Here is a 72,089-nt window from a genome sequence, read left to right on the forward strand (position 1 = left end):
TCACCCCAGTGTTACGCTGCTGTACTTTACTCAGCCTGCGTTGATCAGCATTCCTCTCAGCGCTGCCTGTAACTTGCACAGATTGGAGAGAAGAGCATCAGAGGGCCTTAGCAGCACTCCAACACAGTGCTAGCAATTTTAGTTAAAAAAACCAAATGAATTGCACAGAGACAAAGATGGAGAGGAACAGAGAATAGGATGAAGGGAAAAGAGGGAGAAAGATCAAGGAAGCTGAAGGGAAGAGAAAAATGTGGAGGAAATGGTGGCAAAAAAGACAGAGAGAGAGTGGAGAAAAATTCAAAAATACAAATAAGAGGGCAAAAAAAAGAGAAAAGAAAGAAAACGGAGGAGAGGTAGAGAAGTGAAGGTGAAGAGATTGAAATCCTCCCGCCTGTCAAAAGCATCACATTTTGTCAACAGTGACAGGAAAAATTGCCTCTAGAAGATCCAATATAAATCATGGGAAATGGCAGAGGAATGCCTTTCCTGGCTCAAATTACCTCATCTAATATAGAAGGAAAAGTTAGAGAGCCTTAGGGGATATTGTTTGTCACTGAACAAAAGGGTTACTTTAAAATGTTTAAGGGAGACTTTTCAACATGTTATTTGCTCATGAACAAAAACCCAACAATCTAGAGGCATCAGAAATTGCTCAGCACACTAGGAAAATTAGGGGGAACAAAATATTATATCTAACTGGTATTTATAGTGCACTCCATTAATAATGGATATGGACCTAATATACTGTGACTCTAGGAGCCCTTTTAAGCCAACTAGCAAAGGTCAGACCCAACACACTTGTCAGAATATTTAGCCAAACAGTGTCTTGTGAGGTATCTTATGTAAACTGATGACATGCTGGTCATGAATATCATTATGTGATGTATGTATGGGTTGTGTATAAAAAGTTATTTATGTGTGCTGAAAATACATTCAGACCAAGTAATCTGAGTAGAGAGGATAAAGAAGGCTGTCCTAGATCAAGGAATGCTGTTTTGCCTGTGTCTCCAGTGCAAATTGAGCAAAGTGAGGCCAGAGACAATAGAAGTTACATTTGCATCTAAGTCTACAGACAAAGCAAACTGAGAGTAGGGTAAGGAAGACAGCATATCATCTGCATCCCAGCAGGGGAGAAGAACTCCATCTGAGGCATACAGTTCAAAGGAATACACGTTAACAGTTTACTGCACTATAAAAAGAAGGGGAGAGAACACTGTAGTTATCCATCACTTACAGGACAAATGGATCAGCATCCTCTGATTCTGTGAATGGTGAATCCTCCTGCCAGAAGGGCTGGAGACACTGGTAAGTCGATGAAAATGAGAAAAGCTGCTTAGGCAAAGATAGGAACTTGCTAAAGTTAAGTTTTAGTCATTAGAAAGTGTGTTTTGTTTTGTTTATAACCTGTGACAGGGCAGACTAGCCCCGGACTGGGAATGAGAGGGTCAACCCTTCCCTGCTGGCAGAGGAAGCCACGCCCCTGAGGCTTTGCTGGGCATGCTCCAACAGACAGTCAAGTATAAAAGCCTGCAGAGCTGCTCAGTCAGGGCTGGTGGCTAAGGAAGGAGGACACCCAGCGGAAGCTCCAGCCCAGGAGCAGTGGCGACTCTTACAGGAGGAAGCCGAGGGGCCAGGAAGTGGGACCAGAGACTGGTAGCTGTGGGAACCCCAGGGGCTGAGGAACCTGAAGACCCTGATGCCACAGGGACTGCTATGTTTGGAGAACTGGTAGGAAGTGACCCAAGAAAGGGAAGGGAGTGTTATCTCCCACCACTCTGAGGGCAGTGTGTTGCGGTAGGATTCCCTGCTGACCTGGGGTGGATCACGCTGTCAATGACAGGGCTCTGGGTTGGAGCCCAGTGAAGGCGGGTGGGCCTGGGCTCCCCTACCGGGGGTCTCTCTTTTGTGATGACATAGTTCACTGACCCCTCTCTTACCTCAAAGGAGATAGATGAACTCTGGCCATTGGGCTGCACTATCCTATGAAGGGAAGAGGACTTAGAGGGACTCTGGCCCTCAGGCCACACTGCTTTAGGAGTGCACTATAGAGACTCTGGCTGCTAGGTCACACTATCCCACCAGAGGAAGAGAGTTTCGGGAGACTCTGGCCATTGGGCCACTCTGCTTTAGGAGTGCACTATAGGGACTCCGGCCGCTAGGCTGTGCTATCTCACCAGGGGAAAAAGATTTAGAGGGACTCTGGCCATTGGGCCATACAGCCCTGACTACCGGGGAGGTTGTAGAACCGGCATAGAAGCTGGGAGGCAGGGTTAACCTTGCCCCCCACTGGAATCAAAGAGGTTGATGAGGTACAAAACCCGCCATATAACCATAACTGTTGCTTTTACTCTAGCTTAGTATCACTTGAATCTATGGTCTCTATTAATAAACTTATTCTTAGTTTTACTATAAAGCATCTTACTGCTGTGTATTAAGGTAAAGAGCATGTCCTCAGCTGGGAAAACAGGCTAATGCAATGGTTCTCAAACTTTTGTACTGGTGACCCCTTTCACATAGCAAGCCTCTGACTGAGACCCCCCTAATAAATTAAAAATACTTTAAAATATATTTAACACCATTATAAATGCTAGAGGCAAAGTGGGGTTTGGGGTGGGGGCTGACAGCTTGTGACCCCCCCATGTAATAACCTCACAACCCCCTGAGGGGTCCTGACCCCCAGTTTGAGAACCCCTGGGCTAATGTGTCTGTACTGTCTCTTTGGATAGACTGACTTACTAATCTCTGTGAGTGTCCAGTGAGAAGGACTGGACACTACAGAGAGATGTCTGTGGGGAACTTGAGAACCGGGGTTCACTGAATGTTACCTGCAAGGAAAAGTTGAAACTGGTAGAGTCTTGAGGAGTTTGCTGGTAAGGCAGACAGGCTAGTGTGGCAGGGACTGTCACACAGTTTAAGGTCTAGCAGTACTCTCCCCTGGAGGAATTCCAGAGGAATAACAACTGGCTTACAGTTCCGGGGTCCCTGAGGAGAATGCCACAAACGTTCAGTTGTAGTAAGTAAAACAGGTTTACCAAATGTATTTACATTCTATAAATGTTTCTCTGGCTATAACAGTCACTTTTGAGACTTTTCTGGTAATTTTTTATTTATTTTGTGTCTAGTATTTCTCATGATGTGCTAGCTAGTGTGCAAACACAATGAAGACCTGATCTCTGTTTGAAAATGCCTGCAATCTCTGGAAAGAAAAGGAGTGGCAGAAAGATGAGCTGACAAGTATATAAAGAAGACGCAGTTGCTCCTGCCAGTTGTTTAATTTCCCACAGCATAACACTCCGTAGACTAGGTAAACTTCTCTTACTTAAACAAATGCTATAAAAGAGAGATTTCATATTGTCAATGGACACTCAGTAATAACTGCCTCCATTTTCTCTATCTTGAAGTCTCAGCAAACAGCCAGCAGATTTACAGTGACTTTTAGCAGTAAGCTTCCTCCAGATAAATATCATTTTCCCTGACTACAAACTGAGTTTCAGTAAACATACAGAGACTGGCTTTTTCATACAAAAACTACAGATATTTTCCATACGCAGTAGCAGTATATTTCAAAATATCATACATGTGTTTTAAATATCGGTGACAATATAAATATTGGTGTAGTTTCATAGTCTTTGAAATACACAGCAACCGTATGGTGACATGCTAAGTACTATCTCTCTATACACCTTTTTATATAAGCCATATGCTACTTTCTCAGGAAGAAATGCATTCATCTCCTACAAAGTCTGAGTAATAATGATCTGTAGGGATGGGTGGGCAGAGGTCACCAGTTCCGTGGCAGAAGAGAATTCTCCCATTGCCCCTGTAGCCATTAACCTCCTGGTGAGAAGTAGCTGTTAGAACCCTGTATGGAGCTGTAGGTGAGTAACTGTTTGGGGCCGATGCAATTTGTTAGACTCCATCATGCGTATAGAGGATGGGGAGTTTGGGATTGAGAGAGTCAAGCCCCTAAGGAAGGAACCCTAGAAGCAGCCAAGCCTAGGGGAAATTTCTAGGCTGGGCTTCAAGAGCATTAATTTTCAGGGGCGTGCACTGGAATAAAAATTTGGCCACTTTTGGAAGGGCACTTTCTGTGCCCCTAGTGATCGAAGGAGCTGGCTCTCTCCCCCTTCACAGCCCAAGCAGCTGGCTGTCTTCTCCTCCCATCCCTCCTGCCCCACACCCCGCGGCCAGAGGAGCTTGCTCTCCTCTTCTCCCCTCCCCCACAAGCGGCCAGAGGAGCTGGTTCTCCCTGCCATGCCCAGAACCAGGACCTGGTCCTCCCTGCTGCGGCCTTAGGGGCAGTGGGGCTTGCTCTCCCACAGCAGCTGGAAGAGCCGGATCTCCCCCTGCGGCCCCAGGGCCACAGGAGCTGTCATCTGCCCCTGGCATGGGGCTGGAGGAGTTCTGTGCCCCTGTGCCATGGCTTGCTCCCCTCCCCCCCCCATTGCACATGCCCCTGACCATTTTTAAAATAAAAGCAGATCCTAGGAGATCTGGGTCAATATGTCAAAAATAACAGCATCCTCCATATCTAATATACTGTCACGCTTACTATAGCTTCTCATTGGTAGGAAATGCTAAGGTGAAGATTGTAAAAGAGTTTCTATTAAATCAGTCTGTTTTCACATGCTCATAACTTCCAGAAAATAAGCTTTCCAATTTGTATGGGTCTTCCCTAGCTTGGTCGGTGCCCAAGAGAGTACCTCTGGGCAAAGTCTGAGCAAAATCTTTTTACATGGCTGCCAACAGTTCAAAGACACTTCTAAGGACAATTTTACAAGTAAGTTCCTGGAGTGTTTGTACCATTCAAGTGAACTATAGGCTGTTTGTTATATAATCTTATTTATTCATGCCCTTGTATGACTGGGATTTTTTTTGAACAACCGTCACAAGGTTTGGATCTTTGTCGTCATCTGTCCACACCCCTAACTCTCCTCAGTACCTTCTGTCTGTACCATTCACATTAAGCGAAAAAGAGCAAATATGGAATCTTGAGGCATTCCTATAACAGAGGATGAGAGGAAGATGGAAAACCTCTGCCAGAGATTAAATGAAGCATCAGCAGTTAGAGAAATAGGATTCACACCAGGGGGTGCTGAAGACATTGGGTGCAATCATGGCAAAACCTCTATTTACTTCAGTGGGGCAAGATTTCACCATTGTTTTCTCACTCTAGAATCGAGTTTTAAAGGTATCAAGACAGAAGCTACCATGAGAGATCACAGGTAAGAAAATGTCAGTCTTTGATTATTATTAATTCATGTATTGAAAGACTGAATATAATTGATTTAACCTTTATCTACCAGACAAAAGAGAACATTTTTTAAATCAAGTAATAGCAATGCTACCTATTGTCATAAGTATAAAGGGAAGGGTAAACACCTTTAAATCCTTCCTGGCCAAAGGAAAAACCCTTTCAGCTGTAAAGGGTTAAGAAGCCAGGATAACCTCGCTGGCACCTGACCAAAATGACCAATGAGGAGACCAGATACTTTCAAAGCTGGAGGGGGGGGAGAAACAGTGTTCTCTCTGTCTGTGTGTTGCCTTTGCTGGGACCAGAGCAGGAATGCAGGTCAGAACTCCTGTAAAGGGTTAATAAGCAATCTAGTTAGATATGCGTTACATTCTGTTTTGTTTAAATGGCTGATAAAATAAGTTGTGCTGAATGGAATGTATATTCCCGTTTTTGTGTCTTTTTGTAACTTAAGGTTTTGCCTAGAGGGATTCTCTATGTTTTGAATCTGATTACCCTGTAAGGTATTTACCATCCTGATTACAGAGCTGATTCTTTTACTTTTTCTTCAATTAAAATTCTTCTTTTAAGAACCTGATTGCTTTTTCATTGTTCTTAAGATCCAAGGGTATGAAAATTGGTGAGGATTTTTATCAAGCCTTCCCCAGGAAAGGGGGTGTAGGGTTTGGGAGGATTTTGGGGGGGAAAGATGTTTCCAAGCGGGCTCTTTCCCTGTTATATATTTGTTAGACACTTGGTGGTGGCAGCAATAAAGTCCAGGGGCAAAAGGTAAAATAGTTTGTACTTTGGGGAAGTTTTAACCTAAGCTGGTAAAAATAAGCTTAGGGGGTTTTTCATGCAGGTCCCCACATCTGTACCCTAGCGTTCAGAGTGGGGAAGGAACCTTGAGACCTATAAAAAACAGTTATAGTCCTAAATATTGGAGGGGGACAAACATAAACTGTGTTTGAGAGAAGAAGCATGATTGGACTGTTCTGCTAAATTGCGTTATTATTTTGGTTGGTTGTATTCATCTAGTTGCTTCTGTGCTGTGTTCCTACCAAGCTCCATGTAGTGTCTGCATGGATAAATTAAAAGGGGGAAAAGAGTTGGCACTAAAGAAGTTTTGAGGACCTATAAATTGAAACCAAGCCAGGACCTAATATGGCACTTCTGTTTCTGGTTTCAAGGATCATATGCAAAATTAAATAATCATTTATTAATTAAGCACTGAAAGTATGCTAGGCACTGTCCTGACGTATTAAAAATGGAGAGCTTCAGATTCCTGTCACAAAGATCTTGTAGCCTAAGGCCCTAATCCTGCAAGGATTTTTGTATGTGCTTAACTTTATGCCCAGGGAGAAGCCTGATTGAAGTCAGTTGGACAACTCACTATTTAAAATTAAACATGCATAAGTCTTTGCAGGATGGAGACCCACGTATTTACAAAGCTATACCAGTGATCCTGCAAATGCTAAGTCATGGGACTACTCATAATAGTAAAATTAAGCACATGAATAAGTATTTTTAGGAGTGAGGCTTAAGTATGATGAAGCTTTGATAATTTTCACAATTTCTGTCTTTCCTGGCCTTTGATTATATTTTGGTACTCCACTGATTTGCTATTTTGTAATGCCGACCTATTTTAAATAACATTTTGTTAGGATTTTTAATTTGTTGCTTCACATCATGTTCTATTTGTATTTATAATATTTTAAAAATAGTGCAGGCAGACTACATTAGAATATAATGTCCTTGACACAGATATTTCTAGAAGTATTTAAAATGTATTAATTTAAGATTGGAATGCTATATTTGTGTAAAGCCCCTTATTACATGTTGAAGCCTCTGTTATAATAACACTCTGGTAATTTATAGGTTTAAGGTAATTTAGTGAGGATAAAACAAGTTTTGGACCATAAGAACATGAGAAGAGCCATACTGGGTCAGACCAAAGGTCTATCTAGCCCAGTATCCTGTCTTCTGATGGTGGCCAATGCTAGGTATTTCAGAAGGACCAGTTTATGTATTTATAAGAGAGATTATTCTGCCCTATGTTTGTCTCAGATTGGGCTGTCCAGTGCTACAGCCCTTCCAGAGATTGTTATATGTGCTAAGAGAGAGTGCAAAAAAAATATTTTATTTTAAAAATTTGAAACCGCTTGTAACCATGGTTAGATAGCTTCATAGGTCCCTTCCATTTTTAACTGTATGATTGCTCAAAATTCAAAAACAGTCAGCCTTAGCAGCTTAGCAGATATGGAGTTTACTCATTTCCCCCCATGTTTTTAATGCATTTATCAACTTGACCTTGAGGGTCTAGCAAAAGAAGCCACCACTAAGCTGATGTCACTGATAGCATTGTCTCCTGAAAACCTAAAGGAAATGATAAAAACTACTATTTTGAATATGTAATCAAGGGGAATTAGGTGCTGGAGGCTTTTGAAAATCTCACTATGCACCTATCTGCATATTTAGGTACCTAAGTATCTTTAAAAATCTGGCTCTCAATCTGCAAAACAATCAGTCACTCACTGGACATCATCAGCCATGGCAGATTCAAAGCTTTGCAGGTGCAGCAGTAAGTAATCAATAGGATCTGAAGCAATGCGGATAGCTGTGCTGTATGAAAGAACTGAGACAATAAACTGGGACATGCTATAGGTAGCACCTTCAGCAAAGCAGGATGGTTTGAGAAAAGTCTCTGCTAAAGCCTCAGGAGCTGAAGTCATATTCTGCATATTCTAAGATGGCTGGGAGCCATGTGTATTTTATTTGGTTGTCATTAATGTTTTGCTTTATGCACCTCACATCAATTGCTCTTATCATCTCTTCTCCCAAGCTAACCTCAGCCACTGACAATTTTATAAGCCCTGCTGAAGTGAGAAATGTAGCACATTATAAAGGAATATTGAAGTGGATTTTTTTAAAGTACACCAAATCAGAGAGGTAATGAAGATCTCAGAGGGAAAGAAAAAGATGTTGCATTTGGGAAAAAAGTTATATGAATCATTCTTTTAAGTAAAACCAAAGTAGCCTTCATTACCAGATTCTGACATGCTATGTTGTACAAATGATTTAGAAGCAGAACAATGGCAAGGAAGGTGCAAATAGAGAGAGGAAAAAGGGGAGGGAGAAAGAAAGGCAGCAGAATTTGTTTTAGTATTTTCCCCTATCTACTGATCCTGCCATTTATTTCCCCCAAATTTTAGACCTTCTCAGAGCAGCACACACTTCACTCAACAGATAAATCCTACCTATTTTAAACTTTTCAGAACCAGGTTAGTTGTTCCCCATTCAAGGATTTTGCTGGCTGTAATTATGGAAATAAATCTGTACTACATTTTTAACCCACTGGCCCATTACATCTTGCTCCAGGTTCTTAGGTCACAAGAATAACGACAGTCATTTTATGAGAATGAGAGATTATAAATCACACACTTTGTCAGTTCAATGCTTTCGTCCAGTGGTCTTTTCCCGGAGAGCGTCTAAGACAGCTGGTCCTGTAGGACTGCTAGTTTAGTGTTCAGTTCTTTGAGCTTTGCTCATATTTTGTTTGCTTCTTTTTATCTGAATTTTTAAATCAGCATGGACAGCTCCCAGTCTCTGTCATTTGAGGGCATTCTCAAAAATAAATTTATAAATAAAGTGTGCATTGTTCAATACAACATTAATCTTCGCATCATGGAAGTTTGATAAACTTTTTGGTCTCTGCAGTTAGCATTTCTGATTTAGCATCACAAAAGTAGACAGATGTATTATCAGTTGGGGCACTATGATGCAGAAGTGTGTCTGCAAGCATATTTGATTTTAGGATGTATGCATAGCAGGCCAAATCCTGGGCTATGGCAAATCAGCGATTTACAGCACTTGAGGACCTGGCCCTACATGAAAAATGCTATACTACTGCAACATTAAGTCTTCATAGTTGACATATCAGTCTGGAAATGGAGAGGTTCCACTTCCAACAGCAATATAATCTCAGCTGTGTTGAAAATCTTTTCTATTTTATGGTTTATATTGCACAGCAAACAATAATATATATACTATATAATTAACTAGAAAAAACAGAAATATAGATTTGAACCAGGCAGAGTTAATTTGGAATTCAACTTCTGCATTCCCACGCTTTTGGGGGATTTTAATTATTCAACCTTATATTGCACAAACAGTTTTTTCTTTTCATTTAATTTACCTGTTTTATTTAAAACACAATGAGGGAGGAAAAAATTGTCTTTGCTTGATAATGTTAGCATTTAAATTGTCATATTAGGCACTGACGTTCATGTCTGAATGACACAGGGAAGGGGTGACACCTTTATGTTGCTATTTTTTGGCTAGAGACAGCTTTCCCTGTTGGGGTATGTCTTCACTGCAAAATTAACCTGGGTATAGCACCCCCACTGCAAACCCCTACCAAGCCAGACGTATTTAGCTGCATCCCCAGTGCTGCTGTACTAGCCCATGTGCTGGGCTGGATTTTGGCAGGCTATCCCATGGTTCTTAATGCTGTATTAAGCTGTGTCACTTGAAGTCATTTGCAGTGTGTTGTGGGAGAACTTGTCTGTCCTTCCTCAGCCGCCATGAAAAAATGCTCTTAGCCCATCAACTCAATAAATTAAAAGGAAACAGAAGGCCAATGCAGGGCATGAGACATGCTGGATATCATTTTGGTGATGGCTTATTGCCCTGGGAGGGCAATGTTATGCCTTGTTAAGAGATCTCACAGGCTGCATGCAGACATGGTGCAGTGGAGACAGTTGATGCAGGTTTGGATAGCTGTGGAACCCTCCTATGCTGACCAGTGGTTCTGGAGCAGAACACCATGCAGTGGTGGGATTACATTGTCATGTAGACCTGGGATGACCTGCAGTGGGTCCAGAACGACTTCCTGAGGAAGAACACCACCTTCCTCAGGGAGTTGTTTGAGCAGCTTGTCCTGGCCCTCCAGTGCCTGGCAGACGAAGGTTTAATTTCACTCTGCGCAGTTTCAGGATGGTGATGGAATGTTCATTTGACAAACTGAAGGCAAGATAGTGCTGCCTACAGAACCATTTGTATGCCAATGTGTACAGCACCATTCATGTTATTTGGCCCTGTTGGACACCACTAGTGTTGCTGAAGGTAAACTTGCCTGAGGCCTGGTCTACCCTACAAACTTAGGTCAACAGAAGCCATCTTATGTTGACCAAATAACGTATGCGTGTACACTACCAGGTCCCCTCTGCTGACCTAACTCACCTGTTATGTCAACTTAATTATTCCACCTCCATGAGGTGAAGCACTTAATTTGATGTTGATGGGTTGACAGAGAGGCCGTGTAGACACAACATTGTGTAAATCGACTGAATTGGCCTCCAGGAGGTGTCCCACAATGCTCCACTGTGACCGCTCATGAGATAGTTTTCAACTCCACTGCACAGCAGCCAGGTACACAGGAGAGAGCCCCTTCCTTCTTAAAGCCCCAGGAACTTTTGAATTCCTGTTTGATCAGTGTGGAGAGCTCACCAGCCCAGCTGATCATGGTGACTCAATGCCCCAAATGCGCTCCAGCCTGGAGCATGCAGGAGGTGGTGGATCTTACTGGGGAGAAGAGTCTATGCAGGCACAGCTGCGATCCAGGCATTGACATCTACACAAAGATTGTGCAGGGCATGGTGGAGAGCGGCTGCACCAGGGCCATGCAACAGTGCCATCTGAAAATGAAAGAACTTCAGCACTGACAGTGGTTGCCTTGTGCTTTGTGTGCCTTACAGTGGAAAGCTTGGCCTTCAGCGCAGCCATCACATTGGCGGAGAGGCTTTTGCAGATTAGAAGACTAGATAATGAACTCCTCTGGGACAGCTGACATGGAGCTAAGGATTTCATTGTCTGAAAAACTGGACATGGACATGGAGAGCATCTCAGGAGCATGAGCATGCCATGAGGATGAGATGCTGTGGATTATGAAGGACCAGTTAGACATGTTGAGGCTTCTGGTTGAGCTTCAAGAAAAACAGTTTGAGGCTAGACTCCCCCTGCAGAACGGCCTGAAGGCATTGCCCTATTTCCAATCCCCCTCCCCGAAACATTCCAGAAGGCAAGGGGGGAAGGTGCAGTATCCCTTCCACGTGACACCTGGAGAGGGTACTAAGAACAAAAGGCGGCCACTCAAAGACCTTTGACGGGCAAGACCTCTACGTTTACACAGACAAGCTGACTTGGTTTCTCCCCTCTCAACTTTATCACACCATTTGCCCAAGGTTAAACTATTTTCCTGGTCTTTCAGTTTTTTTTATGTTTGTGCAATAAAAGTCAAAGTTTCAGTAATGAAATACTCGTTATTTATTCCAAGTCTGGGGTTTGGGGGTGGGAAGAGGGGAGGTACAGGGAAACTGATGCAATGGAGGGGATGGGATGGGAAGGCACAATGCAGTTAAGCAGAGCACATTACTGCCGAATTGCCCATGGCTGCAGGACGTGGTAGAGTGGAGGAGAAGCCACTGGAGCAGGCTAGACTGGGAGCAGGGTAGGAGTTTGGATTTTCCACTGCTCGCTGGCAATCATGCCAAACAGCCACTTCATCAGCTCCCTGTGTTACTGTTGCTTTCCCCACTGCAGGAGTTAGTCCTGCTTTTCCATGCCCTCTCCCCATTCTTCAGCATCCTCTGAGCAGTAGCTTGGTGTGATGCACTGGACCTCAAAGTAGCACCCTGTAACCCCCATATTCATCATTTGTACTTGGTTGTGATATTTCATACAAAGCATGCAATGTAAGATACAATATGAAAAGTCATGATCTGCTGAAATTCATTGTTCTGTCAAAATACATATATCGTTAATGTGTATGAAGTTATGAGATTTTGCTAAACAGTTGTTGAAATATGTTGCGAGTTTGGGAGACGCTCACTGCTAGCTCTCCAGTGACAATAAAGTTGGTGATCCACACCCAAATGGGTGTTAAGTAACCAAGAGCCATTGACCAGCAAGGGAATGGTAAACAAGAGATTTACAATTCTATAGGAAAAAGAAAAGGAGTACTAGTGGCACCTTAGAGACTAACCAATTTATTTGAGCATAAGCTTTCGTGAGCTACAGCTCACTTCATCGGATGTCTCTAAGGTGCCACTAGTACTCCTTTTCTTTTTGCGAATACAGACTAACCTGGCTGCTACTCTGAATTCTATAGGAGGCACCTGAGCAAGCACCACAAAATGGGAATTGCTCAACTCTGTGACTCAGCAAGGCCTACCAGGACATGCCTAGGCCAGTGTCTTTCCAGGGACATGAATTGAGAGTATAAAATAAGGGACAGTGGCATCATGAAACCACTATTGCTGAAGGTAACAAGAATGCTGGAAGGACAAAAACTTTGAACTGAGGAGATTGATCCCAGGCTGAGAAGGAAATTCAGCCTGTGTATTAAGAACTGTAACCGACCTGCAACATCCAGTGGAGTGAGAAACTGTTTAGGATTTAGAATGCATGTTTTATTTTCTTGGGTAACTGTCGCTGACCTTTATGCTTACCACTTAAAATCTATCTTTCTGTAGTTAATAAACTTATTTTAATGTTTTATCCTAGCCAGTGAGTTTGTTTAAAGTGCTTGGGGAATCTGCTCAGATTACAAAGGCCGGTGCATGTCCACTGTCTTTTGATGAAGTGGCAGGCTAATTAATGACCTTGCATTGTTCAAGAGAAAGTACATTTCTGGGGTGCAAAGCTAGGGGCTGGGGGGATTTGCTAGTGTCACCTTCTGTATAGTTCATGAGCGACTTGAAGAGCATTCACACAACTTAGTGGGGTGTCTCTGTATGTTGGTGGCTGAGTGATAATAGCAACTGGAGGGGTTTACTGTTTGTCACTAGCAAAGCACTTTGAGAGACAGCCCAGGCTGGAGAGTTAAGAGGGCACAGCAGCCCCACAGTTCCAGGTTGTACCCCAGAGGTCCCATCACACCTTGCTCTACTTGTCCTACTCCAGGAGTTGGTGTGACCTGCTGGCAAAGGCCCTATATATCTTTAGCAGCAGCTCGTCTCTGGCCTTTTTTTTTTTTTCTTTCCCCCGATTGATTCTTGCACCTTTTGCTCACAGTCAGGGACATCCTGGGGGCATGCCTCATCTGGACTGGGGTAGATATCTTTGAAAAGCACTGAAACAGTACACTATTCTTTCTAGTGGAATAAAAACTTTAACTTTTGGTGTCACAGCATGGGAAAGGGTGCAACTTTTTCCTCATAAGTACATGGACGCCTCAATTGTCTGCATTTCTCTGCTCTGTGGGTACAGTGGCCAGGTTCTCCATTACTCCAAATGAATGACAAATCATGCTGTTTACATAAACAAAAAACCCAGGTTCTAGTGATGTTCTTAATATTATTTTAAGCAAATGTAGTGTTAATGTGGCGCTAAGATAATGAATAGACTCTCCAGGGTGTGGCAGCTGACATCTGGAGAAAGCAGTTGGTTTTAGGTTAGACTGATTTCACTTAAGTCAGTCTGCTGCTCTGTATATATGTTCACTATGTATCCAGTAAAGATTGTTAAGTTTTTAGCAATGAATTATTATTAAGACTAGTGGATTACTCCAATATAAACAAACAACATATGGCACCAAGAGTGAAGGAAGTGATGAAAAAGAACTGGAAGAAGTTAAAAAAACAAACAAACAAACCTTGAGGTAAAAGTTACTCAGAAGTGAAAAGCAAGTTTGAATGAAATAAGATGGATCAATTAAGAATTCCCACATTTCTAAAAATGTCAAGAAATGCTGCAGAAAAGGTTTAAAAAAGAATCTGAGTTATTTTTCAGGGCATCTGGATCTACTCATAAGGAAGATGAACAAAAGATTGCCGTCCTTTTTAATATTGCTGGTACTGAAGCAATTTCATTATATAATTCATTTGAGCTTAACGTCACAATACGAGCTGACTATGACTTTGTCTTTAAAAAAACTGAGGAATACTGTTTACCAAAAAGAAATGAGACATCTGAAAGATTTCAGTTTCACTCAAGGAATCAAATGGAGGAAGAGACTTTTGAATAATTTTTAACTGATCTTAAGATAAGAAATCAGAATGTAATTTCCAGAATCTCTGAGTCAACAATAAGAGATCAAATTGCAAGGGGTTTAACAGATTATCAGTGTAAGAAAAAAACCTAAGATCTAAATCTGGAAAAGCAGTGAGAATTTACCAAACTTAATCATCAACGACTGCACATTTTAGAAAGAAAACAAACTGATGTGAATATGCACTTAATAAGAAAAAGTAAATAAGAAAAAGTAAAAAAGAAGTGTATGAGAAAAACAGAATGAAGGTATTTAAGTTAAAACATATGAGGATAGGAAAGAATGTTCTAGATGTGGAAGGAGGCACCTACCTAGACAATATCCAGCATATGTTTGACCCTGGCATATCTGCAAAAAATCAGAATAATTTCACAAACATTTGTAAACAGAAAGGTCTGGAAAAACTTAGAAATATACATTTAGTTCAAAATTAAAAAGTTTCAGAGAAAATACTGAGTAAGAAATACAGAGCTGACACTGCAGATGGAGAAAATTTGTTTCTGGGTATTTTAAAACAGAGTCACTCGGTGAATTACAAGGAGGATTGAACAGTTACTCGTGGAACATTTATTTTGTAAGTAATAGATACAGATGCTAATGTATTTTCAGAAGAAAATATAAGATGTCTAAAAGTAAAACCTGTAGTCAGAGAACAAATACATATTAACTTACAATCTTGTAGTGGTGAAAAAATTCCTGTTATGGGTATTTATATACAATATTACAGGTCAAAGTTAAAGATAATTTAGAAATCATAAGATTTATAATAGTTAAGGGACAAGGTATTTCTATATCAGGTTTTGAAATATGTTTAGCACTACATCTAATTGGTAGAATTCAGACTATTCAGGATTCCAAAACACTGGAAATAGACCATCAAATTACAGTTATCCATTGGCATTGGTAAATTGGATATAATATATAAAATAGAGTTAAATGAAACAAAGAAACCAGTTATACATGCAACTAGAAAAATACCCTTAGTTTTAAGAAGTTGGGTACAAAAGCAATTGGAAAGGTTAGAAAGGGAGATATTTCATTGACTTGTGACTGATATGGAAATTAATTCTTGGGGTAGGGAGTGTCTAGTGACATACAAAGGGGGTCACAACAATTTTGTTCTGCTGAAAAATCTCATTGATCATTATCAATTCCTTCTGTACAAGAGGTTCTCATCTATTATAACACAGGAGTGGTGTAGAATTTGGGCAAACGTTACCAGGATGCTGAACTAGGATGCCTCCCACCCTGCACCAAGGGCAGCCCTTCAGAAAACCTGTTATACTGAGAGACTTTGCAAGCAATATGGACTCTATAACAACACAGGGCATGCAGTAGACTTAATATCCATGCTGCCTTTGAGAATGCTTTAATGCTAGTGTCAGTGTGAGAAAAAGCATCCAGCAAAATATAGATGCTTGTGCCACCCGCATCCCTTCATTTGTGGGCATTGCTCTGCTTGTACTAATAATCCCTGTTTTGCATATATGCAGCACTGTATGCTGTGACACCATACCTCACTGTTTGCAGGTTTAAAGTTTATTTCTCCCCCTTGGAATGCACTTTGGATGGCATGTGACAGGGTAAAGGGAGTGGAGGGATGGAGAGAAAGTGGGACCAGGGCAAACGAAAAGTCTTCTACCCTCAGGAGAAGTTTAGCAGGCAAAGCCTGGCCCATACCACATACCATAATTTATGAGATCAGTTATAAACAGGCAAAGACCATCCCCCTTTTGTTGTAATATTAAGCCATGTCTAAACTTACCGGAGATTGATGCTGTGTGATCGATGCAGTGGTGGTCAATTTAGTGCGTCTGGTGAAGACCTGCTAAATCGATGGCAGAGCACTCGCCAGTCGACTCCGGTACTCCACCAGAATGAGAAGAGTAAGGGAAATTGACCGGAGAGTGTCTCTTGTTGACGCAGTGCGGTGTAGACACCATGGTAAGTTGACCTAAGCTATATCGACTCCAGTTATGTTATTCGCATAGCTGGAGTAGCATAACTTAGGTTGACTTACCATGGTAGAGTAGACAAGGTCTCAGTAGCAATAACAGACATGTCTCCTGCTTCTTATCGGCAGGGATGTTGGTTCCTCCACCTGTCTTGCCTGGTGCGTTATTGCCGAAGAGGTCCTGGGAGTTCAATCTGAGAAAGTCCTGATTGTCCCTCAGATCTGTTGGCAATGTGGAGGACAGCATCACCTTCATGTTCCTTACAACCTCTGTTCTCAGCCCCTGCTGCAGCTGCTTCACTCTCTTTCTACCTCTTCTTCCTCCAAAAGTGCGTCCATCACGAAGGCAGGGTCCATGCTCTGGGCAGTACAGAGCAGTCAGTCCAGCCCATCAAAGAACTAGCATATTTTAAGTGATTTGCTGGACGTGACATTGTGATCCTTAGTCTTCTGGAGTATGGTGTACAGCATTTTGATTTTGTCCCTGCACTGAGATTCTTTCATCTGCCCAGTCCCCTCCTCTGCCAGCTTCTTGGAGATTTCCTCAGAGAGTTACTGACTTTTGGATACATCGTCCCAAGTCCCTAGAACTTCGGTGTCAGCCTCTGGCAAACTGGCAGCATGCTGAGAGGAGGATTTCTCAGACAGCATGTTGGTTCAGATGCTGTGGAAGTGCAGCAGAAATGTAGCAGGCAAACATGGGGTTTAAAAGCCAAGCCTGTACAGGTGACTTCTGGTGCAAAAGAGAGGAGTAGTTAGAGGTCAAGAAAATACAGCCCAGGTGAAATTGTAGGAAGACACTGGAGGACTGTCTGCACTTGGGCTTGATCAGCTTGCATCCTCATGACAAATCAGGCTGATTGGCAGGCAAGGTTGAGGTGAAACTTGGTCTTAAACCTATACCCACAGTCATGTATGCTAGCCCAGGTTTAAAGCACCCTTAAGCCTGGCTCAGCGGTTTTTTTGTATGGATATTAGGGAGTTAGAGGCAACACACAGGGTATAGCCAGAGCTAACTCTGTCATGAAGACATACCCTCTCCATTTGTTCTGTGATAGCGTTATCTCAGAAAAAGACAGAATGATATTTTTTGAATATGTGTTTAGAATTTGCAGATTATTAAAAATATAGGGGAAATGTAGATTTTTTTTACAGCACAAGTGATTTTCCCCTTTCCTTAATGTTAAAACAGTTTTGTGAAGGATTTTGTTCTGTGCGTGTGCTTTTAATAAGATACCTACAATCTCCTTTATGCAAATTGTCCTAACAGTGACCTTTTCCTTGGCCCAATTTCCCAGTCAGGTAAAAAAGATGTGCAATGAGAATAAAATATCTACTGCCACAAGTGGATATAGTTAACGTGAAAAATTCTGTAAATTATTTTTTGCAGAACAATTACATTTTAACTAGCAAGCTGCACCAGCACTGAAAAAAATTCAGGGTTTTCATCCTACTTCACTATAAATTTCACTATAGGTCAGAGTTCGCTATAAGCAGTTCCACTGCATAATGAACTAAGCCAGAGGGGATGGTTAGTAGTCTAAGCAGCTTTGAACTATCTATGCTCCCTAGAAACAAGGTTCAAATCCCAGCAGTGTTAACTCAACCCTTCCAACTTTCTGAGGTAGATAAATGGAGTACAGTGTGCTTTACTAGTCACATTGAAATTAGGTGCTATTGGGCTGTTAGGAATACAATCCTGTCCTGATAATGCCTATCACCACCAGATAAAGATGGTTAAAGAAAACTTAGTTTGATAGCATCCTGTCTGGAAAGAAATCACTTCTCAATAGGTTTCAGAGTAACAGCCGTGTTAGTCTGTATTCGTAAAAAGAAAAAAGAAAAGGAGTACTTGTGGCACCTTAGAGACTAACCAATTTATTTGAGCATGAGCTTTCGTGAGCTACAGCTCACTTTCTCAATAGTTGTGGTTGTGAAACCCTCATTTCTGTATGTTTTATCTTTACCATCTGCTCTATGAGGATGGTAAAGAGCTTATTCCCCTTTCCTTAAGAGTAGGGTTTTGCTTTCAAATCCTTGATCTGGCTGCTGTCCTCTATCATGGAGATGGATGCATTTCAATGTTCTGCATGACTTAGGGCCTTTCCCAAAGTCCACTGAAGTCAGTGGGAGCCTTTCCATTGACAACAATGGCCTTTGGATCAGGCCCTTAATTGGTAAAGCACCTTGGGAGCTTTTGTAAAGAAAGTTACTACACAATTGTAAAATATTATTACAGAGCAGTGTGGCATAGCTCAAAGACAAATGCATATACATTTCCACACGTGTATTTATTTATATGCTATATTTATGTACACAAAATGCACAATGTATCAACTATATCACACTATTGTGGCTCAAAGAAAAGGAGTACTTGTGGCACCTTAGAGACTAACCAATTTATTTGAGCATAAGCTTTCGTGAGCTACAGCTCACTTCATCGGATGCATACTGTGGAAATTGCAGAAGACATTATATACACAGAGACCATGTATATTATTGTGGCTCAGTAATTCAAAGACACTTTAGCCTACTTGTTCCAGTTGTACAGCATATTAACATTCATCTCACAGTGCTTTGCCTATAGAAATTTAGCAAGATGAAAGTTTGATGCACAAGAAGAATCTTAGGACATAGTGGTTACCTTAGCAACCTTGTCATAGGCTTCAGTGGCCCTGACCCAGCTACAAAGCCCTTCACAGGATGAGGAGACATTCTTAATGACAGCTGGCTGAAATCCGGGATTGCTGATAAACCGTCATCTTATCTTTCTTCCTTTGGGCAGCATTGTTTTTATTGACTTCCTTTTCTTTTTTAAAAAAAGCAAACAAATTGCCATCATAAATCAGTACATAAGTAATCCTAAAAATATTACTGATAATTTTATTATTATATTGCATTCCCTCTGCACCAGCTAAAACACTTGGGGCACTGAACAACAGAATAAAAAATAAATACAACATAATTAATAAACACCGATAATACCCTTTCCTGTCTGAGCCCTATAAAACACAGCTGGTAAGAACCCTCTTTGAATTCTTTTACTGGTTTCCCTCACTTCACCAGATCCAGTTCAAATTTTTTCCAACTTTTAAGTTCTGTTGCAACTTTGCCCCTCCTCACTTGATTGCATTCCCTCTTATCATGTATCCCACCCACACCTCTGTTCTGCCAAAAACACCAACCTTGTTTTCCCATTATTGCATTGAAAGCAAGCATGTTTGAGAGGGTCGTATCATGTTGTCGTGGTTGAGTAGTGGGATGGCAGGAGGCCAATGCTTGAAGATTGGTATTGCATTGGATGTAAATGCTGCTTTACATTATGATTTCCTTGCTTAGTATTTACATTGCTGTCAGAAACTAGTCTTAAGAAACCTTAAGTTTCAAGTTAGCAAAATTTTGTGGAAGGGGAAGTTATGTTTCTGTGTGTGACTAGTGCATTTCTTTCAAAATTCATGGTATGTAGGGAAATTTAAAAAGTTGTGGTTGAAAAATAAAACTGCTGATCTTATTCTATGCTTGTCAGAATACTCCATATTTTTTCATGCTGCAGTGCGCATGAATCTCCCTTTTCACAGATTTGTGGTTCGGCTCAAAAAGGGGTCTGGTTATGGGAAAAATGAGGTATTTTAGGACAAATGTATAACATCTTCAAATACTAGCCATATCCATCCATAATTGTTTATCTGTACCCATTTGGAAAAAGACATAAGGAGTTAGAGATTAGATACTAATAAATAATCAAATAATGCTTCCACATCTCATGCTATTTGAAGGGAAACTATACATTTTCCTCAAATCACTCTTCAGTTTCTAATGATTAGAGATACCACTTATGATAAGCATTTGCAGAAATAGTATATATGTGTATAATTGCATTTTGCATTATCTTTTGAACATAAGCTTAGCAATATGGGGATAGTTTTCTGTATTATATCACTAAATGTCAGAGAATGCAATAGAATAGGAACTGTTTATTCACACTGTGTGAGCGCCTGTAGCAATTTGTAGTGTGATGCATCCATATCAATAAGGTGAAAGGCATGACACAAACCTGTTTGGGAGCTGTGACATGCTGCCAACCCAGTGCACAGCCCAAGAGACACACCACAACAGACAGGAAAACATGTGGTGTGCCTTTCATTTCATTGGTTTGCTGTATGTGTACCAGGCCACAAAATGCAGCAAGCCTTCCCCCCGCACCCTCCGTTTTTGCACCTAAGTTCTTGGTGACAAAGCCGAACACACAAATTCCAAAATCTTTGTCCCATGTGTGACATTTACACTTTCTGGGAATAAAAAAAGTGGAATAATAGTTTGGATTATTTGTATTACCAGGATTTTTCCTCAAGCAATATAATGTGCTTCAGAGATTATTCCCAATTTGGATAAGGTAGGACTTCAAACTGTATTGTAAAAAGGCCCACTCAGTGCGGCTTACAGGATAATGCAGTGGCCTGGGACTCAGGAGACCAGCATTCTACTCTTAGCTCTGCCACTGGCCTGCTAAGCGACCACGGGCAAGTCACTTCTCAATGCCTCAGTTTCCCTATACAATGGGCATAATAATACTGACCCTCCTTTGTAAAGAACTTTGAGATCTACTGCTGAGAAGTGCAATGTAACTCTTGCTGAAGTACATGAAAAGAATCCCTTTGTCTTTAATGGGAGTTGGGTTCAGCCTTAGGCAAAGAACCTGTTATATGTTAGAGAAATATAACAATACCTAGATACAGACAGAATGGTTTTTAAGGCGTAGCTTCATCTATGAGGCTACCTGTTAGTGGCATACTGGTATTTCATCTCAGTATTCTTATTTCGATTACAGTAATGCCTAGAGGTCCCAGCTAAAATCAGGTTCTCGTGCTAGGCACTGTGTAAGCACGTACTAAGGGACAGCCCCTGCTCCAAAGAATGTACAGTCTCAGGATATGGATACACTGCAATCATGGGGTGCGATTGCAGCTTGTGTAGACATATGTGAGCTAGCTTTAATCGAGCTGGCTTGGGGCCCAGAGTAGCGGAGCCATGGCAGAGTGCGCTTCAGTGCAGGCTAACCCAGGGTTCCTGGCAGGTTTGTACAGCCCACACTGAAGTGCATGTTAGAGGGCTTATTCCTTCACCCTCACTTCCCTGGTCCTTCTCACATGAACAGAGAGCAACGATGGTGCAAACAATTCGATGTTTATTAGGGTTAACTTCCACTAAGCTTAAATCCAAGTTCCTTTTTCCTTATTTTCGAATCCCAACTTACTTCCTGTTTGCCCCTAATTTATATAGCAATATTCTTAGCTATACCTTAACCAATCATTTTACTGACATTTACCTAACCAATCCTAACATACTGTAACACAGTTCTCTAACCAATTATATCCCACTACCCTAATTAACTTACACCTAGCAAAATTAATTATATAGCAGACAGAAACAATTAGAGAACCAGACAGATTAACAATAGAAAAATGGGGGCCATAAAGCTAAAACATACAGAAATGAGGATTTCACAACCACAACTATTGAGAAGTGATTTCTTTCCAGACAGGATGCTATCAAACTAAGTTTTCTTTAACCATCTTTATCTGGTGGTGATAGGCATTATCAGGACAGGACTGTATTCCTAACAGCCCAATAGCACCTAATTTCAATGTGACGAGTTTGGAATGTGAGGATGTGACCCTTCGCTTCCCAGCTTTATGGCTGCCTCTGCTGCTTAGCCAAAGGCTTTAGCCTAAGCACAGGGCCTCTGACTGTCACAGTGAGAGAAGGCCCTTACACAGGCAGACAGTGATTTTGATTCTTTCTTTTATACCTCTATAACTAGCTAAATGATAAACATATACCTAAATTCTTAAAGTATAGGCCTTTACCGACAGTCCTGAATATCTATACCCTAACACACATTTGCACACTGCTGCAAATGCACCGCTCCGGGACGCAAGCTAGAGAGATTATAGCTAGCTTGGGTATGTCTACCCAAACTGCAATCGTATCATGTTATTGCAGTGTACACATACTGTTGTTCCCTCTAATTTTTCCCACCCATGTATGGAATGAATTTTGTTATGTGCACCAGTATGGAGGTGATGTGTGACACATCAACTCTATATTGTGGCACATAACAAAATTCATGTGGTGGGGGTGGGGTTCAGGGTTCGGGGAGAGGATTGGAGTGTGGGGGGATAAGGGCTCCATCTGGGTGTGTAGGCTCTGGGATGGTGCTGGTGATGAGAGGCTCAGGGCTGGGGCAGAGGGTTGGGATGCAGGGGGGCGAGGGCTCTGACTGGGGGTGTGGGCTCTGGGTTGGGGCCAGGGATGAGGGGTTGGGGTGCAGGCTGCCCTGGGGCTATGGCAGGGAGGGAGGACTCCCCTCAGCTCTCTCTCCCCACAGCAGTACCTCTCTCTTGGCTGTGGCAGGTCCAGGCCAGGGCTGGGGGAGGGGCACCTCTTCCCCCGGCTGTGGCAGGTCCGGGCCGTGGTTGGGCTGGGGCCGGGGGAGGAGCATCTCTCACCCCGGCCCTGGCAGGTCCGGGCCAGGACTGGGTTGGGGCTGGGGGAAGGGCGCCTCTCCCTGACGTGGCAGATCCGGGGCTGGGGCAGAGGCATCTTTCCCCACCGGAGCCCTGAGCGCCTGGGCGGCACTTAATAGGCTACTGCATGGCTGCACAGTTTAGAGGGAACTTAGCACATACCCTAAACAACCAAGACAGACTACGGGTCAGAGGGGAACAGGAAGCACAGAAAAGTGTGAAATTACACGTCACACAGAGTACATCTGGAAATGCCCCCAGAGCTAAGGGAGCTAATGACAGGTTTCAGAGTAGCAGCCGTGTTAGATCCGCAAAAAGAACAGGAGTACTTGTGGAACCTTAGAAACTAACAAATTTATTTGAGCGTAAGCTTTCGTGGGCTACAGCCCACTTCATTGGATGCATGGAATGGAACATATAGTAAGACGATATATGTATACACATACAGAGAACATGAAAAGGTGGAGTAAGAGGCTAATTAATTAAGATGAACTATTATCAGCAGGAGAAAAAAACTTTTGTAGTGATAATCAAGATGGCCCACTTAGACAGTTGACAAGAAGGTGTGAGGATACTTAGCCTGGGGAAATAGACTCAATATGTGTAATGACCCAGCCATTACACATATTGAATCCTACTGAAACAGAACAATGCTTTATGAAAGGGCACAAGAAGAATTTATACAAAGGAATAAATAATGTCTCTTAGATTGTAGAGGTGACCATATATAAAGGGCTCAATCCTGCAAGGTGCTGAGTGCCCCAAACTTCCATCCAAGTCAATAGGAGTTGAGGGCACACAGTACCTATCAAAAATGCTCCACACCTTGCAGGATCAACCTCTTAGAGAACAAATTGCTCTCACCCAGGAAAGATCAATTTAGTAATTTAAAGCCTCTATTGTGATCCTTAGTTGCAGCAGGGGGAAAAAATCAGAGAAAGAGATTTGACATGTATAGAGATAGTCCTGTTTAATAGTGGCAAGAGCAACAATCTGTCAAATTCCTAATACTGCTTGGCCACATTTGTCTCCTCTGTTGAAAACAGGCTTTATCAGCAAATGCTGATGTATATAAAAGACAGCTGGCATTACACATCTTTATACAAAACAGGCAATCTTTTTATAAGTCAGCATTAACACATTTAAACAATAATGTGTTAACTTATAGAACAGTGAGTCAGCGTCCAGCACAAACCAGAATTAGTCACTGTCACTATCTGCCTCACTCAGTGGGACCCTTCAGGCAAGCACTTTCTGATCTGTGTAAAAGTAAATTTGACTCAGCGCATTGAATGGGGAATTCAGCACAGTGCAACAACCCCATTTTTAGGGCATTTTTATAATGCCAAAGTAATAGTTATACACAGGGTTTTTATTTATTTTATGAAATGTCCCTGTTTTCTTTTGCAAACATATTCCACTTTGGACACCAGAAATATTCAGAACTCACTACCGTGCCTTCTTTCCTATGTTCTTCTATGGCACAATATACTGCTCTTCACTACACTGCCTTATGCAGCTCTTTTCTCTTCCATTTTCTTAGCTCTAGTTCCCACTGTAGAGTGCAAATCTAAAAATAAAGGATAAAATGACAATAAAGGCTCCCGGAGGGGGGGGAAACAAAAGGGAGGAAACATGAAAAGGACTTGAAAAGAAAAGGGTACAAAAGCACACAGTACAAAGGAGGCCAGAGTTGAAAAGATTATAGAATTAAGAACAAAATGTGTTAATGTAATCTTAAAAAAGAGAAATAATTCAAATAAAGAGGCATCAAAAGGAAGATAAAAAGGAGGAACATTAAAAAAATATAAAGGATATATTTTTAGACAGCATGCTTAACCTGAGGGGACAGCCTTCAGGAAAGCCAGATGTAGTTTACTGAACTTATTATCGTAATAAAATGTGCAACAGAACACAGAGCACCATAACAACATTTTTAATGGAGAACACAAAACCATGTTCTCACTCCCCCTTCATAATGCATTTATTTTTAACAGATCAAGATCACAACTTATACAATGAATGCCAAGACATGGCCAGCTCATTAATTCTTAGCACAAATGATTCCTATAGGACCTATTTTTATTCCCCCATGCTAGTCACTGAAGAGATGCGCTCACTGAGAGATCTGTAAAATGGGGGTATCATTTACCAACCTGACTCACGGGAGTGCTGAGAAACTTAAGGCCCTGATCTTGCAAATTGCTCGATGGGGACCTCCATGGTGTCCCCAGGAAGTCATTCAGGCTATGCGTGGGTGCAGCGATGTACCCCAGGTATAGTGATTTGCAGCACTGGAGCCCAATTACTTTGTTCGAAAAGAGCTTTCAAGATGAAGTGCAACATAAGTACTAAATATAACAGCACAATAACATATGCTTTTAGCATGCAAGTCTTTCCATCGTCAGCTTCTTAAAGACCCATTCTGCTGTGCAGGTTTAATTATTTATGTGGCTCTGCTAGCAGGGTTAAAACCAAGTGGATGCTCTAGGGGCAGGGGGAGAGATGCAGCTCACCTTGATAAAGCAAAGTAATTAATTTCATACATTATAGTGTCCCAGTAGCAATTTACAGCTGAGAAGGCATTTTTATGCTAAGCCCTTATTTAGAGTAACTTGTAACTTTCCTAAAATAGCATCTTTTGGACTGAAATCCTTATGATTAATCTCCTTCCAGAAAGATTTTGGAAAGATGTAAAATAAAATATGTTGACCCATATTTGAATGACTTCAATGAGACATAAGTGCATGCTTAAGTGCTTTGCTGAATCAGAATCAAAGTGCCCTTTAAGATTTGTCTCGCGTATTTTTAAGGCACCTATCACACTAGCATCCAAGAACTAGATTGTATCCCCTAGACACAGCCCTTAGCAAGGAAGCCTAGAGTCAGATTTTTGGTTCAGGCAGCCATAATTCTTCCCCTGCTCCCCACTTGCTCTGGGGAAGGGAAGTGGTAATTAGTCACTGGTCTATACCAGTAGCAAATTACAATCTTCTGCACTGTGCCAGCTCAACTAAACATAAGAACACAAGAATGGCCATATAGTCAGACCAATGGTGCATATAGCCCAGTATCTTGTCTTCTGACAGGAGCCAGTGCCAGATGCTTCAGAGGGAATGAACAGAACAGATACATTCCTTGTCTTCCTGTCCCAGTTTCTGATACTCAGAGGTATGAGGCACCCAAAGCATGGTGTTGTGTCCCTGACCATCTTTGCTAATAGCCATTTATGAACCTATCCTCTATGAACTTATCTAATTCTTTTTGAACCCCGTTATACTTTTGGTCTTTGCAACATCCTCTGGCAATGAGTTCCATGGGTTGACTGTGCATTGTGTGAAGAAGTACTTTCTTATGTTTGTTTGAAACCTGATGCCTACTAATTACATTGGGTGACCCATGGTTCTTGTGTTATGGGAAGGGGTTGATAGCACTTTCTTATTCACTTTATCCACACCACTCATGATATGATAGACCTCTATCCTATCCTCCCCCTTAGTCAACTGTTGTCCTGGCTTGCACACAAAGTCTTTGCCTGTTCTCCACTAAACTGCTCTGGGGGGAATAAACAGGTAGGGAGGACCCACTTACATCTTCTTGTTCTGTCCTAGGGTTTGGGTAGTTGGCACCCAGTGTAAAGGCAGTGTTTGTTACTCCCCTTTATGGACATGTAGTCCATGTCACACTCTAGCTTGAACACAATATCAGAAGGGTCCTGAAGGATTGTTGTCCTTTCATTTGGGCCCTAGTGATATTCTTTTCAAATTCCGCATGTTCCCTAAGGTGCAGTGGAATGTACATTCACTGGATGACACATTCAAAGGTGTGTTTAAGTCAGTGCAGATAAATACACTTGAACCATTTTCCCCCTCTCTGTTTTTAAAATGGTGAAATCAAAAGATTGAGTTTTCACAGGTAAGAAATTCATGCAATTACAGAACCAGATCCTTGGCCCTCCCTAAGTCCCTCTTGCACTACTCTAAAGGCAGAAAGGGCACTTAAAACTGATTCAGACATGCAGCTGAGGATTCCACCAGCACTGAGAAATCCATGATGGGCATAGAGCTGATGTAGCTGGGTTGAGGGTGTGTCAATGATGGGAAATGGCACAATTGGATTGCAGGGTGCCCTGGCCACTCCTTCCCCAATGGAGCAATCCCGATAGCCTAGTGCCTTCACCAGACTTTTCTCTTCTTTACCATATTTACACATAGCCTATCGCAATCACATTGTGATTGTGACCAAAATGACCAATCACACAGAGGAAGCAATGAATGACTAAATGGCCACAGTTCATGAACAGCACATGAGTTAAAATTTGTTTGAACAATTATGAGTGAAGTATCATAAGTGGATGCAATGGCAAAATACTGGCCAGTTAATCAGTTTAGGCCCCAATCTTACAATCAGATGTGCTTGGGCAGAGCCTGGAACTTTGCACAGGCATAAGAGGCCATTCACTGGATCCTATTGCAGGAATGGGGCCTTATTCAGTTACAAGTAAGGCCTGTCTATTGATATTAGTATAATGAAGCTGTGGACATGAAAATACATGAGGCATGTGAAGGTAATATATTTGGTTATTCTTGACTTCAAAGCTGAGTGCATTATAGAATCATAGAATCATAGAATATCAGGGTTGGAAGGGACCTCAGGAGGTCATCTAGTCCAACCCCCTGCTCAAAGCAGGACCAATCCCTAATTAAATCATCCCAGCCAGGGCTTTGTCAAGCCTGACCTTAAAAACTTCTAAGGAAGGAGATTCTACCACCTCCCTAGGTAACGCATTCCAGTGTTTCACCACCCTCCTAGTGAAAAAGTTTTTCCTAATATCCAACCTAAAGCTCCCCCACTGCAACTTGAGACCATTACTCCTTGTCCTGTCATCTTCTACCACTGAGAATAGTCTAGAACCATCCTCTTTGGAACCACCTCTCAGGTAGTTGAAAGCAGCTATCAAATCCCCCCTCATTCTTCTCTTCTGCAGACTAAACAATCCCAGTTCCCTCAGCCTCTCCTCATAAGTCATGTGTTCCAGACCCCTAATCATTTTTGTTGCCCTTCGCTGGACTCTCTCCAATTTATCCACATCCTTCTTGTAGTGTGGGGCCCAAAACTGGACACAGTACTCCAGATGAGGCCTCACCAATGTCGAATAGAGGGGAACGATCACGTCCCTCGATCTGCTCGCTATGCCCCTACTTATACATCCCAAAATGCCATTGGCCTTCTTGGCAACAAGGGCACACTGCTGACTCATATCCAGCTTCTCGTCCACTGTAACCCCTAGGTCCTTTTCCGCAGAACTGCTGCCTAGCCATTCGGTCCCTAGTCTGTAGCTGTGCATTGGGTTCTTCCGTCCTAAGTGCAGGACCCTGCACTTATCCTTATTGAACCTCATCAGGTTTCTTTTGGCCCAATCCTCCAATTTGTCTAGGTCCCTCTGTATCCTATCTCTGCCCTCCAACGTATCTACCACTCCTCCCAGTTTAGTATCATCCACAAATTTGCTGAGAGTGCAATCCACACCATCCTCCAGATCATTTATGAAGATATTGAACAAAACCGGCCCCAGGACCGACCCCTGGGGCACTCCACTTGACACCGGCTGCCAACTAGACATGGAGCCATTGATCACTACCCGTTGAGCCCGACAATCTAGCCAACTTTCTACCCACCTTATAGTACATTCATCCAGCCCATACTTCTTTAACTTGCTGACAAGAATACTGTGGGAGACCGTGTCAAAAGCTTTGCTAAAGTCAAGAAACAATACATCCACTGCTTTCCCTTCATCCACAGAATCAGTAATCTCATCATAGAAGGCGATTAGATTAGTCAGGCATGACCTTCCCTTGGTGAATCCATGCTGACTGTTCCTGATCACTTTCCTCTCGTGTAAGTGCTTCAGGATTGATTCCTTGAGGACCTGCTCCATGATTTTTCTGGGGACTGAGGTGAGGCTGACTGGCCTGTAGTTCCCAGGATCCTCCTTCTTCCCTTTTTTAAAGATTGGCACTACATTAGCCTTTTTCCAGTCATCTGGGACTTCCCCCGTTCGCCACGAGTTTTCAAAGATAATGGCCAATGGCTCTGCAATCACATCCGCCAATTCCTTTAGCACTCTCGGATGCAACTCGTCCGGCCCCATGGACTTGTGCACGTCCAGCTTTTCTAAATAGTCCCTAACCACCTCTTTCTCCACAGAGGGCTGGCCATCTACTCCCCATGTTGCGATGCCCAGCGCAGCAGTCTGGGAGCTGTCCTTGTTAGTGAAGACAGAGGCAAAAAAAGCATTGAGCACATTAGCTTTTTGCACATCCTCTGTCACTAGGTTGCCTCCCTCATTCAGTAAGGGGCCCACACTTTCCTTGGCTTTCTTCTTGTTGCCAACATACCTGAAGAAACCCTTCTTGTTACTCTTGACATCTCTTGCTAGCTGCAGCTCCAGGTGCGATTTGGCCCTCCTGATTTCATTCATTTTATCATGACTTATGCTCCTTTACCATGGGAAGCAACTCGAGGCTCCAACACTTTTGCTTACTCCTTTGAACATATGTAAATAGTTTCTTAATTCCTCTTTAACAACACACCCTTCTTTACAAAAAACTTCCAAAAGTAAACTCCCATGTGAGCCATGGTATCAATATTTCTATCTGCATCCTCTTTTTCATTAAACAGTAAAATTGTCAACATGTGGCTCAGAATATGAATATTCGATCAAAACATACCTTTAGTCATTCCAGGAATTTCACATCCCCGAACATCTTTTTGGCAGGGGGCCAATAACCATCTACACATTTTCCATTTGGATCTACCTTTTTTCAGATTTAATGCTCTTAGAATAGAAGCACCATTATGGAAATTAGCTAGCAGCTGCTGTACATCAATGTTTAGAAAATTAATATTACCCACATTACACAGCACAGACACAGAATTTTAATGAAGCACAGAAACGACAAGCAAATTGACCTTTAACCTCATCAGGGAAATATTCACGTGTGACTTTGTTTGAGAAAACTTATAATTGCCACCAGAATTCTTAAAAAAAGGGAGGAAGGGGAGGATGACCGAAAATGAGCTGATGCTGGTAAATACCCCACTCATCTAGACCCCTCACCAGCTCAGCCCCAGAAGATTCCATAAGAATCAAAATTAACATAACTTCAGAGAATATACAGAGAGGAACGCTCTACTTATCGTTTCCTTCAGCCCAAATTCTGATTACGAGACTGTAACAAAGCTGTAAAATACTATAAAATTACTTAAAGGTTATCATATGGGGTAATAAATCTATTTTTTTTAATGCAGACATGAATCTGACAACACTAGAAAAGCAGGCACCTTTTTCAATTAATGTCAAAATGTTCACTTTTAGTTTATTTATTGTTTTATCCATTCAAAGCTAAAAATGTTGCTTACTATGGCAGCCTTTATGAGTCTGGTGAGATAGTCTGACATTTAGCACAATCTTCCAGTAAGTCAAACGGGAGATAGTTATGCAGCAAATACTGAACAAAACACCCTTAAATAAAAGGAAAGAGACATTACTTTGTAAATAATGATGGTGATTAAAGCTTTGTTTCTGCCCATTTTAAAATGAGGGGTTTTTATTTAGCTACTGCCTTCATAACACTTTTCATCAGTGCACAGTGCTGTCTTTGAAATAAAAGGCAGACATCTTGTGAGAAAGACCTTTTAAAAACTATAAAAATCCTTTTCAAGTCTTCATTTTGGTCTAGTTATTTTCCCAGTAGCCATTTGATGACAGGGTAGCGCAAAGGTATTACAGATTTAAACACTATTTGTAGACAGTTTCTCTTTCTTCCCTGGGCACTGCAGATGAAGAGGAAAAGATAAAATCTTGAATAGTCTCACTCAAGGAGCCTATTTCTTCCGACACTTCCTGAAATGCTGTAACCTTGGCATTACTGTTCACATGGTCACAATTAGGGCTTGCTGCCTCCAGGAGACTTCCTGCAGCAATCAGTCCTAACACTAGCCATTGTCCACTGCCTAGCCTGCTGAGTCAAGGCTCAGCTCGACATCAATTAATCTCCATGGCTCACAGGTGGAGTAGCTAATCTTGTTCACTCAGGAAAAACTGACAAGTCCCTTAAATGTTCTCTCACCACAGCAGACTCTCTCCTTGACTACCCAGTCTCCTGATGACCAACAATGGCATTGTGGGGACTGTCTTTAACGGTGCAGTCTCCAAAATTGTTTCCAAAGTCAGGTTAACGTGTAATAAATCCTCTGAGGTTTGATTCATGTCGGTTACTATAACCAAATGAACCCCTGTATTCACACCCTACACACAATTGTAATTATCTTGGTACAAAATATGCCTTGAAAGATATCATTTGAAAGTTAACTCACTGGTCAATAATATCATGATAAAATGTGTGTAGCTACATTATGCATAAAGTTATGAACATAAGCTGAACATAACTGAAGCGTGTTTACCAGACACTCTGGGTAAATCGGTTTCTCAAAGACAAAGGACAAGCTGACCCCTCTAGCCAGGTGTCATCAAAGTTGATGGGCAATCATCTGTCAGGTGTCCATTCTTTGCTAAGGAAGTGGGGTGAGGGGGTAGGAACAAACACATCAGCATCTTAGCAAATAACAGCATGGAACCTCTTTCACCACGAGATACCTTGTCTCTGTCCTCACAGCAGGAATGAACTTTATTTAGGGGTAACCCTGAGGAAAATGCATTTCCAAGGGTGACTGAACTATAAAAGTGAGTGGTAAAAACACCCCAAGTTATTGCTCTATAGCCGTCTCTCTCTCTCCTTCACCGAAGACGACAAAAGAAGCAGTCTTTGGACTTCTGGAGCAGCCCCTGGCCTGAGAATTTGGTCAGCGCTTTTACTGGATTTCACCTTGAACTAAGTCTAGTTTGTTAAATTTTAATACTAGGAATCATTTTATCTTTATTTCTCTTGTAACCATTTCTGACTTTAATGCCTTATACTTATACTCACTTAAAACCTATCTCCCTGTAGTAAAATACATTTGTTTTATTCTTGAATCAAAACTAATCCAGTGTTGTGAACTGTTTGGGTAACTCCATTTAAAGTAGCAAACTGTTGTGTATGGATCCTTTTAGAGAGACAATGGACCTTTAATATCTGAACTGTCCAGGGCAGGGCTGGAGAATGCAGAACACATGTTTTTTGGGGAAAATTTGAGACTGGGAGTGTGTTGGGGGTCACCCTGCAAATAATAACCCAGGCTGTTGGAAGCCAGAGTGTGGCTGGTGTTTGCTGAGAGGCTGTGGGGCAGAATTGCTGGACCAGGTCTGTGGCTATACACAGACACTCGGGGTGTGACCTGCATGCTGTTTGGCTGTTTGTGAGTGGCCCAGGTGGGAGCTACAGCAGCAAAGGATTGTGAGGCATCTGAGGTTGCAGGGCAGGTGGTGACATAACCCCTCCCTGGTCTGGATTGCACGCTGGAATGTCATAGTTACATAAACCAGACTCTGCAGTGATTGGCAAGGGGATAGTCCCTGTTGGTTTCACTGGTTTAACTTACTCTCATTCACTTGATGCCAGGAATATCCCTGATATATCTGTGTTATTGTCTTATGGGGGTTGTCATAAATATAAAGGGAAGGGTAAACCCCTTTAAAATCCCTCCTGGCCAGAGGAAATCTCCTCTCACCTGTAAAGGGTTAAGAAGCTAAAGGTAACCTCGCTGGCACCTGACCAAAATGACCAATGAGGAGACAAGATACTTTCAAAAGCTGGGAGGAGGGAGAGAAACAAAGGGTATGTGGGTCTGTCTATATTTTGTCTTTGCCGGAGATAGACCAGGAATGAAGCCTTAGAACTTTTAGTAAGTAATCTAGCTAGGTATGTGTTAGATTATGATTTCTTTAAATGGCTGAGAAAAGAATTGTGCTGAATAGAATAACTATTTCTGTCTGTGTATCTTTTTTGTAACTTAAGGTTTTTGCCTAGAGGGGTTCTCTATGTTTTGAATCTAATTATCCTGTAAGGTATCTACCATCCTGACTTTACGGGGGGGATTTTTTTTTTATTTCTATTTACTTCTATTTCGATTAAAAGTCTTTTTGTAAGAAAACTGAATGCTTTTTCATTGTTCTCAGATCCAAGGGTTTGGGTCTGTGGTCACCTATGCAAATTGGTGAGGCTTTTTATCCAACATTTCCCTGGAAAGGGGGGGGTGCAAGTGTTGGGAGGATTGTTCATTGTTCTTAAGATCCAAGGGTCTGGGTCTGTAGTCACCTAGGCAAATTGGTGAGGCTTTTTACCAAACCTTGTCCAGGAAGTGGGGTGCAAGGTTTTTGGGAAGTATTTTGGGGGGAAAGACGTGTCCAAACAGCTCTTCCCCAGTAACCAGTATTTGTTTGGTGGTGGTAGCGGCCAATCCAAGGACAAAAGGGTGGAATATTTTGTACCTTGAGGAAGTTTTGACCTAAGCTGGTAAAGATAAGCTTAGGAGGTTTTTCATGCAGGTCCCCACATCTGTACCCTAGAGTTCAGAGTGGGGGAGGGACCTTGACAGGGGTGTTCCCTAAGCTTCCTTATTCTGGGTTGGACGGTATCAGGTAGGGCCACTGTTCCCTTGAGTTTAACAAGATCTTTTGGATTTGGGGAGAGACTTGAGAAATGATGGGACGTTCTCTCTGATAGGCAATAGGAGATGGAGAAACACTGCCAGAATAGGTGGAAGGTGCAGTAGTGACCCACTAAGCTCCCTAGCAGCCTGTGCTAAGACTAATGGGGTATTACTGCCCCTTCCACTTCATCCCTCACTAGCTGTCAGTGGAAAGGGAGGTTACTATTTATCACCTAATATTCATTAAGAGCTGACAATGTGTCTAAGATTTTTCCTTCTTTAAGGGCAGCTCTTTCCAGCTCCCAAAGGCCATTCTTTGTTATTTATGAACAAACATTTATATAGTACTGTAAGTGAGCAAGACACTTCTCAAAACATGGAATTTTTTTTGGATGGAGGCAGCAGTGGCCAGTCAAAGAAGGAAGATGAGCCGGTTGTATGGAAAATTCAACAGTAAACCTGCTTGAATCAGCACATCCAACAGGACTATAAGCATCACCTAGAGCCCACAGATGTTTAGGCTGATGTTCCCGCAGCCCAGTCCCTTCATTTTATGTCACATTTGGGAGTGGCAAGAGTTAACCAATGAGTGTCATCTGCACTTGTGGCATTGATTGGAGAACCATCAAAGTGATAAGAAAATGCCACTCCAGCAGTGAAAGGGAAGCCAATGGAGAGGGAGACATGGATTTTTCTGGTAGTGAAAAGGAGGCTACCAGAAGATGGGGGGATAGTTGGAATTGAAGGCTATAATCCCATGGGAGGGAGTGGAATCTAATGACTGTATAAATTCTTCAAGATTCATTTTCACTGTGTAGCCAATCACCACAACCCCTGAAGGAACACAGTGTAATATACAGCTACTGGCTTTTAATTTCTACATGATATGCCAGTACCTGCAAAGTCTTCAGCAGATCTCATTAACAAGGAGTTCCTAGCATTTGCAGACTTGTGTTGAATTTAACTTTTATCTTGGAGGCATATTTTTAATGTCCACGTTATGACTACTGCAGCAGCTTTGAAAAAATGATACAGAATAGAAATTACTGTTACTTCTTAACTGCCCATGGGAATAGGCCAGCAGTCATGCCATGTGAGGTCAGTAAGCAGATCTAGGTTTTCTGTTCTTCTATGTTAATTAGAAAGCAGAATCATAAGTGCCAATTTTACAAAGAACTCTGTGTCCAATTTTCCTCTGGCCCTGATGGTGAACTGCCTGATCAATATTAAATCTAATTTACAATGATGGCCCCTGTGAAGCTTGCAAATGTTATGTCAACATACCTTAATAGCTTTGGCTTCCTGAGCAGCCTTGTTAACTGTTGCCTCTTCTGCTTCTACTACTCCCTTAACTACTTCCACCTCCAGAGTCTCATTGGCAATGATGTTCACCAGTTCTCCTGTCTCCCCCACTCTATTCTATCAGGCAGGCTGCAGTTTCTGTCAGTTCCTGTTGCATGATAGCTATCTGATGAGCATAAGGAAGAAAAAAGTAAAAGAGAAAAGGGAAGAAAACATTTTTTTTTCACAACCGATGAACCAAAGTAAGAAATAATTGCTACTCACTTTTAATAATGGCAAGTTTATAGAAATTTCCATAAAGATGATTCAGAAAGGAATGCATGGATTACTTCTCCATGGGAGGCCCAAAGTGGTTTGCATCGTTCCATAATGTTTTGCTATTATCTCTCCATTTAATTTATATTTGCATTTCCTTATCTCCAGAGCAAATTTTTGCAACTCACTTACAAAGTACTGAATGAAGAAGCACCAGGGTGGTAGAGATCCACATTTTCAAGCAAGCTTTTGTAAGGGGACTGAACCTGCATGGTGCTGAATGCCTCCTCAGAAACACCGAGTGCCCTCCTCCACCACTGGGAGTGAAGAACACTCAGGCCTTATCTATACTGCCACTTTATAGTGCTGCAACTTTCTCGTTCGGGGTGTGAAACCCGCCCCCCGCCCCGAGTGATGCAAGTTTCAGCGCTGTAAAGGGGCAGTGTTCACAGTGCTGGTAGCTACTCCCCTCATGGAGGTGGTATTTTTACAGCGCTGGGAACTATCCCAGCGCCGGTGCCGCAACTACACAGCCACATTAAAGTGCTGCCGCGCCAGTGCTTTAACGCTGGTAGTGAAAACATACCCTCAGCACCTTACAAGATCTAGGCCAGTAGTTCTCAACCTATTTACCCCTGTGAGCCACATATAGAGCTCTCTATGTGTTCTGTGGGCTGCATCCACACAATATACATATATATACTATCGGTATGGTCCTGAGGATGTCACGTGGGCTGCAACTGTGTGCTGATTGGGCCACAAGTGGCTTGTGGGCTGCGGGCTAAGAACCACTGATCTAGACCTTGGGGAGAGCTGGTTTATTTATTAGATAAACTGTGGAATGCAAACAGGATGCACACTGGACTGAGCCCCAGGGATGAGAGGGGTTGCCTTTCCATCTGTCATGGGGGCGAGAGATGGAAATTAGGGTAGGGGCTGAGAAATGATGTGCTAAAATGATACTAGAATACACATTACTGAGTGTGTCTCACTACTACTGTATGGGCCACACTGCAAAAAACAATCCCAATGCCCTGACAAATATTTCAGTCAAGTTACTTCTTATTAATTTGTATTCTAATACCTTCAGAGGCCCCAACAGAGAACAGGGCCCCATTGTGTGAGGCACTGTACAAACACTTCATGAGAGACAGTCCTTGCCCACAACATAGGCAAAGAGTAGGAGAAAGGAAGCAACTTTATTATGAAATAGTATCATCCCCATGGGAAATAGTGGCACAGAAAAATTAAATGACTTGCCCAGAGTCACACAGGCAGTCAGTGGCAGAGCTGGGAAATTAACCCAGATCTCTCAAGAATTGCTGAACAGGGAGCCACCTAAAGAGGAAGCAAACATCCAGGAGGCAGAATAAGAACTTGGTATCAACACAGACACTCCAACTAAGGAAGAGATCATTCAAGCCATCAAATCCTTAAAAAATGGGAAAGCTCCTGGCAAGGATAACTTGAATACAGAATTATTCAAGGTAAATCCTAAATTAGCAGCATCTATCCTGGCCCCGCTATGTACATCAGTATGGGAAAAGGGAAAAGTGCCAGATGAGTGGACCAATGGGGTTATAGTGAAGATTCTAAAGAAAGGAACTCTCAGTGATTGTAATAACTGGCATGGTATCACACTTTTATCTGTGCCAAGCAAAGTATTGTGTAAGATCATAGTCCAGTGTATATCAGAGGCAGTTGATAGCATTCTCAGAAAAGAGCAAGCTGATTTTCAGAAAGGGCGTCGATGCACAGACCAGATCTTCACCCTATGAAACATAATAGAACAGTGCTTAGAATGGCAATGGCAACTCTATATAAATTTCATAGACTTTGGAAGGCTTTTGATAGCATTCACAGGACCACCTGTCATATAGAATTCCTTTCCATATAATCAACGTAATCAAAAGCTTCTGTCAAGGTTCCTTCCCCACTCGGAACTCTAGGGTACAGATGTGGGGACCTGCATGAAAACCTCCTAAGCGTACTTTTACCAGCTTAGGTTAAAACTTCCCCAAGGTACAAACTATTTTACCTGTTGCCCTTGGACTTTCGCTGCCACCACCAAACGTCTAACCGGGTTTATTATTGGGAAAGAGCCGTTTGGAAACGTCTTTCTCCCCAAAATCCTCCTCAAAACCTTGCACCCCACTTCCTGGGGAAGATTTGATAAAAATCCTCACCAATTTGCATAGGTGACCACAGACCCAAACCCTTGGATCTTAAGAACAATGAAAAAACATTCAGTTTCTTAAAAGAAGAATTTTAATAGAAGTAAAAAGAATCACCTCTGTAAAATCAGGATGGTAAATACCTTACAGGGTAATTAGATTAAAAACATAGAGAATCCCTCTAGGCAAAACCTTAAGTTACAAAAAGATACAAAGACAGGAATATCCATTCCTTTCAGCACAGCTTATTTTCTCATCCATTTAAACAAACAGAATCTAATGCATATCTAGCTGGGACACAGCTGGGGAACCATTGAAAGACTTGCCAGAAACAGACAGGAGTGGAGGAGCTTCGTCATTGTCCTAAACGCCAGAGGCATAATAGGAACATGATGATGATGATAATGTCCCCAAGTCTCAGTCTAGTGTCTTAACCTCAGGACCATCTTTCCTCTCCAATCATCTTCTTAAATATGCGCAATGTGCCTCAGGTGGCATGTGACCAGGATTCATCACCAAATTTGGTCCACAGGTTGGATCATTAGCTTCCCTGGCTCGGGTTTGTTACAGAGAGGGAGTGTGACATGATCTCTGATCCATGCCCCCCTTCTCTCCAATACCAAGAATGTGCATAAATAAATAGATAAAATCTGTGTCAAAATAAAACTAACAGATTTTTAAGTCTAAAGGTTAGGAAACAGTATTCCCAACATTACTTCACATATGTGAAAGATTTTATGCAGGCATTTGTGTTTATATCCTTAATAGTCTTAAAAGAACAATGGTCATAGCTCTCCATCAGAGTAAAACTGCAGTTTCATTTTACATATAAAATTATATCAACAATCTATGTGCGCCTGGGAAAGGAAGGAATATACATTGGGGGGTAAGTCTACCCTAGTAATGCTATGGTGGTGCAGCTGCAGCACTGCAGCTGAGCTGTTCTAGCACTGTAATGTAAACACTACAGTGATGGAAGGGAAGAGCCCCTTCCATCGCTGTTGTAAATCCACCTCTCCAAGAGGCGGTAGCTAGGTTGATGGAAGAATTCTTCTGTCAGCTTAGTAGTGTCTATTCCGGGACTAAGATCAGCTTAATTGCATCATGCAAAGCATGACATTTTTCACAGTCCAGAGAGATGGTTTTTAAGCCAACCTAAACTTTAAACCAGCCCTGAGTGAGCCGTGCTAATCTAACTAATCCCTGTTAGCACAAAAGAGCTCTTCAAGAATTTCTGTCAACAGAAAGTTTTGATGCCTTCTGTGTCTGCAACGCCAAGCTAGCTGCTTTGTTTTCTAATGAGAGAATATTATAATCCAATTAAAACAGGATAAATTTGTTCCATCTGCTTTGTAATTTCGATAACTCTAGGTTGCAGTTTATGGCAAAATCCATCCTGACAATAGGGAAGCTGCACCTGCTTACACCCCAGGTCTGAACTTGGCCCAAGTTGTTTATGGCTGTCATCTATTGCAGGTGGTGTGTTTTTTTTAAAACTGTATTGTGTGTTTTACTGGGTGCTAAAATTTCTGACTCTCTTGAGAAGCAGCAAAACTGAGGTTTTCATGTCCAACCATGTATCAGTTCTTGCTGATTAACCATTCAAGTCTCTTACATTCCAACAAGTTCTTAAAACTCTTAGGTAATTCAAGGTAAGAAGTAGGAGTGAAATAAATTCTTCTTTGCAAGGATTCAAAGAACCTGTCCACCGATCCACAACATGGGATCAGTCAGAACTTTGTGGCTGAATGACAGTTATCCACAATAGATAAACTCTGATTCCCTCTTTCAGTTGCAGCCCATCCATTCTGTTTTGGAGTAAGGAGGCATATTGTCTTTATTAATCCCATAGAATTACTTTTTTCCCCGGCTTCTCAGAAAATCCAGCAAAGTGTAGACAGTTCTACCAAGTGAACAAAAAAAATCTAATGTCCACTTGAGCAACTTGGGGGTTAGGTCAGGAGAAAAAATGCAGGTGCTTGTGTTTATGAATATTATACGAGCACTAACATATAATAAAAGTTGTATTTTAAAAATAATCAAAATGCTGGTCAAAAAACATGTCCTACTACTTAATGATTGTTAAGTGGATCTGTCAGAGTGGAAGAAAAACAATGCACACCTTAGTTTTGGTTCTTTTCACTGCTTTAGTTCACTGCCCCATAGATAATTTATTATTTATTATGATTACCATAGCCCCTAGAAGCCTTAGTCATGGACCAGGACCCCAGTGTGCTAGGTGTTGAACAAACAAATTTAACTTTCTTCATTCCTCTGTCTTTTGCGATCAGTAAACAATTTTCATTTTAGTAGGAAGAATGCTGCATCAGTGGTGATAAAATCTCCCTACATCCGCCCTGCCCATTGTCAATGGTATTTTTCATAAGGAAAACACAATCAATGCACTACGACCTCTAAAAATATGTTTCTATAAACTGAGTTTCTCAAGAGTAACTGTAGGGGAGGAAGACTGAATATCTCATGATTTTTATGGATAATCCAGGGCTCAAGCCCTGCTGGAACGTTCCTGTACTTCCAGTACCATCATTTACTGGAAGTGTGTTCCAGCACTTCTTTTATTAGAATTGGAGCACTGTGATAATCACTGTGACAAACATTCACCCCTAGTGACTAGTTTATCTTTTCATGGAATGAAAAGAGCACAGAGGCTGTAGTTGTAAACTTTGAGGGCCCCACAGCCTGGCTCTGCATCAGGACTGCTTAACTGATTCCCTGTCTGTTATGCACATTGCAATAGGGAATAAATTGCATACTCTTTCTGTGAGTAAATCCTTACACCTCCAGAGGAGGAAATATATTCCTAGATGTGCTTTAAGGCCACCAATGCGTTCCTGACTTCAAGTCCTTATTCAGACAAAATTCCCAATGAAGTCAATGGCTTTGTCTAGACTAGAAGTAAAAGCTGTTTTGTTAAAATATGTTAGCTAACATGCTAAAGTTTAGGCTAGGCTTTATGAGTTTGTCTACATGCAATAGGGAGGTGTGATTGCAAGGCTAGCCCCACCCTCCCAGGATCCTGGGTACATATTGGAGCAACTGCCCCCCTCCTCCTTTTGCTGCCACAGCTTCAGCGCTATTGTTACTTGAGCTAGACCAAAGCTAGCTTGGGTATGTCTATAGAAGCTGCAATCACATCTCCCGATTGCAGTGTAGACATACCCTTAGATAAAAGGTGTGTTGGTAGACTATATTCACTAGCAGGTGCAAAAACCCTGCTGTAGACAAGGCGATGTAGGCTTTTATCATATGTTAAGCTGGTTGAGTTGAAGCCTAGACTGCCGGTAGGCTTTAATCAGACCTGATTAGTATTTGTTATAGGCAGTGTGCCTTGTATGCACTAGTCTTTTCAAATTAGTTAGTTAGAAGGTGTTAGCTAACACTTTGTAACAACACCCTTTGAAATCCCAGTCTAGACAAAGCCAGTAGGGGTTTTGTCCTAATAGGGTCTGCAGGATTTGACCTGTAGTCAAGCAACTCTCTTCTTCCCTATTTATAGGGATTTCCTGTATCATTGTTAAAATCAGAAAAGCTACAAAGGGCTCAAATCTGCCCTTAAAATATCCAGCTGACTGAAGAATTCCTTTTACTGACACGTTCCTTTTTCTTCCTTTAGAAGGAAGGTGGAAACAACAGATGTTATGTCACACTTTAATAACTGGGTATCTTGAACACCCAGAAGGTGTTTTGATTTTAATTGGTAGTGCATCTGAGGTCATTGTTCTCTGTATTTAGTGAATGGTGCATGATAAAATAATAACTAAAATGCTAGGGTACAAATCAGGTCTGCCTAAGGTAAATAAGAGTGAATAGTAATATCTGAAATGTATACTTCACCTTTCATTCCAAGGCAATTTATGAACTTTAATACACATATAAAATTACTTATGGGGAAGAGTTCCTCAATCGCTAAAACACATCCACCTTTAGGTTTGAATATGGCATCTGTTTAAAAGCATACAGCCCTGCTACAGAAAGTGCCATGGGATTTTTAATGACCATAAGTGGTCAGAACCTCTGTTTTATTTCTCATGAGACATTAGAGATCATCTTCTAAAATATTGACAAGAAGGAAGGAAAAAGACAATTAAGAAATTTGACTCATTTGTCTCACTGATTAGAATCCTCATTGGGGTAAGTGGTCAAATAAATTATTTTAAGGGCTTCCCTCACGTGATTAGCAGTTTCACTTAATGGAGTTGCAAATATCCTTATTTTTTTCATAGACAGAAAAGTGCCTGTCTAAAAATGGCACCTTGGTCTTGTAAATATCTGTTCCCCATGTGGCTTTTGAGCGATACGTGTTGTGTTTACTGACAAAAACATATTTTCCTTTCTGTCAGCAGAGCAGAGGCAACATAGCTCCACACAGACAAACTTCATTCTAGTCTGTCTCAAGCACTGCTAAGAGAATTTCCAGTTAAGTTCTTATTCTACAATATTTACAGTTGGTGATGATCTATAAGGTACAGAAATAACACAGTTTAATTTTCAGGCACCAGGCTGAATCTGCACTGTTGGCAGAAAAATCTTCAATTGACTTGAAAACTGAGCAAAAACTTGAGAACAAGTATGGAATTTATGGAGTAGGAATAAGCAGGGAACACATAGATGTCATTTTTTAAAAGGACACTTTTTTGATGATAGCTGAATTTATAATAAACTGAGTTCCTGGATAACAATGACTTTGTAAGATTTATTATGGAGTTTGTAACTGCTGACATGAAGACAGAGCATTTGAGATTACAGGTGTACAAACATCAGCACTGTTGTTTTTTTTAAACTAAACCGTGACACAAAATTCAAATAATTTTTTTCTGGAAATACTGAGTCTTATGTGGCACAGAATTTCACTGACAATATGAGTAATTACTGGTTTTGTATTCACTCAGACTGAAAAATAATATAGTTCCATATTATTTACCTGTTTTCTCCTTCATAAAATATATTGCACAGTTATAGTATATTATCTCAAATTATTATTTATTGTTATTAATATTCATTAATTATATGGGGTACTTCATAAACAGTATGTTGACAAAGTCCTTGCACTGAAAAGCTTGTCTATGTCTGCACTGTAGCTGAGAGGAGTAATTCCTAGCTCAAGCAGATGTACACAGTCTAGCTCTGATCAAGCTAGGGTGCTAAAAAAATAGCAGGGTGGCTGTGGTGGCATGGGTGGCGGCTTGGACTAGCTGCCGGTGTCCAGTCCCTTCCAAAATCCTAGGTATGTACTTGGGACGCCCAAGATGCTGCCCATGTTGCCACAGCCACACTACTATTTTTAGTATGTTAGCTCAAATGTAGATGGACCCTTTATGATCTATGGCCCACTCTCACAAAGCCTTAGTCTTTGAATATTCTTACTCCTAAGGACAGTTCCACTGACTTAAATGGGACTACTCATGTGAGTCATAATTACTTCTAAGAGTAGAGTTGGCAGGTTCTATTCTATTCTAACACAAGCCATATATGTTTAATACCTTTGAAACCAGCCAATTTTGTAATAATTCAAATAGATTAGAAGCATCCACTCATATACACCCACCCAAATGTGCAGAAAACATTTCATAAAATATGTGAGTTGGAGAGTGCTTTATAGACACTTCCCTCTTCTAGAGGCAGTGTGGTGTGTCACACAGGAGCTCCATGAGGTTTATGTTTGGCTCCCACTGGTTACTGCTACTGACAGCCCTAGCCTTGCAAAGTCCTTGCACTCAGGAGAGCACAAAGACCTGCACCTATATTTGGTTCCTTCATGGGTGTGTGCAAGCAGCGAGAGCTCATTGTTTCAGCCAATTGCATACTGACTAAGGGCAGGGCACAATTTGGTCAATGGCACATAGCTGGAAAAAGAACTTTTTAGTGTCCTTAAAACAAATCTTTCCAGTCTGCAAAGAAAATTCATTAACATGTAAATTTCATGCCTGTACCAAAGAGCCATTAAAATGAAAGAGGGAATGTTTATCAAGAGAGACATACAAAATTTGTCTGAAACTTTATAAAAGTGCTTCAGTTGCACTGAAGGAAGAAAGAGGAACAAATCTTGGAAGAATGGAGAAATGAAGTCATACAAGTATATGCTAAATAAAGTTATATGTGTAGTATTTAGATACCATGGGGACAGGTATCTAAGAAATAAAATATAGAGATATGTTTTAACACATTTTTGTGAACACCATGCTTTGTGAAAAGAACTGTACTGAAAACTCTGGAGATTGAAATCCTCTATTTTTCCACAGAACAGGTGCAGCAAGTGTAGCAACAAGGTAAGCTTCCCAAACTACCCCACCAACATGCCTTAACCTGGACCTGGAGTGGTCTCCTACAGGCAGGAATGCAGCTCATTCTCCCTGGTCCACTAAATCCTTTGTTTTTCTGCTAACAAGGGTGCTAATTAATGCTGATTGTGTGACATTGTTTCTTGTGAGGCAAACTCCTGTCCACTGTAAAATGGTATAGAATCATAGAATATCAGGGTTGGAAAGGACCTCAGTAGGTCGTCCAGTCCAACCCCCTGCTCGAAGCAGGATCAATCCCTAACTAAATCATCCCAGCGAGGGCTTTGTCAAGCCTGAACTTAAAAATCTCTAAGGAAGGAGATTCCACCACCTCCCTGTGTAACTCATTCCAGTGCTTCACCACCCTCCTAGTGAAATAGTTTCTGAAATTGTATGGAGGGCCAGTTAGTGGAGGCTGTGCCTCCCCAAACAGCCAGGCATGGCCTGGCCCCTGCCCCCTATCTGACCCCCCCACTTCTCTCCCCCGACGGCCCCCCCCGGGACTCCTATGATCTATGGCCCACTCTCACAATGCCTTAGTCTTTGAATATTCTTACTCCTATGGACAGTTCCCATCCAACCCCCCCTGTTCCCTGACGGCCCACCGGGGACCCCTGCCCCATCCACGCCCCCTGCTCTTGGTCCCCTGACTGTCCCCAGACCCCCCACTCCAAACTGCTCCCCGGCACCCCATCCAACCCCCCCCTCCTTCCTGACTGCCCCTCCCGCCCCATCCAACCACCCCATCTCCCTGACTGCCCCCGGACTCCTTGCCCCTAACTGCCCCCCACCATCCCCCAACTGCCCCCCACCATCCCATTAAACCCCCCTCCTTCCTTACTGCCCCCCCAGGACCCCTGTCCCATCCACCCCTACTCCCTGTCCCCTGTCCGCCCCCCACTGCCCCATCCAACCCCTCCTCTCTTTCCTGATTGCCCCTCCCCGGGATCCCTGCTCCCATTCAACCCCCATTCCCTACCCTCTGACCGCCCCAACCCCTATCCACACCCCTGACCACCCCCCAAACTCCCCTGCCCTCTAGTCAAGTCCCGCCCCCCCCCCCCAGTTCGTGAAGACAGAGGCAAAAAAAGCATTGAGTACATTAGCTTTTTCCACATCCTCTGTCACTAGGTTGCCTCTCCCATTCAGTAAGGGGCCCACACTTTCCCTGACCACCTTCTTGTTGCTAACATACCTGTAGAAACCCTTCTTGTTATTCTTAACATCCCTTGCTGGCTGCAACTTCAAGTGTGATTTGGCCTTCCTGATTTCCCTCTGCATGCCCGAGCAATATTTTTATACTCTTCCCTGGTCATTTGTCCAGTCTTCCACTTCTTGTAAGCTTCTTTTTTGTGTTTAAGATTAGCAAGGATTTCACTGTTAAGCCAAGCTGGTCGCCTGCCATATTTACTATTCTTTCTACAAATCGTGATGGTTTGTTCCGGCAACCTCAATAAGGATTCTTTAAAATACAGCCAGCTCTCCTGGATGCCTTTCTCCCTCATGTTATTCTCCCAGGGGATCCTGCCCACCAGGAGACAATCAAACCCATTTCACATAGACCACTGAATTGCCTTCACAAAGTTGCAACTTTTTGTCACCACCAGGTGTGTTTCCATTTGAACCCAAAAGGTGGAAGGCTGTATAGCCACAATCAAGCAAAGCACTTAAGCATGTACTTAACTTTAAACACACAATGACTTTAATAGGACTGCTCATGTGCTTTAAATTAAGCATGTGTTTAGGTGCTTTGATGGATTGTGGCCTCACTCAAACTACTAATCCCTAAACCACCTTGTTCCCAAGTACAGTTTTCTTATGTGCTGGTTATATACTATGTGATACTCAGCACCTTTGAGAAAGACAGACAGATTGTTTTCTGAGTACTAGAGTTTAATTTTAAAAAGCATGCAAAAGTTATATGAAAATAGAATAAGATTTCTAAAAAGTTGGGATAAATTTATGATAACTGAAAGGATGGATGTGATACGTTTCATGTACTTTACGCAAAGGCTTAAAAAACTCTGATGGAACGCCTTGCACATAAACACCGATTCATTTCCAGTTCTGCATTATCTAGACTATGATTAGCCACCATCTCAAGACAGTTTCACGCAAAGCCTATTAAGAACATGTTTAGCCTGAAGTAAGTCAGAGCCTAATTCTTACAATTAGTAAGAACAAGTTACAGAAGAAAAAGTGGGACCAGCATGAAGCAACCTAAATGTTATAAGCAACATCTGACACAAATTGTTCAAAAGAATATTTTCTTAGGGTTCAGCAAAACACAATGTGCTGGACGAGCAAAAGTCCCTGGGGCCGGATGCGCTGCATCCGAGAGTGCTAAAGGAGTTGGATGTGATTGCAGAGCCATTGGCCATTATCTTTGAAAACTCATGGCGATCGGGGGAAGTCCCGGATGACTGGAAAAAGGCTAATGTAGTGCCCATCTTTAAAAAAGGGAAGAAGGAGGATCCTGGGAACAACAGGCCAGTCAGCCTCACCTCAGTCCCTGGAAAAATCATGGAGCAGGTCCTCAAGGAATCAATTCTGAAGCACTTACACGAGAGGAAAGTGATCAGGAACAGTCAGCATGGATTCACCAAGGGCAAGTCATGCCTGACTAATCTAATTGCCTTCTATGATGAGATAACTGGCTGTGTGGATGAAGGGAAAACAGTGGACGTGTTGTTCCTTAACTTTAGCAAAGCTTTTGACATGGTCTCCCACAGTATTCTTGCCAGCAAGTTAAAGAAGTACGGGCTGGATGAATGGACTATAAGGTGGATAGAAAGTTGGCTAGATTGTCGGGCTCAACGGGTAGTGATCAATGGCTCCATGTCTAGTTGGCAGCCAGTATCAAGTGGAGTGCCCCAAGGTTCGGTCCTCGGGCCGGTTTTGTTCAATATCTTCATTAATGATCTGGAGGATGATGTGTATTGCACCCTCAGCAAGTTTGCAGATTACACTAAACTGGGAGGAGTGGTAGATACGCTGGAGGGTAGGGATAGAATACAGAGGGCCCTAGACAAATTAGAGGATTGGGCCAAAAGAAATCTGATGAGGTTCAACAAGGACAAGAGCAGAGTCCTGCACTTAGGACGGAAGAATCCCATGCACCGCTACAGACTAGGGACCGAATGGCTAGGCAGCAGTTCTGCAGAAAAGGACCTAGGGGTTACAGTGGACGAGAAGCTGGATATGAGTCAACAGTGTGCCGTTGTTGCCAAGAAGGCCAATGGCATTTTGGAATGTATATGTAGGGGCATTGCCAGCAGCTCGAGGGACGTGATCGTTCCCCTCTATTCGACATTGGTGAGGCCTCATCAGGAGTACTGTGTCCAGTTTTGGGCCCCACACTACAAGAAGGATGTGGAAAAATTGGAAAGCATCTGGCGGAGGGCAACAAAAATGATTAGGGGACTGGAACACATGACTTATGAGGAGAGGCTGAGGGAACTGGGATTGTTTAGTCTGCGGAAGAGAAGAATGAAGGGGGGATTTGATAGCTGCTTTCAACTACCTGAAAGGGGGTTCCAAAGAGGATGGATCTAGACTGTTCTCAGTGGTAGCTGATAACAGAACAAGGAGTAATGGTCTCAAGTTGCGGTGGGGGAGGTTTAGGTTGGATATTAGGAAAAACTTTTTCACTAGGAGGGTGGTGAAACACTGGAATGCGTTACCTAGGGAGGTGGTGGAATCTCCTTCCTTAGATATTTTTAAGGTCAGGCTTGACAAAGCCCTGGCTGGGATGATTTAATTGGGGATTGGTCCTGCTTTGAGCAGGGGGTTGGACTAGATGACCTCCTGAGGTCCCTTCCAACCCTGATATTCTATGATTCTATGATAATGTTCTTTTAAACTGAAGATGACCATTGACTGATATATAATATACTTTCTGGGTTTCTCCTAAACAGTAATAGCAAAATACTTCATATCATAAGATGGTGAAACTTGGGAGCCAGTTGGGTTAATAAAAATATGTAAAGAGACACAATTAAAATAACAATAAATATATTATCTTAAACATTATTGATCTGTATTTGAAAAGCTGAAACAAATCTGTCAGTCTTGTTTTATTTAATTAGCTTTGTTGACATATTCAGTCTCTGCAAAACTTAAAGATCCAATTCAATAGTGAACTCTCCAAGTGCTTATTCTACAAAAGGGCCATCTCATTATGCAGCCAATTAAAGTGATTTGTTTGTTCATGATGGATTCTAATGCAGAGACTTGTTTTCTTCCAATAGTTACCTTATACTAAGAAGCCAAATTGGCACAACTTTTTAATTACTACAGTTCCATAGGGAACAACAAAGAAGTTTGTGAAGCTGATAATTCATTAGAGCCAGTGAACCAACAATATAGAACATGAACCATTTATACAACTTTCAAAACAAAAAAAGTTAGAAATCTTGCAGCATCAAAATCAAATGTAAAAAATTAAAAAAGCCAGAGATTTGTTTAAACTATTCCTTCTGTTTAAATGCCATATAGGGAAAAGCAAGCAAATCACTAAAACTCGTATACAACTAACCAAAAACCAATGTTTTAGTCATGATTGTTCAAATACACACATTAAGAAATAAAAGTCTACACTGAAAAGTTATAGCAGCATAGCTACATTTGTCATGGGTGTGAAAAAACACAACTCTGACTGCCATAGCTCTGCAGTCATAACCACCAGTGTAGACACAGTTCTGTCAATGTGTAGCAAGGAGGTGTGGCCTCCCTCAGAGAGTGACAAGGAGGGACAACAACACGCCCACTGGTGGGCCGAACCAGGAAAGCCACATCCACCCTGCCGGAAGCGGAAGGGCAGGACGGGAAAGGGAAGTAAAAAGGGCAGGCCCTGAAGCTAGGTTGGGTGGGAGTCACCACAGAAGACAGGTGCATCCTGCCTACTGCTGAAGCCTGCAGAGGAGCTGCCAGGGCTGCCTCCTGAGGACTGGCTGGATCTCCCTGGGCTGCTGGCAGACCGAGATGCCAAGGAGCTGCTGGGGTTGCCACCTGGCCAGAGCTCCCTGAGATGACAGATACAGGTACACCTGAGGGGGAGAGTAGCAAGCAGCCCAGGGAAACCAGGCAACAGTCTGGTTGGGAACTGGCCTGATTCAAGGTCAGTGTATTGTGGGCCAATCCCTGCTGACCTAGTAGTGGACCACTCTGCCACTGTTAGGGGCCTGGGCTGGAATGTGGTGGAGTTGGGTGGGCCTGTGTCCCCCCTACCACCTCACCCCTGGGGTGGCAGTACTCCCCCTCCTTAGGCCAGGAGGCCTGTGCTCGTTGGGCACCCCTACCTGAGCCCCATAGACTGTGCTCGGTGCTCACCCTTACCTGAGCCTATAGACTTTATTGGTGCTAGGGTTGCCAATTTTGGTTGGATGTATTCTTGGAGATTTCATCACATGATGTAATCTTTAATTAAAGATTAATCTTTAAATCCTGGAGACTCCAGGCCAATCCTGGAGGGTTGGCACCCATAACTGGTGCTTACCCTCACCTGGGGCTCATAGACTGCTTAGCTGCTCTGGCCTGATTGCAGGACAGAGCCTACTGTGGTTGCTGCCCCACTCTGGCTGAGGGCATGGGGCTCAAGGACTACTTAATTACTCTGTCCTGATTGCAGGTCAGAGCCTACTAACTGTTTGATACCCTGCCCTGACCGAGGGCCTGGGGCTCATAGACTGCTGTATGCTTCTGCCTGGAGGACTGGAGCACTAGGTATAGCTAATTCCCCCCTTTGAGCTCACCTTTACAGGTATGTGACAGTGAGGAGGCATGGCCTCCCTCAGAGACTGACAGGGAGGGACGGCCACACAGCCTACACAATGGACTAGAGTTTCCGTCAACATAGCTAACTTCGTTTGGGGAGGTGGTATTCCTACAACAATAGAAAACCCCCTTCTGTTGGTGCAGGTTGCATCTGCACTATGGGGTATATTGGTATAGTCTCTGTTGTGTAGACATATCCTAAGCAGTGGCGGAGCTAATAATCCACTTCCAAAGTGCAAGAGAAGTCCCAGTCTGTAAAACCTACAACACCAAAGTATTCTGGAGAATTAGGTCAGGGCCCCTGCAAGCTAGATAAGTCCCAAGGGAGGTAGCATAAGGTCCACCATAGAAATGTAAATTTATTTTGGGGCCAAGCCCTAATGGGATTGTTAAAACAATGTGGTGACAAGTCGATTATCCTGGTGACTATGACAAAGGGGGCCCGATTCTCCATTGCCCTACACCTCATGTAGTCATTTACATAGCGTAAAGTGCCACCAAATGAGAAGGGGGCGAGGGGTGTAGTACATCCTCTGTGCATCCATTTTGTTATGATATCTTTAAAAGGCACACGGTAACAGAGACTCAGGCCCAGGGATTTTAAGGGCTTGTCTAGATGGACAGTCAGTGCGTGGCAAGCCACAGTATAAATCTACAATGCACTAGTGAGCCAAGCACTAGCTACCCGTGTGGACCCTGCTACTGAGCACCAAAGTTCCCTGGAGCACTTTGACCTACTCCTGTTTCAAACAGCTGTAAATAAGTGTAGCAGAGTCCACAGAGACAGTTGGGGTATGTCTACACTGCAGTTAGACAACTATGGCTGGCCCATGCTAGCTGACTTGGGCTCACAGGACTTGGGCTAAGGGGCTGTTTAACTGCAGTATAGATGTTTGGGCTTGGGCTTCAGCTCAAGCTCTGGGACCCTCCCATATTGCAGATCGTGGAATCCAGCCTGAGCCTGAATGTCTGCAATGCAAATACACAGTCCCTTAGCCTGAGTCCCTTAGCCCGAGTCAGCTGGCATGGGCCAGCCATGGGTTTTTAATTGCAGTGTAGACACACCCTTGGAGCCAGCAGGCTAGTGCACTGTAGATTGACACCCCAGCGTGCTGTGCACTAACTCTCTGTCTAGACAAGCCCTAATATTCTGCAGTCCGTTCCCTTTCAGCATTATGCCTCCATGTGAAACAATATTATTGCTACTTTTGTAGGCACAATTAGGATATAAACATGTTAAAATATCTGGCAGTAGCTCATGAAATAATAGAATACAGTTTTGGAACTGGTGAATCCAATATACTGTAGATGCTGTAACGGGATAGAAGAAATGGAGTTAATGCAAAAAAAAAGAGAGAGAGAGAAAAAGATCTAGATACATCTCATTAACAGCTTAGTGCTGTATTTGCATTTTTGTTTAATACTCAAATATTGAAGCACTGCAGATGAGCCATAACTTTAAATTCTCTAAAAAATAAATAAAAATTAGATAAATGCAGATGATATGCAAATAGTCACCTGGAACCAGTCTATTGTTCAGCAGTTAACGAGAGCGGGAAAGTGATGCAGGTGCTCATGAAAAGCCTTTCCTATAAGACTGTATACCAATGCATAAGTTCCTTCTGAATCTTTCCTTGAATTTATTATACAGGATATATGAGGTTGGCTCATTAACTGGGAGAAGTTGATGCATCGGTAGATGGGGAAATACATGCAGAAAACTGCAACCATATAAAGAGCAGACAAACACAGTATAATTGCACAATACTTGGGCTATTATACGAAAAAAGAAATAACCTTTTCTATTTCCAGTTTTGCTTGATTATCGAATAAAATAGGAATATCACCAGCACTTAGGAGAGTATTTAGATCTTCTAAAAATGACTCCTCCTAGAGCAGAAGAGACAGTTTCTTCATTTATACCCCAGATTACAAAAGCATTTTTAAAAATCACCTGTTCACTTTCAGTTTATTTCCTGTCCCGATATTCCTGGATTGGTTGTTAGTTATGAAAGAGATTTATGCTTTAAAACCATCGTATTTATTTCCTTCCCTTTAACAAGTAACTATAAAATAAGTATAATTTTCCTACTGTGCATTTTGAGTGTCAGAATAGGCAATTTAAATGTGAAGCTTCAAAACACTATTAATGCTGCAATTTTGTGACAAAACACCTCTCCATTTTCCGTGCTTCTTGCTCTATTTCTTCATTCCTAATGATTTATTGTATTATTTCTTTGACTGTAATGGTTAGGGCCCTAAGTGATAGGCTTATTTTTATATTTCCCTCACAAATTATTTTATTTTAATCATGGCTGCTTCTGCCTTTATTTGTTGATCAGCAAAGGGGAACTGAGTGGAAGTCCCATTTTCCCCAGCACCTTTGTGAGATTGTCTCTCCATTCACTCACTGTGTATGAAACCTGAATACTAAGATGGTAGAGCTCGCAGTTTGCCATAAATGTCTCCAGTCTCGTTACAGAGTGCCGACCATTGCCTTCCATACCTGATGACAAGAGGGAAAAACTGTCACAATCACTAACATGAAAATGCAAGTAATGATAGAGATTAGAGAGTTTGTTGATCATTAGCTCTAAATCCTTCAAATGGAATGAATTCAGTTTCAACAAAAACACTGTTGTTCAATAAGCTTACCCATCTCTGCTTTCCTCACAAATATGCTACAAGCACAAGTAACCTCTCAGTACTCAGTGTGTGGTATATACAACTGCAGGCTATGGGATAATACATCTGCCTCACTGAGGTAAAATGTAAATTATCCAGCAACCTGCTGCTGTTTGAAGATATCTAAAGACCATTTAAATTTTAAATAGGCATTCAAAATCCGGAGGACATACCACCATGCCTACTTTATAAATATATTTGCACTGAAAACATTCATGGAAGAATGCATTGAACACACTGGACATTTATAGAAGTACAATGTACTTTCAGTGTACTTTGACAGGTTAAAAGGGATGACTAACATACAAAAAATTTAGCCTGAAAACTAGGACATCTGTAAAAAAACAAAATACGCACCATATACATACACACACTGTGTGTGAGAAATAATTTTGTGTATATAATAACACTAATAATATTTAGCTCTTGCATAATACTTTTCATAATTCAACCTCAATTAATTATTACCATCAATATTCCCTTTTACAGAAGGGGAAACTAGGGCACAAAGACTTGAAGTAGCTTTTCCAAGGTCATGCAGCAGGTCCATGGTAGATCCCAGGTCTCTTGGTCCCTAATCACTACCTCCTCGACATGGCGGCTATAAATGCATTTTAGCAAGAATGTATAGCCACTATTAAAGCTAAAAGCAATATTTCTCTCTGGATCAACTGGCCTGTATCCCCATGAAGAAGCGTAAGCAGGCCTAAAAAATGATAGTCCTCTAGAGTGCGCCTGAATAAGGGACTCCCAGTCCCATGCCTTTGAAACACAGCTCTTAAGGGCTCTGGGTAATGAAGTCCATAGAGTGCCACAGGGGGCCTGGTTCCTTGTGTGAATGCCCTGAGAGGTGGAAAATTCTTTGTAGGTCTCAGGACGTCTATGAGTTGGGAGGGCTATGCCCCATGCTCACTCCATATGTGGCCAGATTCTAGCCATACTTCATGACGTGTCTGAAACTCTGTTGTCTCATGACCACCATTTTTTAATACCTAGCTTTCAGTATCCCATGGGTTTTGTTGTAGGGAGACCTGAGTCTTCAGAGAGGCTGAAACAATAGCCTTGCATTTGTATAAGCGAAATATTAAATAAATGTAATTTTTTTTAGAGAGTTCATTGGAAAGAACCCATCAACTAAAATTTGTTCCCTGTGTCCAAAATAGCCACCTTTGTGTTCTCTGATTGCGGCCATCAGTCACAGGTCATCCCATCTTGGCCATCACAACCCATCCCTGACACCCCTTGCTCCACAACACACACTTTCACTTTTTAGTTCATTCAGATTGGTTATTTCATTGTAAGGCTGTTCTGACTTTTCATTCATCTTTGAAGATACAGAATCATCTCGGAAAAGGCTGCACTTCATATCATCTCCTATCCAGTGCCCAATAAACAAAGGTTAGTCATTTTCTTTTTGCCTGGAGTTTGCACAATGTTCTGAAAAGAGAAGGGTCAGCAACAGAAACGAGAGAGAAAGAGAGAGAGAGACTAGAGACTAGCACTTGAATAAGCTATTTGACCTGACTGTTGAATACTAGAGGCAATGGCTGTACAAAATGATATCTCAATTTTACCACATTTTCCAGCATAAAAACAAATGCCAGAAATAAATGTGGAATAATATAGTTCTATTTTAACAAATCTATTTGACCTTTATGTCATATGATGACATTTTAATTTCATTGCCTGACATTTAGCAAACCCTTAATGGTCTTGAAGAAGTTAATGATAAACAAAATGTTTTAACATTTATCTTGAATATATACAAACAAATAAAATAATAAATAACACTCTTTGTTTTAGCCTCTAAAACTGACTGTAGTGGTGATTTTTAATTTTATATTCAGCATTTATCCATAGCCTTATGAGTAATATCTCTCCCTAAAAAGAATGGGAATTTATTACTAAGGCCAGGACAACAATACTGATGGTAAAAACAAAAGAAAAAACGTCCATGAATATGCCTCAAAAAGTTTAGATTGGTATGATAGTCATTTATATTATTCCTATTGGTGTAACAATCATTTATTATATTTCACAAACTTCTCTCTCCTTTATACCCCTAACCTGGGAAGCCACCTTTATTGGAGTGGTAGTACTATGATGTCTTTGCGTATTTCCTTCAGTAGAATCATGTCCCTGCCAGCTACTTGCAACAAATCCTATAGGAACAATTCTGAAATACTCTCATTCATTTGGCACAATGGCATATGGAAATTTTCTGCAACACTGATGACTAGGGTTGTAATTTTTAGCCAAAAATGTCAGTGTCTAGGATTTAATTAGACTGTAGCAGGATTTTTAAACTGACCCTCTAGTTTAGTTAATTAATTTGGCAGCTCTTTTTTTCATAGAACATTGTCAAATCACTTTTTAGCAGATTTTATTTTTTAAAAAGTTCATTGTTGGGTAGAACTGGTTGGATAATACCTACAAGTGATTGCAAAATATTTTTGACAGTAAAAGCAGTTCCCAAATTTTTATGGGGTGCTAGTGTTTATTGTTCATGAGTATTTGGGTTACTACCAGGTATTTGTGAAAGCATTTGCAAACCCCAAAAGTAGAATGAATTTTTGCATGATTAACTATTCATCCAAAATTCTCACCAGAAGTGCATTCATTCTTTGTCATTTGCTATTTTCTTGTTTAAGAAGTTTCAGGCATCCAAATAAGAAGTGGAAAAATTACCGAGTGACTTAGGTAACCAATCACATACCAAAAATATCAATCAACAAATAATCAAAGTGAACGTTCCACAGGCTGACATATTTTTGTAGCGACTACTTGATGAACATTTATATATAACAAGTACTTTTGTAGAAATCATGATTGGTTTATAAATGAATCATAAATAGGAAAAGGACAAAAACTGAAGGGAGTATTGTTATCAAGAAATAATTCAACCAGCTCTAATTGTTTGCCACACTTTCTTAGAAATGTGAACTCTTTATTTTCCTTCAGACTTTGGGCCTGAGCCAGCTCCAATGGAAAGACTCCCATCTTCAGTGGGAGTTAATTTGGCCCCACTGTCCTCTTCCATTAAGGCAACATTAAGTTTTGACTCTGTTATGAATGAAGATGTAGTTCACTTGGCTATATAACTTAACAACATTTGAAACTTGTACAGTGTCTTATCATGCTAGAACATCCTTGTTTGTGCCTTGGCATTATGGATGATTCTAGCAATAATTTTTATTAATAAATGGCTCCTGCAGAGCCAACAGGAGGAATGCAAAACATTGTAACATTATAAAACTAAAAGGAAAGAAATGTAGAAATTAGAGATGGGAAGGTCCTAATAGGTCATTTAGTTGTATTTTATTCTATTTTATTCTGTGTAGGGTCTTATTCCACCCTCATCACCGTGGTATCTGAGTACCTTCCAGTAGTGTCTTAAATAAATGACCAACATAGAATGTATGGTTTGTTCTCTCCTCATGTTCTTATTGCTGGGGAGGGAAGTAAGATGGAGGGAGGTGTGGGGGAAATTGTATGCAGTGGAGTGTTTTCGTTTGGCAGGGTTTTTTGTTTTTGTTTTTAATATTATATGCTGCTCTGTATTTATGTTAGAGAATGCATGGTTGAAGAAGTCCACCTTGCAGCTGGAGCAGGAGGCGGTGAGGTTTGTGTTGTTTGTTCCTGGGGGGAGTTCCTTCCACAGTCTCAGACTGTCCCATCAGAAAGTTCTGCCTGATGCGCAGATGGGTTTTACCCTTCTGGTAGAATGTTTCATTGTGCCTGGGGAGCAGAGATGTTGATCACAGTCGTCATCCTGGACCTTTAGGTGATCTTTTAGATGGTGTAGGCCATTGAGCACCCTGAAGATAGGGATTGAGAACTTGAACTTGATTCAGTATATAGGGAAGCCAGTGTAGACAGTGGGTGGCAGGTTTGATTAGAAGATTTGTTTAGTTCATTGTCCTCTAGATTCTTCCCTGACAGTATATTTTCCAGAGCTTCCACAAATTAGACTGTGAGATCTCTGAAGCAGGGTTCATCTCTTGATATGTCATTGATTACTACCAACCTCAATGAGTTCCTACCATGACGGAGGTCTCTGGGTGCTCCTATAATATAAATAAATAAATATTAATGAAAACAACTTTCCTTAAGAGTCTGGCCCCAGGGATATCATAGGAACTGCTACTCTGCCATTATGCCACCAAGGGATCTCTCTTGATTTGGGATGATCCTCCCATAGCTGGCTATGCCAGCATTTGAAATGCTTTCTCCCAGCAATGAAAAATGTAAAGCTGCTACACGGCCAGGAAGAGGCTAGCTCCTTATTTTTATATTTACTTGTAAAGTGTCATGCACACATAGTGCTATATAATAGTACTTTTTCATTTAATTTCACAGGATCTGAGTGGTATTAAAAAAAAAAGACTGATTTGTAATCTAGAGGACTTTCTCTGGTGGCTTGTGTTTTTGGGCCTAAAATTTTTGCAGTGATCATTTTATTATTAGAGATCTGAAACGTGATCATACTCAGTCTCGCTTATTAAATTTAATTAATAATTTAGCAATTTCCCTTCAAACAGACCATTGACCAAAACCATGTTTTCTTAGGAAGATTTCTTGTTTGATATTCTGTGGGTGCATCACAGCAGGTGCCAATCCACCATTACTTCCAAGCTAGGAAATGAAAAGTTTCCTCTTCCATTAGCACAATGAGTGCTGAGTGACAATTTCTGTTCTCAAGGGTAGTTGTACAGATACTCCTGATGACCTCACAAACTTGGAAATTCAGGACTTTCTGGAATTTTTACATGGCTCTCATTAGAGATGGGTTTGAACCAAGATGCTGGAACCAAATATACTCAAAGTCTGAGGAAGTTCAGATCTGTATCCATATCTGGAGCACGAGACTCAGGCCCATTTCTCATTCTAAACAGAAATCCTGTTATAAAGTCAAGTCTAAAAGTGTAAAAGCAGAACTGTGGGGAAGATTTTTTTTTTGTTCAGTTTTATCTTGACATGAGCCAAAATATTCCTTTTATTCTATTCTCTTCTTTTATTCTCTTCTCTTTCTTTGTGACAGTTACTCTGCTGAGAAGTTACACATTGCTCTTTCCTGTGGAGAAAATTAAAAACAAGCTTTCTGGCAGTTCCAGCTCTGCAGCACATTCTAGATACTGAATTGTGTCATACTGTTTAAAAGACAGACTACAATACATCTCCTGAAATGGAAGAAGCTGTGACTTTTTAAGTGCAAAGGGATCAATGAAAGGATGACAGGAATATGGACTTGCCTGAGACTGCTCTTGACACACAAACCCGGACACTGTTACTAGCTGTAGCATACTGTAAGAGTCGGTAGTTTATGACTGAGATTAAAAACTATAAACATGAATATGGCCAAATAGCTGGGGGGGGCATGAATATTACATTTGTGAGTGCAAATGGGCACTCAGGTGTGCCAAATGGAAATGGTCAGCTAGAGCATCCAATCTGGCTGAGCTATGCTTGGTGCTGGATTGAAGGGAGGACAAAGGTGGTTTGGCATTACTTTTGCAGCTTCTTGAGGCCAACTGGAGCCTGGGTTCCTGGCGTCAATTCGAGCAGCCTCAGGACTCCTCTAAGTTGTGTCTGGATATCTATAGCTCAAAAGGACTGAGTTATAGTGTTTGGGACTTGCTGGAGAGCAAAAATCCTCTGGCCTAACCTCCTTTGCTGGGAGACAGGATGATGCAAAGATTCTATGCCAGTTCTGTTTCATCTATTGATTCCTCCTATGTTGGGGGAAATAGCAGGAGGCTGATTAAGCAGGCTTTACTATCCTTTTGCACCTCTGGAGTAGCACAAACATGTCATAGTGGAGCCAAAGATCTGGCCCTGATGGTCTGAATGAGCATTTCTATGAGATTTGTACATGCAATTTAGGCAAATACTTTTAAAAAAAGATAGTCTCAAATTCCAACATAGTATAATAACCCAGATGATTTTTTTAAGGTGGTATTTTATTTAAATGTGCATTGATAACATTAAAAGATATATACTAAGCTATGGGGGAGATGAGCTCAGCATTGGAGTTTTTGATAGAATGACAAGGCAAAAGCTGAGATGTATGTAAGGGAGGAACAGAAAGGAAGAAGAAAGCAGTTGAGGTGAAAAAACTCTTAAGGCATTGGCTAGAGATTAGCAGTAGGAACCAAGAGGAAAGAATGGATTTTGGTGAGATGTTAGAGTAAGAAGTGACAGGATTAACCAAGAGCTGGGGTGTGTGAGAGACTGAGGGAGAAAAGTAGGGTTGACAATGGAGACAGCATGAAGAAGATCCTTAGCTCTAAACCTTAAACTGCCTCACCAGTTGGTGGTGTGGCTTTACCCACAGCTAAGACATAACTGGAAGCACATGACGCAATTGTCCCCTGCTTTTCCCAGGTCTGATAAGTGAAGTTTGCCTTCTGCTGCCACTGAACTGCTATTGGACAGGTTGTTCTCTGCTTTTGCAGAAGTTCTGGATTGTTTTGCTTCAGCTGCATATTCCTTAAAGGAATATTAAAGGAAAATAGTATTTGTATCTGTCAAGGGCATCAAGCTTCAGTGTATCTTTAGGTTATCTGTTTTTCTGCATACTTGATGGGGTTTTTCTATAAATTTCATTTTGGGTTTCTGTTTTTAATCTGGGATATTTTTCCTTACATTTTTTCAGAAAGATAAGAGCATAAGAACATAGGACTGGAAGATACCCACCCACCCCCCTCCCTCCCTCCTGGGTCAGAGTCCAGTTCCCTGACATTGCAGGCCGTCACTTAATATACAACTCAGTTGCTTCCAGACATGCTCTAGGTGCAATCTTAAATTGTTTTCACAGACAATCACTCTCTTGGAAGTATATTTGGTTTTGGCTAGCCTTCCCAGAAGTATCTCAAAGTGTCCAGCTGTAAAGTCTTGAGGTAAAATTGCTGGATGCAACCCCAAAATAGTGTGATGACTCCACTGGGAGTCAAGACTGTATTGTAGTCATTTAGTTTAGCACAGGTCAGATTGGCTAGGCCTCACAGTGGTATTTCAGGAATCTAGAAGGAGTCCGCTAACTTCTATTGTATGTGCAAGACACATTTCAGTATATTCTTCATGTTGCTTGACTTCTCACTTAGAAGATGAGCTCCCCTCCAAGGTTGATGCCTGGATTGGTGATTGTGCATTTTTCAGTATTACATAGGCTTCAGAAGCCCTTGATGCCTGTGTGGGATTTTTGAAGGCCTCCACTTCCACTAGCTCCCACCCCTCAGGTACACCATTCCCTTTAAGCCAGATCACAGAGTCCAGGGCACAGCTGAACCTATTGTACACCCTGGTGTTTGCCTTATTATGTGGCTCTGCCCACCTTAATGTTTTACTGGCCTCATGTGTTGAACGGTTGTGGTAGGTTTCTAGTTCCAAGTTCATGTCCATCACTGACAATTCTATTGCACCACCAAAGTTTTTGGTGCTCACGTGATTGCCACCCATGTAGCGGCATTCCTTGGAACACAGGCTTTGGAATTTGTTGATCTTCCATTCTACTGATATGTCCGTACAAGAAAGCAATGAAAACCGAACCAGTGCTGATAAAGGCAGTTTCTGGGTTTGGCTTCAAATATCCCAAGAGGGCAGAAGCGGGAGGAGAAAATGGAGGAGGAAGGGGCATGAGAGTGGAGGAAGTGGGAAGGAAAGTTAATCATAGAGAAAACGAGGTAGGGGGACAAGGCAGCTTACGAGACTTCATTGTGGATAGGACATAAGCACAGGGGCCCAGAATTCTTATGGACAGGAGAGGAATAACCCACTGTTGTTTTAAGGGCTTTTTATTGTTAATGCTGTTTTTTGTTCCATTGAGCATGCCTGGTGGGAAATGTGTGAATGTTTGGGGCCTGGTAGCTTCAGGGCATGTTTGTTTATATGTTTAAATAGAACATAGTTTGCCACTAGTGAGTTATAGTTAAATACTAGGTCAGCTTACTTTTAAAAAAAAATCTCTTTCTCAAAAGTTGTGAAATCGCTAAAATGCAGGAAACTGTATCAGGTTCTTCATCATTTTCTGGGACCCAATTCTGATGTTCCATCATTACCTATTTTTCCTTGTGTGCCCCTCTGGATCTATACAAACTGCACACATTCACTTTCCTTTGTTGGCTTTCGGCTTGCTTGAGGGTCTGAATTTCGCTTCAGATACATTTTTTTTTCTCACATCGCCATTCTCTTCCTCACACTGGATCTTGTCACCACAAGAAATGCAATGCTCCATCATTGCAGGATGTTAAGCTCTATCCCAATGACCATTTAAAAAACAGTGAGTTCTCCCTCCTATACAAATTTACTTTAACCACTGCACACCACTTCTCCTGCCTTGCAGAGCCAGGGATTTGTTTTATGTTATTGGTCTTACTTGAAAAAGGAATTGGCCGTTGAGATTGTTGTGGACTATTGCTCTTGAGCAGGGGAGATGATTTAATAATCCAGTCACTGAGCTCAGGACATTCTGATCCTTTCACATGCAGAAGCACTGACCCAAGAGTAGAGATCTATTATTATTCCCTTGGGACAAGGATTGCCGAGAAGTAATTTTCTTTTACTTATTGGTAACTGTTGACCATTTAAAATGAGCGTATATGGTGGCAAGTACCATATACTGTCAAATGTGTACAGTCCACCATATCATTAGAGGATAAATAAATGGATGATTATTTCTGCCTCACCAGTCAAAGAGCAGGTTGCTTGGTAATCACTTATGTGGACCCACAAAGTGTAATTATGTTTACAGACATCAATACTGAACACCTCACTTCCTCTCTAACATTAACAGTTTTGTCTTTGTACTGTACACAGTACCTTCCAAGGGCAGAATTCCATTAGCATATTTTGGGCTCATCAAGAGGAGGGAAAAAAATCAAAGATAAGAAGGGTTAATGATTCTTTCAAAATATTTTTATTACTAGAACTGTAAAGAGAACAGGAGGACTTGTGGCACCTTAGAGACTAATAAATTTATTTGAGCATAAGCTTTTGTGAGCTACATCGGAAGTGAGCTGTAGCTCATGAAAGCTTATGCTCAGATAAATTGGTTAGTCTTTAAGGTGCCACAAGTCCTCCTTTTCTTTTTGCGGATATAGACTAACACAGCTGCTACTCTGAAACCTAAAATGGTAAAGCTTTCCAAAATTGCCTTCCATCATTAGCTGGATTTTTTTTCATCATCACCTTCACGTCTGGAAGGAAAGGTCTCTGCCTACAAGGCTTGAGTATCTACAAGTCTATCTGGAGTCAGTCATTTTTGTGCTCCTTCAATAGCTCAAGGTGCTTGTTCTACCTTCAGTAAAATCACCCCCGAACCAATCAATGAGAAAACAGCAGAGAATATGAATCTTTCAGAATCGATAACTGTACAATAATTACGTGAGTATGCTAGTGGCGCTCAGCATGTCAAAGCAAATCCCAAGAAACATAATCTCAAAACCTTTAGAAACAAGTAGAAAATGATGCCATTTTATCCACTTGTGCATCTGCATGAGCCAGTGTCAAGATTAGATAGCGTATGGGTATATTAAGTCTTCAGTCTATACAGTCTCCTTTCATGAAATAGGTTTTTATACTTAAATGCATGGATTGTCAGGTTGTTCAAAAACTTTCCATTGCCTGTTGGAGAAGTAGAGTTCAGAGGTACTCGTGATGAACAAAAACATTCAGTCGCTAATGTGAAAGTATACAAACTGTTCAAATACTGCAGCTTTTCTGAATAAGTTGTTTACATCCTGTGACTGGATTTCTTAAAGTCCTACAGAAAACCCGTTCTGAACATTGTAAATTCATTTATGTAAGATCACATCTTACAAAGACAGTACAAAAGGTTATGCTCCCTGGAAGTTTGGAGGTTGGCTTAAGCACAGGGCCAGAGTTTCGGTCATTTGAGTTTTCAGTGTAAGGTGTTTTGTTTCAGTTTTAACCCCGATTTATAATTTTCTTAGTTTATGTGTCAAAACATTAGAAAGCATGTGCTAGATTCTTGTCCCTGATCTTGTCTGATTTATACTGCCTCAGCAGTGCAAAGTAAGTGGAAAGCTGCCCTAATGGGGCAGTCAAGGATTCCCTCAGCAGAGGAATCCTTCTCCCAACGAAGGGGCCGTGTTTGGATAGGAAGAGAGCACCTGTGCTACTGCTGCAGCTGCCATAATTTAAAACAGCCCCTACACTGCTTCAAATTATTTTCAGTCCCTGGCTGGCTCAAGACCAGGGGAGCAGAAAGGTGCCTTAGAACAAGCTTTCCCTCCCTCCCACTCACCTCAGCTGCATCTAGTATAAACTTGTCACAGCTGAGAATCTGGTCCTGGATCTTTTTCTCTGTGAGTTTTTCCCCCTTTTAAGTTGCTGGTGCTTTCCTAATATTAGCCTTAGCCCAGTGTTTTGTTTGGGAACACACTTTTACATTTACATAGCTATTTCAAAGTGATAATGTTACCTGGATGACACATGGAAATTTCTTTGGCTTCAAAATGTAGTGAGATGTAAGTAATGTACATAAAAATGTCACCACAGCTTGGCTGTCTCCTTCCATTGTGACCCACACCAAAATATCTGTTAGCAGAGGGGAAACAAAATTAGAATTAGAAAAACAAAACAATAATGTACAGAAAAAAGATCCCCCTCCCTCTTCCAAAATGAACATGTATAAAAGTATCACACTGAAACTCAGGTTTATCAGTGTGACCCTGAAATCAAACAGCTGCTCCACACTGGAAAAAAACACTTGTCATTCAGGCGTTCAACTGTATCTTGTTTATGAAGATGCCTGGCTCTTAGAAAGTCTTTGGAGATAAAGTGAACTTGGGCACTGCCTATATTTCCTGTGTCCTTGGATTGCCAAGGAGAGTGAAAAAATTATTTAAAAGGAAACCTCCCACAGTTATAAATGGCTGCCCTTTGATCATGTTTCCGGACAATCAAGTCAAAGCATTTACAGGATTTGACCAAACAGTGAGTTTGGTCCTGGATGTGAACAAAAGAGGTTTGATATGAAGAAGCAAACAATAAAAGGAAATAACCATTGAGCTTTATGATTCCTTTCTCTTTTTTAAACTTATTTTTATTCAGTGCCCCTCTTCTTTTTCAGGAGGGCTGTTGGAACAGCCCCATAGCAATATTTAACGCCTTAACTTAAAGATTTTAATTTCTCTCAGTATTTCTTGACAGGTCACAGGAGCGTCCTCATCCACCACCCCATTTTTTTGGTTCATTTTATATATTCCCCTCCCCTTTAAATCTCTATCAGCTTTCTAGCCAGGAAATATTAGACAGGACACACCAGGGAAGCCATTCATATGCCTCTTTAATCAGCTGGTGGGAATCTCTACTGAGGGACGACAAATCACCCCGCGCCCCCCTCCCCCATGAGCCTTCCTTAGGGATGGGCATCTGCCACAGTCCAAGGCCCTACGAGGGCCTGATTCTGCCTTTCTTAGTTAGATCGAGTAGGGTCTTAGGCCCCCATCCTGCATGGTGAATCATGCAGATGGAGGTGTGTGCTCATACAGCGCCCTGCTTAAGTGAATGGGGTCTGCCCCCATAGTTTTCCTTCCAGTATTGGGGCTATTGTCTGCAAGTACCCCCACTGATTTCAATGGAACTACTCATGGAGAGCCATGCTATTTAACAAAGGGTTCCAGATTCAGTCCCTCAGAGTGCCACAGACTGGGATCGGGAATCAAAGCGGGTCTCCCACTTGGTAATATAGACCATTGCCCCTGCAGCAAATTAAAAAGTTAATTGGTTGTAATTTTTCATCTTCCTTTCATAAACAAGGAAAGAATTAACCTGACGTATGTTTTAAGGTGCAAACGGTCAAGTGAAGTTGGACATCTATTAAGTATGAAAGGCAAATGAATCCTTAAACTCAAGGTCCTCCCAAAAACACTCCTCTGAAACAATAATAGATGCATTTGTTAGAAGAAAACACAAAAGCTTGCAAAGTTTTTTTTTGTTATGAGATTCAAGCTTCTTGTTCCTGTCATATCATCATTCAGATAAAGAGTGTGGCTGGTGAGATAATGGGGGAAGATTAATATTTGCAAATAACTATTCACTGAAAAACTGCCAAAATTCATCACCAAAATTATTAGCAAAGAATTGTTTTTGACCAGCTCTAATAAATAGGGTAACAGATGGCCCCAGATTGAATACAAGGTTGCAACTGACTCAAGGGGATCTGCTTGCTTATGAACAGCAGCTGAACCTTGAAAGTGGATTCTACCATGGGAGTCTTCTTTTGTCTTAATGTATATCATTTCACATTTTTCTTTCTACTCTGCATTTTTTTTAAAAAATCTACTCACAAGCTTGCAAATGATTCTTCACCAGTTTGGGTTTTGTACCATTTCAAAGGCCAGTATAGCTTTCCTATAACCACTTCCTTGACTGTGTACCTGCAGAAACATAGGTAGCTCTGGAAATAGGACTTGTCAATTAATGAGTGCTCCCTCTGTTGGCTGGATGGCATCAGTAGAGCACAAAGCTTCATGTTGTAAGCTTGATTGTATTCATTTTGCAACAACTGTGTGCTGAATTTGTTTAAAATCCAGAAGACATCCCCCATCAGAGTATTACAATTGTAGTACAAGACGGTCTCATTACCTTTGGATGTGGGGACAACACAGAAACAAGCCTTATCATTTTCTTTGTATTTTTAAATAAAATATGACCATTTATTTTACAGTGTCTATTGAGACTGAGTTTCACTCATTTACCCTGGTGTAAATTGGGTGTAGATCCACTGACATCAGAAGAGTTACTCTGGTGTTTAAATGTGTAAGTGAAAGGTGTTTCAGGCCAAATATGTCATAATGTTGCTGGAGATTGATCTAATGCTAAGCACTATATTCATTCCACATTGCTCCTCTACCCAAAGATTTGCATACAGCTCAGAGAGGCTCAAAAGCCAAAAAATGTGATTCTGTTCTAACTGGAGTAACAGCTTTAATGTAGCCATACAATTACAAAAGAATCTGTGCACAAATTGAATTCAAAAGGGAGAAATATTGAGCCAGTTCAGTTTCTTATGTGACTGAAGAATTTGATCATAGAATCATAGAATATCAGAGTTGGAAGGGACCTCAGGAGGTCATCTAGTCCAACCCCCTGCTCAAAGCAGGACCAATCCCCAATCTTTCATAATACCTTATGATAAATGAAATACAAGAACAGTATTAGACTTACAGTGTTATAATCTTTGATTTATCCTACCACTATTTGTGGAGGCTTCTTATTTATATATTTCCACTAATAAATTCCACTAAGCCACTGAAGAACTAAACTAGGTTTCCAGAAATTGATCAGATATGTGGGTCACTGTCACAGGCTCACCCTTTAAGGGAGTCAGACGCTCAACCTGCCTGTGACAGGCTCCACTAAAGGGAATGAGCCATCCCAGGTTTACCTGGGGACAGTTAAGTATAAGTAGCTGGAAGGCAGTTAATTAAGTAAGCAGCAGCTGAGCCTAATCAAAGACTTAGGGCAGGTCTACACTTAAAACACAGCAGTGGCACAGATTCATGTGTGCAGCTGTGCCGCTGTTGTGCTTCAGTGAAGGTGCTACTACACTGGCGGGAGAGCTTCTCCTGATGGCATAGTTAATTCACCTCCATGTTGATGGGAGAAGCGCTGTCTACACTGGGGGTTAGGTTATTATAACTGTGTTGCTCAGGGGTATGGATTTTTCACACCCTGAGCAACATAGTTATGATGATGTAAGTTTATAGTATAGACCTAACCTTAGGAGAGGCTTAGTTGGAAAAGCTCCTAAGCAGAAGGGAAGCTCCTGCAGAGAGGAGCTCTTAGGGAGTCTGAACTAGACAAAAACTCTCCTGGCAGGGAGACCTGGGAGAGGCCATGAACAAGCAAAAGAAAGACTGCAGAAGCAATCCAGGCAGTGGAGAAGCCTGGGGCCTTACAACAGAAGCAACTTCTGCTGCTGGAGCCTAGAAACTTTTGTTCTGGGACTTTTAAATTGTATGTGGGCTCTGAGTTAAGAGCCTTTAAACCATTGTACAGGTGCTCCTTTCAGAAGGCTTTATTAAAGGGAGATATACAGCTGTAAAGTCAAGTGTTTGGCTTCTCCTTGTGTGGGCTGCTTACAAAAAAACCACCACCCTACGGCAGTGAATCTCAGAGCCTGAGTCAATTGACTCAGGCTTGTAGGACTCGCACTACGGCACTACGGGGCTAAAAATAGCAGTGTAGAGATTCTTACTTGGGCTGGAGCCCAGGCTCTGAAACCCAACTTGGGGGGGGGGGGGGGTCTTAGATCCCAGGCTCCAGCCTGAGCAAAAATGTCTGAGGCAGGCCACAGCAGCGCCACATGTCACACTGGGGTGCTCAGAAGGCAAAAGTGCCCTTTCTAGAGTCACCTTCTCCATTTTATTCATATTGATGGAACATGGATCAAGGAAGTGAAATGCTGTTGTGCCTTCTTTGCTCTGTTATGACATGGGAACAGAGCTAGACTGTTATATTTACAAAGATGGTACTTGACTTTTGAAAAACCATGATGAACAGAATTTCCACAGAACATTGAAATCCTCAGTAAATAACAAGCCTGATATTTCAAAACTAATGCAGTTCTCCATTGCAAGGAAGCCTTGGTTGTTAACTCTTTGATATTAATTACTTTACCTGATGTTCTGTTACCAGCTAAATATATTAGGGGCCATGTATTTGAAAAACAGTGTTATTTTGTACGTAAAATACAGAAAAAGAATATGACTCAGGCTAGCCTAGTGATACCAAAACCAACAAAATAGTCCACTGGGTTGTCAAACATAATGATTTGAAATAGAAACAGGAGAGTCTCTGCATCCTTGGACTGATGGAGCTTAGGACAAATTGGATCCATTACTTAATGCACATAATGTAAAATAAAGAAAAACAAGATCTGCTTGCTCCAATTAACCACAGGCATTCATTAAGACACAATATTTGATAATTTAACACCATTTCATATTTTCACCTCAGGACACCTCTTCTCGGTGGGGTTCTGGTGCTAGCAGCTTGTACTGAGGGCTTGGCCAGGGCTCTTAGCTGAGCTATTTATAGCTGGTTTTTTTCACCCTATATGATCTTACTGAAAAGGGAACACCAGCTGTATTCCCATTTGAGTCCATTCTTGACACTTCTGTCAACCTGAATGGCCCACTTAAAACATCCCCTACTCCTCCTACTGCCTCTCTTCTTTAGTAAAGTTATTCCTTACTTTGTATCTGCCTCAGTGTCTCTCTTATTAGAAACCATTTTTAACTTCATCTCTCTCCTGTATAAAGTTATTCCTTACCCAGGGCTAGCTTCCTTATTTTTAACTGAAGCCATACATTATTTCAGTATCTGCCTTTATCTCTTGTCTTGTTGAAATCTTTCCTCAGTGTCAGGATCTATCTCCTATGTACAACCATTTCCCATTTGTGCCAGCTCACATCTTGTTAAGTCATTCCCAACATTTATAGGCAGATAAGAGAATGACTACTTGACTCAAGAAAAATGAACTCTGACTAGTAAAGTAACCTGGGAAATGTGTTACATAGAAATCTGTCAACAATTCCCATCCTCATCGGCCAATTTTATTTCTGCCCCAGGTCATAAGGTAAGGACCCAGAGAGAAAGCCTCTTCTTGAAAATAGGGCCATGCTTCAAAGTTTGCTGTTTCCTCATGACTGAACATTAGTAAGTATTATTTATTTGATCATTTATAAAATACTACTTTTTTACTATTTAAATTAGTAGCTCAAAAAGGGAGTGGAGATTTATAAGCAGAAATCCAACGTTGTTAAAATTAATGTCAATGACAATTTTGAACAGCGTATCGAACTTTGTGCTTCAGGGATTATCCCAATGGCTAACTGATAGAGATCAGGATGAACCCTAATGTGGGGGCAGATTATTCCATAACTGCAGAGGCAATACGTGGGGGAGAAGGGACATGTGGGGTCATATCGCCTCACCCAGATTTGCTGCTTGGCTTGTACTGAGCATGCTCAGTAACATCTGCCAAAGCCACTGCCTCACTCTGCGCCCCCCCCCCGCCCCATCGGCAGGTACGGGTCGTCTCTGCATAGGTGCCTGCTATGGGGTTCTTACATCTTCCTCTGAAATACCTGGTACTAGCCACTGCCAGCGACAGGATACTGAACTAAATGGATTTTCGCAAAAAGAAAAGGAGGACTTGTGGCACTTTAGAGACTAACAAATTTATCTGAGCATAAGCTTTCGTGAGCTACAGCTCACTTCATCGGATGCAATGGACTTTGAGTCTGACCCAGTCTGACAACTCCTGTATGTAACTGCAGGAAATGACTGATGAATGACTTATATAGCTGAAAACCACAGAGCATTTAGATTAATGTATAATTAGAAGTTTTACTTTATTGATAAACGTTACCACCATAGCACTGTTTTCTCCCCCCATAGGAAGAGGCACAACTGCCACTAACTTCAATGGGATACGAGTGCTAACTCGAGGGCATGGTGCATACTATTGAAAATACTGGAATAGAACACAACAGAAAAGTTGCTAGGTCTTACTCTTGAATATTAGTTGGAGATGGGTCAAAGTCCTGGTTAAAATGCCAATCAACTTCTAGCTGTGAAGATCATATTCCAGCCTCACTAGTAAAGGTATCTATGGAGAGTACACTGAAATAAGAGAAACCAGAGTCACTTCATGTGTTCCACCACCAGGGGGGGCCATAGCTACAACCATGAATGTGTCCTTGACTTGTTTCACACCAGTATGTTTCCCAATCTAAAACAAAAACAACTTAAAAGGGCTTTTTTTGGTGTAATTACTAAAACTGAACAAATTCCTTCTCTTCCCCTCCATGTGTTCTGTTTAATAGCTAATATAAAACATACCATGCTATCCTGGTGGTACTAAATGCACCCCAGAAAGCATGATAAAGCCATATCCACAAAACAAGGGCAGGTTATGCTGTTTACTGCAAATGAAGGGGGGGAAGAGGAGGGGAAGCTTTTCACTTTGTTATTAATAGGTAACTGTCTCCTCTGAATCCTCTGATGCTGTCAGAAAGAGCTCTTTTCTAAGGCAAATAGATGCCTTTTTGTCATTCTAAATGTTTAAGTTTAAAATCACTGTCCTTGGAGTTTAGTTAAGCATTTAAGGAGTAGCAAATTAAGATTTACTTTCTCAAAGAAATTACGGGAAGAAGGCAAATCCCTGAACTATCAATCAGGGAAAAATCTTTAAAGAATAAATTGCTGCTTCCATATCTCATCTCCTTTCAAACAAACAACCCCCCCCAACAGCAAGAGGCAGTGATCTGCACAAGAGCCCTCCAAGGCAGCATTTATCCCCCAGAGGCCGTCATGTTCAATTTGGCAGTGTGGGGAAAGAGCAAGTATGGATTGGGGAAAGGAGGGGACAGCCAATACATTCAAAATATACTGCGTATTTACACACAAGTGATCAGGTCCCTTTCCCTTTGTTCACACACTGCGGCCTGATTCTCCACTCTGTAACTTCAGTTTTGTGCCCTCACAACTCTGATTTCAGCAGTTACCCAGGCATAGCACAGTAGAGATTCAGTCCTACTTTATTTATTGAGGCTTTCTGTGACTCTCCTTTTGTCTCTGAAAAATGAATACTCTCCTCTCATTGGGGTTGTTTTGTTTTATTATATTTCAGCAAGACACAAGCGCATTACCAACCAGGCTTGTTGTCTATTTCCTGTCCCTCTGTGCATGGCTACATTCATCTTTCATTCCCACCATCCCTCACAGCAACAGTCTCTCAGATCTCAACATTCATTTTACTCAAATCTGGTAAATTTCAACCTGAAATGTGCTGTGGACAAAGGCACAGAATGGATCACTATATGGGAGAGTTCTACTGCGCCTCAACATTTCTTCTCTTCCTCTTGGGGATGACGGGGAGGGGGACATGGAAGCTGTCTGAGACTCCGAAAAGCAGCAAATGTGAATGGACCAAATCATTCTCTCTGTTGGTTCCATTTTTTCATTGCTTGCTGTTAGCATTAGAAAACTGCAAAGGTCCATTCAGGCACAGAAAAAGCAGGGGAGAGATTGTGACCTGAAGCATGGCACTGTGTAATGGTGCCACCAATGAGTTCCATTACATAGCCCCTCCGAGCGGGTGTGTAATTCACTGCAACCAGAGAGGGGCAGTGAAGCCTTTAGCTGCTTGGCCATAATGACAGAGCTCTACCATTTTCTTTAGTGACAGTCTAGGTCCCTAATAGCTAGAGTTTGTCCAGATACCCAGGTTTTCCCATGAAACATTTTAATTTTTTTCATGGAAAAATTTCTGAATGAAATGAATAGACATTTTCAAACTGAAATTTTTGAATTCACTTTTTGAAAACAGCGTTTTTTTTTAAATTTTGGATTTCCTCCCTTTTTTCCACCAGTGAGTGCAGTAAAATGCATGATGGCTGGTGGCTGGCTTTCCCCCCCTTTCCCCCCCATACATTTTTGGTTTTTTTTCCTTTTTCTAGTCCAGATTTTCAAAACTGTCTGTACTTTTGAAACATTACAGAGGGGCAAAGTTACAGTGTTTCACTTTTCCTTTTCCCATTCTGTAGCTTTTACAGAGTTTAAGAAGTTTTGAAAAATTACAGAGTGGAAAAAGAGGGGAAGTAAGAGGTAGGGAACAAACTCTGGACATTCTTCATTTCATTATTTCACTCCCTAGGAAAAAGTGGGGGAAATGGACATTTGGACGTTTGAATATTTGAAATATTTCCAGTTTTGAATTTGAAACAAAGCAAAATGAAATTTTGAAACAAAACAATCAAAAATTCAAAATAATTCATTTAAAAAAACATTTTCCCCTGAATACTTTTGGATGAAACTCTATTTTTAGCCAGGAAGATTTTTCAAAAACATTTCAAGCAGCTCTAGTAAGGGCCTTATCACTGGTGCGTGATTTAGCCAGTGGCAGAACAAAAATTGTTGTGGAAGAGGACAGGTCTATAGATCTGCTTGTGACTCACGGGTTGAAAAGGGAAATAGTGCATTAAATTGTGTTATTTTCCAGGAGTACTGATGTAAATGTAAGAGTAGCAGTAGTCCTGAAATGTTAGGATGACTCTTCCTACCACACCATTTCAAAAGTAATACTTCCCTGTTTCACAGACCATGTTTAATGCCATACCATCATTTGTGAACTGGAGGAAACTTGTGTTTTAAAATGTTTCCAAATCGCGGAGGGATGTTTAAAAGTGGTGAGACGTAACTATATAACATTGCAGGAGTGCTGGCATACAGTGCTCTGGAAAACAGTAGGATCTGAAAGAGAAAGAGAGAGAAATAGGAGTGGGATCTTTGTTTGGTTTCCAAGCTCTATCCTCATTCCGCTAGGTAGAAGGGGCTAGGGTCCCTAAAGGGTACACTGCAGCTGGGAGCAAGCCTCCCAGTTTAGGAAGGCAGACTCATACCAGCCTAGTGTGCTAAAAATAGCAGTGTGGACCAATGTTCCCTCTAATTTTTGACAGGCTGTATGCACAAAAATTTCTTCTGTGCAAACTTTTGACAGGCCCTGTGCACAAAAAATTTGTTCTGTGCAAATTGTTGTGCTTCTCTGCAAATTTTTGTGCACGTGGTGTTTCGCTGTGTGCACAGGGTTTAGGATCTGTGTGCGCGCGCACAGCTTAGAGGGAACAGTGGTGTGGACTTTGCTGCACTGGCAGAGGGTCGGGCTAGCCACCCACGCTCAGACTCTGGGTGGCTAACTTGAGCCTCTCCCTATACCGCGATGTCCTTACTGTTCTTTCTAGCATGCTAGCTCAAGCTCCACTAGCATAACCCTGTCTACCCGGGCTGGGAGTCTTGCTCCCAGCTGCAGTGTAGACATACCCCCTAGAGGCAGCATCTGGGAGGGAGGAGCGACTCATGTAACTGTCGAATAATGCACATTAGCCAACTGAAGACTCTCCAGTGAGAGGGTCTGGAGGGAATTTCATTAAGCCTTCTGGGGCTTCAGAAGGGCTATTATGTGGTGTCAGGCCTTTGAGCATGGAAGCTGTGTAAGTAGAAGACAGACTCTGGAAAGCCAGTGTTTCCCCTTTTACATGGAAAAATACTGTATGTAGTGTATATACAATGTAACAATAGATAGTGGAGTGACGGTGGTTTATCCTTGAAGCATCTTACCTCTTGGAAGATATGTCATCCCTCAGATTTGTGAATGCAAGGAGACAAATACTAGTCCATTTTGCAAGACATATATTGAATGTATATTTAAT

The 72,089-nt window shown here is 41.6% G+C and overlaps 1 long non-coding RNA gene across 1 annotated transcript; it reads left to right on the forward strand.

Moving 5' to 3' along the window:
• The first annotated feature begins 3,239 nt into the window (after positions 1-3,239).
• LOC141986492 (uncharacterized) lies at positions 3,240-11,033 on the forward strand. Its single transcript, XR_012639295.1, has 3 exons — positions 3,240-3,304; positions 5,177-5,225; positions 10,990-11,033. It is a non-coding gene; the product is annotated as an uncharacterized LOC141986492 (long non-coding RNA).
• The last annotated feature ends 61,056 nt before the right edge of the window (positions 11,034-72,089 follow it).

The sequence above is a fragment of the Natator depressus genome, chromosome 1, assembly GCF_965152275.1.
Source record: "Natator depressus isolate rNatDep1 chromosome 1, rNatDep2.hap1, whole genome shotgun sequence".
NCBI classification, from domain to species: Eukaryota; Metazoa; Chordata; order Testudines; family Cheloniidae; genus Natator; species Natator depressus.